The 69,068-nt window shown below is 43.7% G+C and overlaps 7 protein-coding genes across 14 annotated transcripts in view; 4 read left to right on the top strand and 3 right to left on the bottom strand.

Annotated features, from left to right (window-relative positions):
• cpox (coproporphyrinogen oxidase) overlaps positions 1–3,361 on the top strand; it is a 5,607-nt gene extending 2,246 nt beyond the window's left edge. The window contains exons 5-7 of the mRNA XM_084920810.1: positions 70–288; positions 2,574–2,678; positions 2,776–3,361. Of these exons, the coding sequence (XP_084776936.1) occupies positions 70–288; positions 2,574–2,678; positions 2,776–2,860 (409 nt within the window). The 3' untranslated portion in view covers positions 2,861–3,361. The remainder of the gene's footprint in view (positions 1–69; positions 289–2,573; positions 2,679–2,775) is intronic.
• A 372-nt stretch (positions 3,362–3,733) lies between these two features.
• On the bottom strand, positions 3,734–8,929 carry prrg1 (proline rich Gla (G-carboxyglutamic acid) 1). Of its 3 annotated transcripts, XR_014799399.1 has the most exons (5): positions 8,793–8,925; positions 8,175–8,215; positions 7,294–7,454; positions 5,148–5,901; positions 3,734–5,107 (listed from the first exon to the last, which is right to left on the bottom strand). XR_014799399.1 is itself a non-coding variant. In XM_084920812.1 (4 exons), the coding sequence occupies exons 2-4, from the start codon at positions 8,182–8,184 to the stop codon at positions 5,440–5,442; spliced, it is 633 nt and encodes a 210-aa protein (XP_084776938.1). In that variant the 5' UTR covers positions 8,185–8,217; positions 8,794–8,859; the 3' UTR covers positions 3,734–5,439. The 3 variants fall into 3 exon arrangements, 2 of the variants coding, with proteins under 2 accessions (XP_084776938.1, XP_084776937.1); XM_084920812.1 differs by having other exon boundaries at positions 3,734–5,901; positions 8,175–8,217; positions 8,794–8,859; XM_084920811.1 differs by having other exon boundaries at positions 3,734–5,901; positions 8,175–8,929.
• Positions 8,930–13,865: 4,936 nt separating this feature from the next.
• On the top strand, positions 13,866–20,303 carry tmem47 (transmembrane protein 47). The gene is made up of 3 exons (XM_084920813.1): positions 13,866–14,332; positions 18,252–18,392; positions 18,500–20,303. The coding sequence occupies exons 1-3, from the start codon at positions 14,107–14,109 to the stop codon at positions 18,676–18,678; spliced, it is 546 nt and encodes a 181-aa protein (XP_084776939.1). The 5' UTR covers positions 13,866–14,106; the 3' UTR covers positions 18,679–20,303.
• A 43-nt stretch (positions 20,304–20,346) lies between these two features.
• On the bottom strand, positions 20,347–28,359 carry tab3 (TGF-beta activated kinase 1 (MAP3K7) binding protein 3). Its single transcript, XM_084920809.1, has 7 exons — positions 28,060–28,359; positions 27,223–27,394; positions 25,807–27,064; positions 25,155–25,315; positions 24,548–24,641; positions 22,187–22,270; positions 20,347–21,191 (listed from the first exon to the last, which is right to left on the bottom strand). Exons 2-7 carry the CDS (start codon positions 27,322–27,324, stop codon positions 21,052–21,054), a joined length of 1,839 nt encoding a protein of 612 aa, XP_084776935.1. The 5' UTR covers positions 27,325–27,394; positions 28,060–28,359; the 3' UTR covers positions 20,347–21,051.
• Positions 28,360–35,282: 6,923 nt separating this feature from the next.
• On the top strand, positions 35,283–42,726 carry nexn (nexilin (F actin binding protein)). Its single transcript, XM_084922127.1, has 12 exons — positions 35,283–35,640; positions 35,741–35,938; positions 36,752–36,836; positions 36,917–37,065; positions 39,130–39,330; positions 39,422–39,595; positions 40,010–40,192; positions 40,512–40,703; positions 41,349–41,543; positions 41,654–41,875; positions 41,976–42,161; positions 42,244–42,726. Exons 1-12 carry the CDS (start codon positions 35,323–35,325, stop codon positions 42,622–42,624), a joined length of 2,484 nt encoding a protein of 827 aa, XP_084778253.1. The 5' UTR covers positions 35,283–35,322; the 3' UTR covers positions 42,625–42,726.
• Positions 42,727–48,227: 5,501 nt separating this feature from the next.
• mindy4 (MINDY lysine 48 deubiquitinase 4) lies at positions 48,228–58,309 on the top strand. 4 transcript variants are annotated; one of them, XM_084921913.1, is made up of 18 exons: positions 48,231–48,769; positions 50,318–50,437; positions 50,515–50,699; positions 50,803–51,061; positions 51,139–51,374; positions 51,481–51,533; positions 52,322–52,434; positions 52,530–52,646; positions 52,726–52,817; positions 54,027–54,128; positions 54,282–54,345; positions 54,514–54,579; positions 54,669–54,736; positions 54,824–54,887; positions 55,275–55,436; positions 56,211–56,391; positions 56,830–56,908; positions 57,043–58,309. In XM_084921913.1, the coding sequence occupies exons 2-18, from the start codon at positions 50,342–50,344 to the stop codon at positions 57,089–57,091; spliced, it is 1,986 nt and encodes a 661-aa protein (XP_084778039.1). In that variant the 5' UTR covers positions 48,231–48,769; positions 50,318–50,341; the 3' UTR covers positions 57,092–58,309. The 4 variants fall into 4 exon arrangements, with proteins under 4 accessions (XP_084778040.1, XP_084778039.1, XP_084778037.1 ...); XM_084921911.1 differs by having other exon boundaries at positions 48,231–48,774; XM_084921912.1 differs by having other exon boundaries at positions 48,683–48,774; positions 50,014–50,437.
• Positions 58,310–63,856: 5,547 nt separating this feature from the next.
• The window catches only part of alkal1 (ALK and LTK ligand 1), a 7,766-nt gene continuing 2,554 nt past the window's right edge, over positions 63,857–69,068 (bottom strand). For 2 of the 3 annotated variants that reach the window (XM_084922654.1, XM_084922652.1), the window contains 4 exons: positions 68,855–68,908; positions 68,224–68,307; positions 66,244–66,317; positions 63,857–64,077 (listed from right to left, as the gene is read on the bottom strand). In XM_084922654.1, coding sequence (XP_084778780.1) covers positions 66,253–66,317; positions 68,224–68,307; positions 68,855–68,908 — 203 coding nt within the window. In that variant the 3' untranslated portion in view covers positions 63,857–64,077; positions 66,244–66,252. The remainder of the gene's footprint in view (positions 64,078–66,243; positions 66,318–68,223; positions 68,308–68,854; positions 68,909–69,068) is intronic. The other variant, XM_084922653.1, reaches the window with a different exon arrangement.

The raw sequence follows: 69,068 nt of genomic DNA, 5'->3' as shown, positions 1-69,068 counted from the left end.
CATGCCATATATTTGGATATTTATTTGGCCCTGCTTCTGTCTCAGTATATGTTACTGCATGTTGCCCAGGTGTGACAGGTACTTCTACGTCCGCCACAGAGGAGAGACCCGCGGTATAGGAGGAATCTTCTTTGACGACCTGGACTCCCCGAATCAGGAGGAAGTGTTCAGCTTCGTCAAGCGCTGCGCCCGCACGGTGGTGCCCTGCTATCTGCCCATTGTGTACAAACATCTCAATGACTCTTTTTCTGATGAGGAGAAGGACTGGCAGCAAGTTCGACGAGGCCGGTGAGTAGCACCAAACAGTAAATAAGAGAGAACCCATCTGATCAGGCATCAGTTTGATTTTCAGATCTTTGTGGAAGTCTACAAACAAGACTTCTGAGGTCTTCAACAAAGAGCTGTTCATGCTCATCTTGGATTTTGCACAAATAATAAAATTCACACATCAACACCGTGACCTTAAACACACAAGTCTTTTTATCATAGAGGAGTCGAAGAAGACTAAAGAGACTGTTTTGAAGTCAGAGTGAGCGTCCTGACACGCAGAAATGTTGCAGAAGAACCTGCAGTGAGCACGTCATGCAAGGAAACACACAGACGTCCCAGAGGTGATGCTGTGCTTTGCAGAGGAAGAGGCTACAGGTCTGATCGACACAAAGCTACAGTTACTGCTGCAGGAGGGATCCACACTAGACACTGAAACAAAGCTTCACTTATTTTTAACCTTTGATGTTTTACCTGTTGTAGAAAATGAGCAAAGTTTGATATTATTTTTATTCAGATTTTCCTTTAAGAATATTTGAGCTCAAATAAACACAAAATTATAAAGGTTTCACAGACCAGCTGATCCAGGTCAGTCCGTCCTGTTTTTCAGGCCACAGACTTGCAGTGACTGCCAGTCTCAGGTTTAGTCTTCCTTCACTTGTGTGATTGAGCTACTTAAAGAGCTCTGACTGCAGTGTGGTCTGAAGCTGGAGTGGATCCTGGCAGGGAGTCGCTAACAACACAGAGACTGACTTAAAGGGCGAGTTTGAGAATGGATAGCAAGCTGGAAACCAGTAGAGTGATTAGATTGTTCAGATTAGCTCAGTGTGGTATGTGTTGGCGCATACAGAAAGCGCCTCACAAAACTTGCGACATGACGTAATTCAGCTCAGAACTTTGGCACGTCGGGGCTGTGTGCGTCACGTGACAGAGCGGCTGTGGCGTGCGAGGCCTGTTCGCGGTCTGGTTCAGCATTTGCTGCTTCGCTACCAACCCGGCATTTCATCTCCGAGGAAGTTATTCCAGAGAAGTAAAGCAAAGTTCATCTCTGAATGTTTGTAAAGCATTCCCACGTTAAGCTTAACAACCGATATATGGAGCGACTGCCTCTCTCTCTCTCTCTCTCTCCTGCTGCTGCTTCAATCACCAAACTGATCAATGATCAGCTGATCGGCTTTTCTGTCGCGAGTCCGTCTCTCTTCTTTGTTTTTGGCCCACTTTGCACCAGAAAGAGGAAACCAGCGGCTGAACAACAGCAGCACGTTTAACCTTGATAAGCTGTTGTTAGAATTTATTTAATATTACTTTCTACACCAGGATCTTTTTCTACGCAGCTGACGGCTGGTAACTGTGCAGGGGCGGATCTAGCAAAGTTTAGCCAGGGGGGCCGATAGGGCATGAACAGGGAAAAGGGGGCACAGAGACATACTTTTCTTTCTTATTCTCATTTAAAATGTCGAGCTTTTAATAAATAATTATCTGACTCTTACACCCAAAGTTTTAATCTGATGTAAAATGTACAGAAGTCCATTACTGTATATAGTAACTGTTAAGTCTAATATACCCTAGTAAGCTATAGTACTTTTTCCTTTGGGAAGGTACCATCTGTGCAGTCTGCAGTTCTGTAGAAGAACGATGTTGAATCTAATTAATTATTGTGGAAAAATAATTGATTTCTGTGAATTTTCTTTTACACGCATCAAATTAAAGTTGATTATGTCGATTACGCATCACGAAGCGGAGGGTGGAGGGGGGGTTCCCTGTTTATTTATTTATTTATTTTTGTGGGGCGTTTTCAATCCTATTAGTTAGGTTGCTTAATATTTCTGCTAAGTACTCTTTAAAATACCAGAATAGGGAGGATGGTGCAGGTTTACGTTTATTAGATTGATCAGTGTTGCTGAACTATAAAATAGTTTTTACATACAGGTATAACAGAATAGCTTTAGTGTTTGTTTGTTTTTTAAAACTTGAGTATGAACTTGTACAAAATGCAGCAAGATATTAATAAAACAGTCTTATTGATTAAAAAACACTATATCGGAATCATATCGTATCGGCAGATATCCAAATTTATATCGGTATCGGACATTAAAAAGTGGTATCGTGCCATCTCTAACACAAACCTATCACAGTAACAAAGAAAACAAAATGAATAAATACACATTACAATATTATTCCTGTGAAAGTAAACCCAGAGAATGGGCTGCCTTGGTTTGTTCTTATGTGTTTTCATACAGTACCTGATCACCTTAAACAATGAACAGTAAGTTTTGAGCCTACAGTGAGGATGTGTTGCTCTGCAGGTATGTGGAGTTTAACCTGGTGTACGACAGGGGAGTGAAGTTTGGCCTGGCCACGCCCGGCTCAAGAATCGAGAGCATCCTCATGTCCCTCCCACTCACCGCAAGGTAAGCTGCTGCCTCTTCAAAGCACTGTTTGCACCTCGCTTGTGTCGACAGCAGGCTGCCCGCGTCGCGTGGTAACAGAATCACTCTTCATCCTCAGGTGGGAGTACATGCACGAGCCTGCCGAAGGCACCCGGGAGGCTGAGATGCTGGATGCATTACGAAACCCCAAAGACTGGGTGTGACCGGAGCGCCCCCGGGTTTGGACGTCAGTATGGACAAAAACATCTATTTTATAAAGCTGGCTGATCGACCAGCTGGGCAACATTTAACACTGATTTTATAATATGGAGCTGCGCTGTAGATGTCTGAAGAGCTTTTTCATTTTGTCAAACGAGCCGTGGTAAAACGGGCCCTGAATTCTAACGTAATAATGTCAAACTCAGTTCATGAGCTTGGTGCCATTGCTTGCTGCAAGACCAAATAATGTGACTTAATGGGCGACCTCCTGTTCAGGTCAGCTACACTTCCGTGTGCGTGTTTTGTTCTATGACCAGCTAAATGTGGCTCGCTCTGCTCAAAGCTGTTAAAGCCGTCCTCTGCTCGCTTTCAACAAACACCTGAAAAGGACAAACTGAGCCACTGTGTCAGCTCTGCTATCTAATGTTAATAGAAGCTGGTTTCAATGTCCAATGTCCACAATTATGACTGTTTCTGCCACAAAATGAATAAATGGATATTCACCACTCTCTGCTGAGGCCCATTTACTTTGTGCTTGGTCTTTGATTTGTGGTTAATGAATCACTTTATGGTTTGTTTGAACAGCAGTGAACAATACTCTGACCCACAGAGGACGAATGTGAGTCACAGGCCAGGTGGAAACAAGAATCTGTCTTTTTCTTCTCTTCTTCTGTTTCTTTAAAATAAAGTGAAGCTCACACTGGATACATTTGTATCCTTCGTAAGAATCTCTCACTTTGTGAGAGCCTGGAAAACCACCAGGCGATGAATAATTTGTCCCTTTGTGAGTGATGATGGTAATGCGGGGGGGCAACAAGTGCTCACCCAAACAAACTGAACATGTTCTCGAGACGCTGAAAGATTCATGCAGCGAGTAGCGCGTTTTAAATATTTTATTACAAATTAATTCAAGCTTTTGCACAAGTGAAAGATTTATAACAAGCTCCTTACTTTTAGTGTTATGTAACGTGTTTTTCCTCGATAAGGCTTTGTAAAAACAGGGTTCAGTTAAGTAACAGTACAAGTGACCGAACCAAAATTGCTACCTCTACCAGCACGAGTCAGCTCAGTGTCACAGCGAGTGCTGAGGCTCAAAGGTCACGCTGCAAACGTTCAGTGCTCTGCTGTGTGACAGTGATCAGCATTAGTGACAACATATTTGGCTTTAGAGTGTATGCAGCAGCAGCAGTGTTTCGTATAGACTGAGCACTCTGAGGATTACAACGTCATTGTTACTGCTGAGTGACACAGCAAACATGAACCAGACTGTCCTACTTTCCATGAAACAGCTCATTCTGAGCTTCGTCCCTTCATTATTCACAACCTACTGTACTACGGTTACATCAGCACCGGTGCAGTCACTGGCTTTTAAGCTTTAAAAAATGCCTCCCCGTAATGTTTGCACACAGATACACAGTTACATAGATACATTACTCATGCTAAACATAGACTTTATCCACGGTGACTGTAAATACAGAAGCTTCCCCTGACAACCCGTCTCTGCTGCTTTCTGCCCCACATTTATGTGCAAGTCAGTAACTGTAGCACAGCTGCAGCTTCACATCCAGGAGGTCCGTTTGGGAAGGAGGGCGTTCCACAGTTAAAGCAGCTGTCAGAGGCCCCACTAGTGTTCATGGGCCAGTGAGTCCTGACCATTAAACAGTACGGAGACACCTCTAACCTCACGAGGACAGCATGAACTACAGGCGTTACCAAAATATAAGCAGGTAATGACGCATAACTGCCGTCCTTCCCTTAACCCTTTGTGTTTACTAAAGATGGACCAATGCTTTGGTTTGGCGTGTCACCGCATGGTTTAAGGCATATTAACCGAGTCATTTCTGTAACTGGGAGACACTTGCTGTTGCCTATCTTGGCCAGGTTTCCCTTGAAAAAGAGGTTTTTAATCTCAATGGGATCTTCCTGGTTAAATAAAGGTTAAATTAAAAAAAGATATATTATGCCTTGACATCTGTTTACTGTTTACAGGTAAAACCCTCACTGGAGCCACATGCAGGCTCCCGGCCCACCACGAGAGACAGGCTGGTGAATAATGTCCTTTCTCAAAAGTCTGAGTTATGTTCACTTATGATCGAGTCACACACAGCAAATGTACAACAGTAAACTTGTGGATGAAGTATTTTTGACAAGGACGCATTCAAAGGTGAAAAACAAATGATGTGACGCCGCCTACTCGGGTCTCAAACTGGCATCAGCTGGTACCGAGCGTCACTAAAGCATTGGTCTCACACCTGTGATACAAACCCTGTTTGTATCGCATTGGTCTCACACCTGTGATACAAACCCTGTTTGTGAATCTGTAGCTGTGACACCGCGTGAGGAGAAGCAGCAGCGTGTAGACCGGTTTGGCATTGCACCATCACTCGTTCCTTCAACGGTTAGTGCAACTTCTGTTCCAGCACTAATGATTGCATTAGTCCACTGACCAAACAGTTATTAGTGTTTCTGTTGTGTGTGTTGGATTGCAGGGGGGGGCTGGTGAAACCACAGCAGTAGCACTGCTAAACAATAATAGTCTTAGTGTGTGTTAGGGCTTTTGTTAGGCTGCTGGTTAAAAACACGTTCACTTCCCTTGGCCCCCATTGACACTAACAGAACTGCTGTTGACTATGTCCTCATACTGTGGGGGTGGCTCCGTCTCTATTTGGACGTCCGTGTGGCCCACAGCCTCTTCGTAAGATGGCGGCGGGTCGCCGGCGCTTCCGCGCCCTGACGTAAACTCTGAGCCTGGATACGCTGGGCTGCTGTGGATGCTGAGTTCTGATTGGTCACCGTGGTATTCCCTCCCCCAGTGGTCCATAGAGACCACTGACAAGACGTTGTTGTGATGCGAGAGTCCCATGCTGGGGCTGCGCTGTGAGCGTTTGCGGGAGTGGCAGCGCCACACAGTGATTGCGACGCCGGCGATGATGACCACGACCAGCAGCAGCGGCACAATCAGGTAGAGCGAGTGGATCCCGCCCACCGCTGCCTCCAGGCCTCCAGGCGGACTGCTTTCACGCACATATTCTTCCCAGAACTGCCTCTGCACACAGAACATCCACACTGTCAATAAAACAGCCCAAAAGTGCACATCCCCCCCACTGCAAGCGCTTTTTATCCAGATTACTGCAACGCAAAGGAAACCGACAACAACACCCAAACAAACAAAAAGAGAGACCACGTGAGTGCACACATGACCCGGCTCCAGCCTCCACACAATGCTGCACTGGGCTGTTCTTCCTGCTGATTGCAATCACTTTCTGACAAACACCCTCGTTCCGCTCTCGGCACAGGATTTCACTGCTGGACACATGAACGCCACAAAATATCACTTGTAGTTAGAGTGGCTGGCGTGGGTTACTCTCCACTGGTGATGCTGACCTGTGGGATTTAGCTGCAGTGGAAGCCATGTTTTCATGTTTCAAGTGTTTCCCAAGTGCTTTTAAAAAGGGCGAGGACTTTCAATTATCCAAACATCCTAGTTTTTTGGATGATTATGTTATTTTACTACCAGGGACAAAATGATTAGCTCCCCAATGCTAACACGTGTCTTCTTCAGTGAATCTCCCAAGATCCTCCAGACTTGATCATCTTGGCCTAGATCTTCAGGCCCCCCCACAGACTGGCACTGGTGTCAGGGCTCCGTGCAGACCAGCTGTTCTTCACCAGGCATGTTTTGGGTTGTTGTCGTGTTGGAAGACAAATAAGGACCCAGATTTGCTGCTGGTTGTCTGAGGTTTTCTTTCTAAAGCTTCATATTTTCTTCTTTCTTCACGATTCCTTCCATCCTGAGACTCTCTGTTTAAAGTGGGCTGAAGCATTCCCACGGCATAATACTCCCACCCCCGTGTTTCACTGTGGAGCCAGCGCTCTTTGGTTGTACACCTCTCACTTCTCTCTCCAAACATAAGCATCGTCTCTGTGGTTTAACACTCTGCTTTCTACTGTGGAAACTCTGTATGCTTTCTCAACTGATAGCTCAGACCCTCGCTGAAGTTTTGATACTGAGTGAAAATAGGAAAATAACCTTCAGTTTTATCCTGATTCTAGAAGCTCTGAGCATTACCAAGTTAAATCACATCATTTCCCAGCAGTGCTTTGTGCGGTGGCACGATAAAAAGGTCTGTTTTTCCAGAAGGGCGAATAATACTGACCCCGGTCAAACTAATCTGAAACGGTTCTGTTATTGTGCACAAACATGCTTGTTGAAGAAGCACCCGGGAAAGACTTTAAATTTCATAGGTGGGCTAATAATTCTGTCCTCATCTATAAGAATCAGGAAGATAAAGGATCTTCCACTTTAAGCTGTTTATTCCAGCATTCCACAGATGTGCCCCAATGGGAAATGATTTCCTGTTAAAGAAAAACGACGCGTGGTTCATGTTGGAGTTTTGATGTGCACTGTGTGATGCGACACGCCTCCTTATCCTCTCACCGTCTTCTCTTCGTTCTCAAAAGCTTCCCGGGCCTCCTCATAGGTGCAGGTCTCCTCCCGACACTCCCTCTGGATGTTACCCTGCTTTATTTCCTCCAGAAAAAAGTTGGCCCTGCGCAGCCTCCGCAGGACCGAGTGGGCCGCTTCTGCCGGCAGGAACACTGAAACGAGGGAAACAGCAGATGAGTGGAGGAGGGAGGAAGCAAAGACAGGAGCGAGTAGGGGAAAGAAAAAAATGCATTAATCAACAAGCAGAGACAGGAAAGGAATGAAGATGACAGGAAAGCAAGGGCGAGTCAGCAAGCAGAACAGCATGGGGGAGGAATTTAGAGAGCATTGAAAGGGCGGCAAAAAGGATAGAGATGCTGGGAAAAAATAATGAGGAAAATCGGGAGAGGGAGCGAGGTGGGGACTGAAACAAAGGCAGCCGAGCCCAGCGCTGGTCAGTGCCCACATTTCTACATAAAGACAAAAGCTCCTTTGATTTAGGCATCCGTCCCTCTGCCAAATAAAAGAAACTGGAAGAACGGACTTGAAGAGACAAGGTGGCCCTCTGTTTCTCACATCCAGAATATAAACATAAACTCCCCCAAGGAAACAGCCAGATGCCACAACATGCCCAAATTAACAAGTAATGGCTGTGTGACTCATAACTTCGGGAATGGGATCAACAAAAGGCTTAAAAGCAGAAAAAAAGGACAAAGAGCAAAATCCAAACAGGAATTTCCCCCCGGAAAGAATGGGAATTGTTACTGTGTTAACACTGCAGTGGTTTACTAGCATGGACAATGTGGAAAATCAACACAATAGAACAGGAAAAACAAGCGAGAGTAGGAAAAAGAGGAATCCGTGTTTCCGTCTCTGCTTGTGGGTAAACTTACCACTCCCCATGATTCCCGCGGGTCTGTTTGGGGGGATTTATCTGCAGAAAAGCAAACAGGCATTAAGCTTCAGCTTTGAACCTGCTGGTGCGAGTAAGATGACAGTTAACGCGAACTTCCATCTCAGCAGCTACACCCTTCCTTTGGTCCTACTTAAAGATGAGCAGCACGGTTTCTAAGCTCACACAGACCGACGTTTTCTAACAGGGACACGGTAAAGGGCGTCGTTACGCCATGACCACGAGACATCGTGGCTGAAGTGACAGCGACCAATGGCGGCTGCCGTCCAGCGCTCCGCACGGATCCAAAAATAGATGACCATCAGCACAATCATCCATCACAAAGCGCCTCCGCCCCAAACAGCCACCGCGGACACGGCGCTGTGCTAACGGTCTCTATCTGGTTAGGTTAGCTTCGGTGGTGTGTGGCTGAGCGGGTTAGTGTCCTGACAGGTCGATTGGTGGGCTCACGGAGCCTTCACCTTTAAATTCAATCTGGCCATCAACACAGGATCCAAACAAAGACTTCCCGGGAGAGCGTCCCGCCAAACGCTACGGGCTTCACTGCTTCTCGAAACCGTGTGTTGCTGCACACACAACGCCCATCGCTCCGACTTACCTTTTTTCGTCCCCAAATATGCGCATTCGCGACCATTCGTCTCCTCCGCTGCCCGAAAGATTTGTTGTACAAACTGCGCAGGCGCACAAGGTCTGTTTGGTATCGCGGCTTCACGAACTGCCCCGAGTTAAAGAGACACACCGCCGTTAGGACGAAGAATAGCAGGTAAATAAATGTTTATAGAAAAATAACTAAAGATAAATAAATGTAACCAACAATCTAATTATGTAAGTTAGTTCACAAATAGGCCACCCAATAAAAAGCAAAGGTCATCAATGAAAGGCGGCAGTTCTTGTTTTCTCCATCCTCCGCAAGGTTAATTAAACGAAGCTAAAATCGTATGTGACAAAAAAACATAAAGAATAATGAAAAAATAATGAAACTATTTTGTGAACTTGGAAAACTAGCTCAAATAAAACAAAATAAAGAGGAAATATTCGTAGTTTTAGTAGGTAAAACATTTTAATCTTATATCTAACATTTTTCACGTTTCTGATAAGGCTTTGATTGACATGTTTATTGAGAGTTTGGATGTCTAAGACTGAGTCAGCTGCTTAGATCTATACTGAAGCCCTGCTTTCCGCACCACACCCTCAGAACAATAATAATTAAAAAGACTGAAACGAACGAAAACCAAACTGAACCTACATGCCTTCAAATCACAGACGCTAAAATGAAACTAAGCAGAATTAAAAACAAAAAGTGAAAGAAAATATTAAAATAGAATAAATCGAACCCTTGCTATTGTAACCGTGTTCTTGCGTTGTGCCTGACAAAGAAAGGTAAAAGAAAGAAAGACCTCCAAGTCATTAACTTACTCGCTCCAGCTCCTGCGGCCAAATACAAACAGTGGGGGAGAGGGTTAGCTCAGCCCATCACAACTTCCAAGCTAGCCAGAATTATATATTCAGCGTTAACGGCGCCTAAAACACATTTGTGGCACACACACACTACACATTTATCTAACAAAAACAGGCACAATGATGACAATAATTGAACTAAAATAACAATCAGAAACATCAGGGTGGCTAAATATACATTATATGTGTGTTGTACAGTGTTAGGAAAGCAATGACGCCAACCGCTCCCACAGGAGAATTGTAGAGGCCAAAGGGGTACACTGTATTTTAAACCCAGTGGGAGTTTCCCCCCAAAGAGGGACAAAGGACCCCCTGATGATCCTCTTTGGGGGGAAACTCCCACTGGGTTTAAATCTGGGACTCTCCACCACTTGACCTTAGAACTGAAGAAGCTTCTCGGATGAGAGGTGAAACGTCTTCAAGCAACTTAAAGAAGTCCAGACGCTTTTCTTTCCAAGCTCCTTAGACTGCGATGACCTGGATGACTGAGAACCTTCACAGACACCTTCTGTTTGGTTTGAGATTTTGGGACGTTAATATTTGCCAAGCTGAGACGAATTTCACTTCAAATCTCAGATAGTGAGGATGATTCTAAAATGCAGATCCAGAAAACCATCCTCTTTCAGCGACGTTAGTATTAAAGAACATATTCATCTCTAGCATTTGCCTGACATTTCATTTTTTGCTCACGTCACCACATTTTCCAATTCCTCGTGGCAGAGGAAGATACAATTGTTCATTTCACTTTGTTTCCACATGGTTTCCCTCATGCTCAGTGTTCTGTGTCAGTCATTTTAAACAGTTCAATCTAAGCATTGATATTTTGTGCCTTAGACGAGCAATCAAATATGCAACTCCAAGCAGTATATTAACACTGATGAGTTATGATGTCGTGTGTGTGTGTGTGTGTGTGTGTGTGTGTGTGTGTGTGTGTGTGTGTCTCTTACCAAAGTGTAGGTCAAATGTTCCTGCCGGCAAAGTCTTTCAACATCATTACTGATGAAAACAGATTGTAATCAGGAGAGGCTGGATGGGTAAATATAAACACACACACACACACACACACACACACACACACACACACACACACACACACACACACACAAAGTCATCACAGTACAGACCTGCATATAATATCAATGTACTGGTTCATGAACCTTCAAACGTTGTGTTTTATTTTCAGTTTCCTTTCATGCTAACTGCGGTCTATAACCTAAAACTAACAAGGACTCCAACACAGGAGCTGATGGTGTATTTCTAATTAAATGTAGCTATGAAGTTAATTTACTCGTCTATGTCTCTCTCAGGGTGCATTTGTGATCAATATGAATTAATTCCAAGATTTGTCCCCGGGGACAAAAAAATCACTGAGTTCAATTAGAAAGAACACGAGCAGCTTTCTAACCGTAGCTCTGTGTCTGTGTGAGACAGAATAAGGGTTTTTATAACGTTTAAAGTGATACGGTCGGTGTCTGCGCTGTGATCCACAACCTCGGACTGCTCAAAGCACTCTTGATGATGTCATTGTGTGGAGACGTCCTTAAAGTAGTTTTATCAGCACAGCAGCTCCACCTACCAGCTTCTCTGTTTGGGAAGGGCAGCCAATCAGAACAAAGCTGGCCTAAAGGGAGGATGATCTTAAAGCCACAGTGAATGAACAAAAGCCGAGCCCTCATCTTCCACTTCTGGTGACTGCAGAAGATTTGCTGTGGGGTTCACCGTAGCAGATCATCTGCCTCCATCTCACCCTGTCTCTAGTATCCTATACCGTCACACCAACCTTCTGCATGTCCTCCTTCACTACATCCACAAACCTTCTCTGAGGTCTTCCTCTTTTCCTCTTTCCTGGTAGCTTCATCTTCAACATATTTTGTCCAATATATCCACGACCCTTTCTCTACACATGTCCAAACCCTCTCTGCCTTACCTAAGTACACCTCTTCAGCTGCTTGTTAATGCAAATATCCAATGACTTAATCCCATGGGAGCAACATACAGGCATGTAGACATAGAAATGAAAACCTCCTAAAGTTCAAACTGAGCATAAGAATGAGGAAGAACAGAGGATTTAAGTGACTTTGAGCATGACATGGTTGTTGGTGCCAGACGGTCTGCTGATCTACTGGGATTTTTCCCACATAGCAATATCTAGCACTTACAGAGAATGGTCTGTACACGTCACACGGCTGCAACTGTGTGATGCTATCATGTATGAACCAAAAGCTGCAGGGAATATTTCCAGCATCTTGTTGAATCTATGCCACAAACAATTAAGACTGATTTGAAGGCAAAAAGGGGTCAAACCCAGTACCACCAAGGTGTGCCTAATAAAGTGTCCAGTGAGTTTATATTGAATGGTTATATAATGCAATTTGAACAATGATTTCATATAACATAGAGATCACAGACAGCATCTCAGGAATATTCAGCTATGCTTTTTGGACTTCCTGTATCCTACAATAAAACACACCTACTGTAACACTCACACTATGGCATGTATTTAGGCATCCAGTGAAAACTGATGTGAAATTGTACACAATACTTTAAATTTGTAAAATAACACACAGTTAAAGAATAAAAATGAGTTAATTATTAGCTCAGACTCTTGCACTAAAATGCTGCCTTATGGATGCATTGGGCATCCATTGTTGCAAGAATGTAAACTTTTAGAAATGACTTCTTGGCCTATAATCTGTCAAACATACCTCTCAGGAATAATATCAATGCCTTTTGAGCCAGAAAGAACATTCCTATCACCAGGTAGAAGCTGCAGTCAGTTTTTGGAAAAGTGACTTAAGGGAATCTATTAACTGAAGGCTGCGTCATTAAAAGCTTTTAAGTTGGGGCTTTTATTTGTAAGGTAAAGACCCTACAATAATAAAGAGAAAAGAGAGAAAACTGCACCCAATCAGATGAGCCCCTTTGAGCACGCGCTTTGGTGACAGTGCGAAGGAAAAACTCCCTTTTAACCGGAAGAAACGTCCAGCACAACCAGGCTCAGGGCTGTGACGGGTCCGTGGTGAGGGGAGGGAGACAGGACAAAAGACAAGGTGTAGAACAAAGCCAGGGATTAATAACAAAATATAGAGGGGTGTATAAACACACAGGGCGCGAAGAAAAAACACTCATAGCATCATGGGAAGCCTCCAGCAGCCTAGGCCTTCTGCAGAATAACTGAGGGAGAATTCAGGGTCACCTGATGCAGCCCTAAATATATGCTTCATGAAAAATACAGTTTTTAAGCCTAAGAGGGTGTCTGGTGCCCAAATCCAAACTGGGCTAAAGCTTAAGTCTCCCATTCTACTTTTAAATATCCTGGAACCACAAGTAAGCCAACAGTCTGAGAACAAAGCGCTCTACTGGGGTGATAAAGCGCTATAAGTGTCACGGTCTGTGGAGACAGGCCGTGCGGAGCTGTGTGTGGTGGACCCAGGTGCGAACACAGGTGAGGAGACGGGAGTGAACTTAAACTGAAAGCGAGCCTTTATTTGGGCTGATATAGAGGGGAGTAGACAAAACATAACAGGGACAGAGAGGCAACTAACCAGAAACCTAAACTGGAAAAACACTAACATGACTGAAAGGGAAAACTATGATCACTGTGAACAGAATGCTGTGCAGATGCATGGAAACTGAACCAAATGGCGTGACGAAACAGACATGAACATGACCTGCACGGACAGTGCATGAAAACCTACATAAACCAAATGGCAAACACGAACTGCACAGAATCCTGAAAAACACTTAACTTGACCAGAGGGAAGACTAACAGACTAAATACCCACAGGGATGATCAGGGAACACATGAGGAAGAACAGCTGCCACACATGAACCTAATGACAGGACAGGGACACTAAATACAATGAACAAAGAACACCAGACCCTTTCAAAATAAAACAGGAAATATGGAGACAGACATGACACGAACTTGACAACAAGGACCACACAGACATGAAACATGACAGGTAGACAGCACAGGGGGAGATGACAGAAACAACTAAGAAACAAAGGACTAAACTGCAACCTAGAAATTAACTAGATGAGCTAAACTGGAAACCAAATGAATACAAAAGATACATAAAAACTCAAACACTGGGTCACACGACCCAGTACCGTGACATTAAGGTCTGTAAGATAAGTACACACAGATTTAACACACACACACAGAGAGAACGAGTGTGTGTGTGTTCTGGCACTAGGACCCAGCAGGTGCAGCCCCGTTATTTTAGAGCTCCGCGGCACGGTCCCGTCGGCAGAGCGCCGGATCCACAGCACACACCGCGGCAGCGTCCTCTGGGCTCAGGACGCAGAGTGAGCGGAGGCTCGCCACCACACTGTGCGCGTTCAAGAGGGAACAACCGCAAGTTGTTACTGGTTCAAGGTTGGCGATTTCCCGCATTTGTTTCATTGTTTTTAGCTACTATTTGTTATTTAATGAGTAAGATACTTTAGACATGGCTTCATCCGTGAGCGGCACAGAGGAGGTGCGGGTGACGGCGTTGACGCCCCTGAAGTTGGTGGGACTTGTGTGCGTCTTTCTCGCTCTCTGCCTGGATGTCGGTGCCATGTTGAGCCCGGCGTGGGTCACCGCGGATGACCAGTACTTCCTGTCCCTGTGGGCGTCTTGCTGGAAGCCCGTCAGCTCCGAGGATTGGTCCTGCAACAGCACGCTGGCCACTGGTGAGAAAGACGCTCATGTGCCCGCACAGACACGCTTAACACTGGCGGCTGCTGGCGTGACGTGCCACCATGTTGGCTGAAAGTTTTAAACCAGTTGGGTGTTGTAGTTTTAAGGGATGCTTCACCCTCGAAATGGCAGGGTTGTGGGCGCAGACAGACACCTACATTCATATTCAAATGGAAGTGCGATGCACAGCTCTCAGGGATAACAAAGGGTCCCCGCGGAGAGTGCGCTGCTGAACCAATCTGTTCTGTGGGTGAGAATTATAAAACATCACCCCAGAGAGTGCTAGATGTTAATTACTTTATAATTAGCTATTGCCTGTTTAATTTAAAGTGCCGACATTTTCTGCATGAAATAGGATCTAGAACGGTGTGTTGCGCACTGCTGTCCAATTGGGAAATAATCGAGTACAGGAAAAAGTGAAGTCTCACAAGTCTGATGAATAAGACGCCTTGGTTTCTTTCTAGGCCGTTTGACTCCTTTTTCCTTAAAGCGTTTGCTCAGTGCGCCACAGAATGATGTGGGAATGTTGCCTCGCCAGGAGCGGTCCAGCTGGGGTTTCATTTGGCCTTTTGTTGCGATCAAAATGAGCCTTTGTGTGGGTTTCTTCACCGGCCAAGGAGCAGGGGCAGCTCAGAGCAGAGAACTCCCCCGAGATCCAGATGCCTGCAGATTAGTAACCAGGGAAACAAGTTGAAACACTCCAGAAATTTTGTCTATTAGGGAAACTTTTTTTTATTTATGGAGTCCCCTCACTTAGCTTTTTTTCTAGAAGCATTTCATATTTCCATCACAGCTACTAATCCACCGAGAAAAGAGAGAGAAGCTGGCTGAACTCTCAGAAAATTGATCCTATCGCTAGTTGAGTGTTTGTAGCGCTGTACAAACTATCTAATGCATATGTAAAGCAGTGCAACAGCCCTTTATGACATTTCTAACGCACTGGCAGGCTTTCAAGCCACAGTTTGTAGATAACGATCCATCTTGCAACACAATAAAAGCAAAAAAAATGTCAAAACTGATCGCACAGAGAAGGTTTGTCATTTTAATTTTCTTGTAAATGTGCCTAAAGCTTACACTGGTTTATCCTGCTGTATCCCTGAGTAGACTATCTAACATTTCCTGTCTGTGTTTACTCCTCTATTTCGTTTTTCTGCTGTCTCTGAGCAGCTCCTGCGTGCTGACTGGTGAATTACATTTTTGTTAGTCTGACAAAATGTTTTCTTTCTGTCTGAGATGAGTAACTGCGGGCCACTCTGGCCCCATTCCTCCTCTGTCAGCGCAGACAAAGTGCACTTTGGTGCCATATAAAGACACGTAGTCTCCGTGTCAGCTCTCAGCAGCAGCAGCATACCACAGTAAATGCACACAGTGAACTTCCCATTTCCTCAGGCTTGTGCTTGGCTAGGGCTTATTGATTTGAATCCCAGTAATCAGTTTCTAACCACCCCCCTCCCCTCATCAACCCTCGATATTTCCTCAGTGTCATGCTTCGGGCATTAAATAGATCCTGTTAGTCTGAAACAGCAGCTGGGCCACTCAGATGTTTTGAACTTGTTCTGCACAAAGTTCTCTTTAAACCGTAATAATGTGCTGTAAGGTAGACATCAAGTATGGCCTCATTACATGCTCTAGTGTTTGTGCAGATGCATATAGGTTATCCTGTCTGTGTGTTTCTCTCTCTCAGACAGACACGCACACACATTTAGTCAGGAGCTGCCGGTGGTCAAGTATAAACGCTACAGACTCCACATAGAGCCAGGAATGCAGCAGCAGCAGTGTGTTGATGCCAGGGTGGTGCGAGATCAGGATATCAATGTGGAGCCAGAGTGTGAGCACGTCCAGCTCAGTGAGATGCAGTGATGGCAAAGCGTATTAATAATGTAATATGTTAGCTATCCCATTCTGGGTGCCTGCTTTCTCTTTACGGGAGGTCACAGAACTGTGCAGACCACATACCGGCTCTGTGGGACAGAGCCTCAGCTCAGAGACACAGAGGACACGAACCTGGAGCCTCCGATTGAAGATGGTGCTTCTTCAAACAGTCCTTCATCCTGCTGCCTTGAGAGAGTGAGGCTGAGATTGTGTGACAGTGCGAGAGAGAGAGACACTCGAGGCACTTCTGTGACACAGATCTTCCACAGTTGTCTGAGACAAAGCAACTGAATCGGGGGCCTTGAAGGATTTATTTGCTTAACACTTCAGCAGTTCCTGACATCCGTACAGAGGACCATAATTAATGCTCAGATTGGATCTTGTGTACTGTATCTCCTTTTCCATCTGTTATCGTGCGGGGCTCAGATTAATAGTTTGGCACTTCCTGCTCGTCAAAGCCTTTAAGCACCCTAACTCTGGCTGTGTCTCTCGCACAGCGAACAGGATCCGTTCCAATTCTGAGATGAGATGACATTCTGCATCCTGCTGTTTTCATGATAAAGTTGTGCGCCGGCTGGGCTGCGGGCACCAAAATGACCCAGGAAAGATACAGTATCTCAACAGCGATGGGTCTGTGACAGCTGCGGGTCAAGTCAGTGTAACCCTCCCTCTTTGCTGAGAGGCAGCAGCAGCGAGGGGGTCGCTCTGGTTGTGAAAGCAGGGAGGCTGAAGGAAAAGTGGTGCTCTGCTTTTTGTGGGCTCGCTCCAACATCCTGTGGTGACAGGGCCCATTTTTTAAACTCTAAATCCTGAGCCATATTTGGTCAGAAGTGGTTGATGTTTGTTTATATTTGAGCTGCTTGGCCCCTCCAATAATATTTCCCTCCAACAAGAGTGGGAACTGTATTTTAAGCAGCTTATGTTCCGTCACTTTCTTCTGCTGTTTTAATGATTTTCTGCCTCAGCAGAGAGGAAGTATTCTCAGCCATGCTTAATCTTTTTTTATTTCCCAGACTCCGTAATAAACAATACCTCGTACACGTACTAAAAACAGACTAAATAAACTTTAGTGAGTCACTGTAAACGTTTCCACACTCTGTAATACTGAGCCGCGTATACAGAGCCCAATCCCCTTTATGCTTTGATGTTTACCTTTTTCCACCCACCGTACGTTAAATGATTTCCTCCTGTGTAATCAAATGCTTCATCATAATATCCTCCTCCTGTTTACATGCAGACCTCCTGTTTCCGCAAGTAAACAGTAAAGCAATGAAAGAGACCCCTAATCTCTAAACAATAACGTATATTGTCTCTCAACAGTCAGTTGGTGTCCCGTGGCTAATTTAGACTAAGAAAAACTGTTTTCTCAAGAAAAAGGCAAGGCATCTAAAAAAAGAAGAAGCCTACGATCATATTTTTCTGCCTTTCACAGCTGCTTCTGTTTGGGGCAGACAGCTATTTCCACTCAAGTGTGGATGGGATGCTGAGGATGCTGCTGAGCAGTCATCAGCCGACAGCGAGGGATACACTCGTTGTCAGAGTCACCTTTCTGCTCCATTGGGATCCATTACTGGACTGTTGGAAATGTGCACGTGTAACCAGGCGCGTGTTCGTGCCAGAAAAAGGGCTGTGCTCAGTTTGAGGGTTTGCATTCCTCATCTGCAACCCGCCAACGGGTCCCCGGTGGCTCAGAAATGTTCCGAGCCATCGCCGCCATCGCTCAGCCTCCGAACCACAAATAGTTTGTGTTTACACTGTGGCAATTCACCACCAGTGTTATTTACTTTTGAGGGACTGAGTATTGCACTGTTACTGTGGCTAACCACTGCAGCCTGTGACCTATTCTGCTGCCTGTCTTCTTCCCTTTATCCGTCCTCATCTTGTCTCTCCGCTTCCCCCCTCCTGTCAGCAGCGCCGACACGGCTCTCCAGAGTAACCTTTTTTTAGCTACCTGTGTCACTCTCTGTTTCAGTGTGATTTCACGGTTTTCCTCCCTCACCCTCTCCCCCCTCTCTGCCCCTGTGTTTGTGCTCGTCTCAGACTGGCAGATCGCCACCCTGGCTCTGCTGTTGGGGGGAGCAGCCCTCACGCTGCTCGCCTTCCTCGTGGCGCTGTTCTCCCTGTGCTTTGGTTCCAGGAGTCGCTGCTACAAGCCTGTGGCCGTCATGCTTTTCTCTGCAGGTATGTAAAGAAATTACATTTTCATCGAATGTGCACAGGAAGACCCCAAGGTCCTTTGACGACTTTAATGATGCATCTTGCGTCTGAACTGTCTGTTTTTGTTGCAGTTGTGCTTCAAGTGTGCAGCTTGGTTCTCTTCCCCATCAAGTTCATAGAGACGGTCAGTCTGAGGATCTACCATGAATTTAACTGGGGCTACGGCCTGGCATGGGGATCCACCATCTTCTCTTTCGGAGGCGCCCTCCTCTACTGCCTCAACCCCAAAAACTATGAAGACTACTACTGAAAAGACAAGAGGAGAAACCTGGGACCTCACCCAGCTAGTGTCCACATTAGTAATAGCACCTCTGTTACACATCGCACAAACAGACCAGAAATAGGAAAAAAATGCTCATTAAAATTTTCAGGACTGGAAAGGAGCTCTTGTATTTGATACTGTGAACTTGTTGTCAGAAATGCTGTCCTTGCTCATTGGACCGAAGCCCTGAGGTCTCTTAGGAGGGTTGGCAGCGAATCCAGTCATATAAAAGAAACGAGGCACTTTCATTTGGGAGCGAATGCCACCGGTCAGATAATCCTGCGTCCCCTTTAAGTGTAACTCCAGTAGGTCTTAGTTCTGGACACAAGGTCTGTTGTGAACAGATGGATTCGCTGGCCCCATACCCGGAGGAATTGATGGACTAATTAGCCAATCAGAGAAGAGAAGGAAATGTAGAGAGGAAGACATTCTTTTGAAGTGATATCCTGAGGATGACAAACTGAGGAGGCACACCTAAAGAATGCAACATGCCACATTTCCCCAGAGACGCAACAACAACTGGAGGCTGGCCAAGCTTTCTTCTGCTGCCAGCAGACTTTAATGTATCGGAGAAAGCATGTCCCTGGACTCACTGCATTTGTCCTGTCCTGCTTGTGTCTATTATAACTGGGTCAATAAACAAACAGAAGCTACCTAAGACAGCTAACACCTTCCAAATGGGTGGAAGTAACACAATCCTAGTTAATGATTCACTCACGAGTGTCTTCTACACAAAACCTGATTTACAAGATGCGATCAAGAAGTTCTGAGAACAAAACTATAAAAAAATCCAAAGCATTGCCTGAATTTAATTTGGTCATCTAACGTTCAAAGTTACCTTTTACCCGCGACACGCCACATAGCTTCCAGCACAGCTGTTATTTTTAGATCGCTCCCTGGAATTCCAATTATCCATGACCACAGACTGCAAACATTAGCTTCTGTTTGAACCTGAGCCCTCCGTAGGGAGGACAGTCGCTGGTCCAGCTACAGGAGTCGAGCTGGAGGCCGATCGTGAGATCACCTAAAGTCTTGGCTTTAGTAGACCTGCTGTGAGAACCTTTCAAATACCCCCAGTCATACCTGCTTTTTCAGGAAACTATCATATCCAAGTTATGCAGTTTACATAATAAAGCTTATTAGTTACAAGCACAGCAGTAGGAGGGTAGAGGGCAAATGACCACGTCTGCTGAGCGAGTGTGCATGATCATACCACCCAGCATGTGCTCACAGACCTACCCGTGTGATGCCTCCTTATCTTCCCTCTCAGTAGGAAATGAGAACGCTCTCAACAGGCACCGTTAAAAATACATCTGCTTCCCTATAGACAGGCTGTGGCAGGAAATCCACTGTAGCTGAAAAAGGCAACAGACTTGGTTTTAGCGTCTGAGCGAAGGTGCACGCCAGAGTGAGACGTGCTGTGTACGAGGAGTGAAACGAGGACCGCGAGGTAGACGACCTACGGCGGCGTGCTGTGGTAACGGGCGTCTTCTTAAAGCTCCTTTATAGCGTCCATGAACTCCCTCCTGCGACATCAAAGTAAATGAATGTGTGCATGCATTTACAATTCCCACTGGTCTGATAAACACAATAAACATGTAGTAGAAAATAAATTGTGCTTGTTTCATTTGAGAGAAACTCTGCAGCTGCGCAGGATCAAGTCACATAGAATCAGCTCTTTTATTAAGTACAGCAAGTTGAGGCATTTGCACAGGAAATCAACATCTGTTGAACACATAATACAGGGTGGTAATAATATGCATAAAAGTACCAGGAACATACTCATATGCAAGTGTCTTTAGTGTTCTTTCAGTGAGCTCTCATACAGAGCCAGATACAGTGTAAAGTCTACATTTCGCATTAGTCACAACTTATATACTCATTGCTTTCATCGTTCCACTGTCAGAATGGGGGAGCTGGAGGTCCTGGATAAAACAAGTGTCTCCATTTGTACTTCGGGAATGGGCACAGTGTAAACAGGGCAGTCATTAGTTCTGCATGGAATGGTCGCCAGGTAAACCACAGCTCCTCCTCAATCCTTAAAGCGCTCTGACATTTCTGAAGCCTGCTGCGCCCGCCGTCTGAGCCGCAGTCTGCTCTTACATGTCTGCCGCCGGAAGCTCCAGCCCTCCGTGGTCATTATCCATCAAAGAAAACAAAGGTCAAAGTGCACAGGAGTAGGGGACCAGAGCAGGACGAGAGGGATAAGTGGCTCTTCCTCAGCAGGTAGGAGGGGACGTATACTGATTGATGGGATGAGACCTCTACACAGATTCTGCAGACTGTAGAGGGCGGGGCTTATAGTATCCAGGGATTTGCAAGGGATGAGGCAGGAGTGGAGATACAGCACAGTGCGTAAGCTCAGGTGTAGCGTGGCATCTCGCACTGTTCACAGCGGTTTAGTGCAGGGTGGTTGAGGAAGGTGCAGCTTTCACAGTTCCACTGGGCGCCTTCAAAGTCCTCGTCCGTCTGGGGCACCCGCTTCGAGGCCTGTGTCCCTTCTGACAAAAAGAAAGAAGTTCATTCACGTGGTAAAACATGCGCAGCAGTAATGGAAGTCTGCAGCTCAGAGCTGCATTAAAACGAATGCAGGTAATCATTCAAGGGTGAAACCTGACAGAAACATGCATTTACTAAACAGCAGAGCGAGTCTTACATCTCTGTCCAAGGTCCTGCTACACATTCAGCAGCTGAGCAACAGGTGCATCGTCTGGCCCTGAAGGTTTTTCTCTACATCAGATATTATGATGCTAAATGAACTGCTTCTCATACAGCACCTTCCTACTCCACTCATTCCTTTTGTCTACGCTAAACTATCATTTTATCGAATGTGAGTGAAGCAGCTCTGGGTTCAGTATCTGCTATCAAACTGGAGAAGCTAAGAAACCACCAACTTTCCAATTAGTGGATGTCCTGCACTACAGCCAGTTCTACTTTTGGGTGGGTAGCGTGGGAAGTGCCGCATGTTTGTTTTGGCCAACTTTAACTCCAGATGCTCGAAAGGGTTTCAGTGAGGCGATCGTGTAAGCTGTGGGGCCACCACAGCACCTTAGAAAAGCTACATAGCATTTTAATTTCACAACAGTGAAATCAGATTTTTATCCACTAAAGTTCAGTTGAGTCTGATATAATGTCGACACGTTGCCTAGCAACTAACTAACCTAAACTGACCCGATTTTAACGTTTATGTTCCTAAAATCCTTTTTTATAAAAGACTTTTGTTTTAATCTTAAGGCAGTAAAAACTCGTTTATAGTTGAATTACACAGCTATCGCATCACGATGCTGCCGAGCAACCACGCGTTTAAACGGACACATTTTTATGCATCCGCAGCACTTTATGAAAAGCTCTGTGTCATTTTAATTTCACAGCTGTCAGCATGAACAGACCAAACAGTAAGAATTAAGACCAAAGTGAGACAAAGATCTGAATGAAGCCTCAAATCTGCATCTTGGTAAAATATTAAAATGTCTCTGACTTCTGCAGAAGTGCTTACCTTTCTTTCCAGATGTGGGTGGCACTACAGGACCAGGCTGAATATTGTCATAAAAGTTGTTCATTGCTTTGGGGTCAAACTTCCCTGCAGAGATCAGACAGAAAGCTTTAGTTTGTTTTAAAGAGAGCCTGTTTCAGCCAGATGTGAAATCAGAACTGTCCCAACAGGCAAAGACAGACTCAGCTGTCACAAAGACTCAGTTTACTCAACAACTTGTCGGCCAATCAAACACCTGGAAGAAGACGTGCATCGTGCAGGCCTACTTGAAACGTCTTATCCTACTTTGGGAGCATAAAGTAATTGTTGCTGTAACCGTTTGATGACAAATAATTGGTGTTTTACCATCTATAGGAACATTTTTTTTCTCAAAGATTTTTATATTAAATTGAAGCAAAGAAAAACAGACACACACAGAATCGTTAAACAACAAACAAGTAGGCTTCACAATGATTGTTTGAACTGAAATAATAGATTACAGATTAATGACACATTCACATATGTTGTGATTGCTTTCATCAGTACCCCCCCCCACACACACACACACACACACACACACACACACACAATAGGCTATCCCTCAGGCCAGGTAAAAACAAACAAACACACCAAACTAAAGATGAAAACAAACAAACACAAAAACACCATCGCAAATAAAACAGGACAAAATAACAAAAAAAACCTTTAACAAAAAAAAAAAAAAAAGAAGACAAAAAAGGGAGGGGGGGGGATTTACTGAGTAATGCTGGAAGTCGGGTTCACAACCTGAAGGCTGGAAAAATATTTCAGGAATTGCCCCCACACCTTGTAAAACTTGCCACTGTTATTGCTAATCGCGCAACAGATCTTTTGAAGGCTCAGACAGTACATAAGGTCCCTCAGCCATTGAGCCTGGGTGGGCACGGGGGCAGCCCTCTATCTTAGTAGGATCGCACGTCTAGCTACAAGGGAGGCGAAGGAGAGCGTGCAACGCTGCGACGAGGTCCACCGTGCATCAGCCTCCCAGCGGTTAGAAAAATATTTTAGGAACAAAATGAAATAAGACAACATGGGATTGTATTGCCGGCTTAGAGGAGGACAAGAATAGTTTCATCACCAAAAAGAAGGACAGCTAGCAGCCGAGGCTGGTGAGACGTTTACTTAAATAACTGTTGGATTTTCTCAGTAAGCAAAGTCCTCGAGTTTGTAGAAGAAACTCCAGGATTACAGAAAAACCATTCAAGCAATTTATGCCTGAACACAGCGTTCATCACAAGGACCACAACACCAGGCTTTTCAGAGGGCTGCAGTTCTGTTTCTGAGCCCCAAATATCACAGTCGTTAAAAACAAATGTTGTTTTACAACTTTGCTCCTGATGATTTTCTGGTGTAGACACAGTCATAGATTTGTACAAACTGAACTACAGCAACACTGAGGATAAAAACCCAAAGCCAAATTATATTCAGAGTTTAAGTTGTAAACAAATTTTATGTAAAATGTTTGCGTGTTGTCGAATTAATTTTACCTTTAACGGCTACCATTTCAGGACAAGAATCTCACGATGTGACATGAATAACATGAGGCCACATCTCACAGCCACACGAGTTTATCTTGAATTAACGGCGCTGATAATCTTGTCTTTGTTAGAAAATTAGGTATCAGACTCCTAACGGTGCTGGCACAGGTGAACACGAGCGCTGTGATTTGCTAACATCCTGTTGAACGAAACGTCTGATCTCACAAGGCCAACATTTATGTCACGGTAAGAGTAATCCGAAAACTTCACATCCACAGACACACAATGTGCCATGCAGTGTGTTGTGGCAGCATCGAGTTGTGGGGGCTGCTCTCTGCAGCACATCTTGCAAAGCAGAGGGTCAGACAAACACAGCCAAATGAATCCTGAAGGAAACGGTCCCTGAGATAACTGACAGCTGAAGGATTACTGCAGAAGAGCCCCTCTTAAATGTTCAGTGGCACCGGGCTGACTGCAAGCAAATCGGTCACACTTGTGAGTGTGCTGCTTCCATCATCATCATCACTCCTGCTAAACAGATAAAGGATTGGAACTAACGTCCACACGCTGTGTTGTAGGCCAAGTGTTTCAACTGCAGAATCAACAAGAATCATGTGCCAGTGAAATACTACGCAGGGCCCAGAGTGGGGGTCGAGCACATATCAGCCCGAGGCCTGCAACGCACCGGCCAGTCGTTTCACAAGCCTGCATCTGCATGCGCCGCAGTGGATACTCGTCCATCATTCTGGACCCGACACTGTCCGCTTCAGGCCTCGGCTCTTTCAAGATCAATGCTTTCAAATAAATCAGAGACACACTTCAAAGCTTTGTGTGGGAATGCATTTGTGTGCGAGTGATGCGTGCATACCTCTAGACTGCAGTAGATCTGTTTCCTTCAGTGTACAGTCAATATCAATTTGAAGCTGTCTGTTCTGACTGCGTAGTCGGGTCATCTCCTCAGGCTGCAGACAGTAAGCACACGAGCCGGTCTGATTAGCCCACTCCCACACTCGCACTCCACTTTCATATTTATTAGCAGTGAAATCAAACCAGTCTTAACACCAGGTTGACCGTCTCAGTGATTATTTTCTAATACTCCTTAAATATGGTGTTTTTACAGGCAACATATCACCACAAAGTGGTGGCAATATACCTTAACACCACAACAAGCCATTCACTGCAGGTCGTTGGACCGGTGAGGCGTGTGCAGCGGGTGAGATTAGATAATACTGCACAAACAGGACAAACATGCACAGACAAGTCCTTCAGTACATCAACGAAAATTAAATCAAGTGAAAACTCTGCAAGGTAAGGAGCAGCTACGAAGGTCTTGGGAGAATAATCAAGTAGTTCCCAGTGAATAAAATAATAATCAATAAAATCAGTGATCATTTCACAGCTTGCCTTTATAGCTTTGGTCAGTGAAGCAGCACACAAAGACTGACATGTAAGACAAGAACGCGTTCAGGCCTTACTCGGGGGATAAGACTGGTGGAGTTGACTCGTCGAAAGCGTCTTTGAAGGGCATCGTATTCCATGTTGTTAACGTCACCCTTCAGCTGCTCGAGTTTCTGCTGCTCCAGCCGCAGCTCCTTCATCAGACGCTCCATCCTCGCCCGCTGGTGGAGCAGGAGAGCTGAAGGGAAACGCACCAAACACAAAAAGGATTTTTTTAAAAAGAAAAGAAAAGCTGCAATGCTCTGCTGCGACTCCAATCTGCTATATAAGCCTGAAAGCGATGGTGCAGGTAGAGGGCGTGGGGAAGACTACAATCACGTGAAAGCAGCGTCATGTGTACTTAACACATGCAAAAGACCAACATGCAGCCTTAAATTTAAAAAAAGAAAAGAAAAAGGCTGACAATCACCTTTTCTCATCACAACACGCAGACAACCAAACATATGTGAAGATGACAAACAAGCACAAAGCAGTAAAAAAATATCACAAGGCTGAAGGTGCAGCTGCGGCCACACCGTCCAAACAATATGAGCAGCAGAAGTTGTTACGCTGCTTATATAAACCCATGACAGGTGAGATCTCAAGTATTGCAAAGCATAACATATATAAAATGATATGAATATTGAAATATAAGATTTTGATGGACAAACCAAAACAAGAAGCCCTTACCTTGCGTGTAGGCATAGTCATCAGAACCCGAGCTGGAACGTCTGGGCATTGGCTGAAACTGACTGGTGATAGTCCCCGGCAGAGCGGAGATGGGCAGGATGGGTGCAGGGGCGGCGTTGTGCGCCCCTTGGTCTACTATGTTGAGAATAGGCTCGGCTTCAGTGACGGGTGGCGAGCTCGGGGGCCTCTGAGCCTGGCCTCCTGGGGACACTTTGATTTTGAACGTATAGGCTGACTGCCCCGGTTGAGGGGACGAGGCGGGCCGAGGTCTTCCCTGCATGTACACCCCAGGGTGGTACGACTGCGGACCTGCACTCATTGCGATGCCCCTCGAAGGGGAGCTGGGCGAAGAACTGGTAGACATGTAAAGTGGTCCCTGGGGGTGAGGAGTGTGCACAGGTGAATTGCTGCGAGGCCGCGGACCCTCCAGAGTAATCTCTATCTGGTTCTTAAGGAGGTTCTTTGTTTGGTACGGCCTGTAAACAGGAGGCTGTTGCTGGGGCGGCTGCTGGTGATGGTAGGGCATGCTGGGAAGAGTTGGGGAGCTAATAGGGAGGAAGACATACTGCTGGTGCTGGGGTTGCAGCTGGGGTTGTAGCTGGGGTTGCGGTTGGGGCTGCGCCTGGACCTGATGCTGTGGGGAGCTGTAAGGTGAGCCGTATGTGGGAGTGCTGTAAGGGGACTGCTGATGTTGATAGACAGGTGCACCTGAGGAGGACCAGGGTGCTGGCTGCGGGCTTTGAGATGGCGAGGGTCGAATGTACAGGGTTGCGTTGGTGTTGTTCGCGTAGTGTCCAGGAGGGATCTGCAGAGCTTGTGGGACGTTGGGTATGCTTTGCGAAAGAGTGACTGTTATAGGGTTCATGGTGTAATGTGAAACAGAAGAGTATGTGGGAGACATGCCTGGCATTGTGGGTGGAGGGGTGGGAGTACTGGCCGAGCGGCTCTGATCATTCATGAAAAAAGGATTGTATCCAGGGGAAGGAGCCATGGTGGCAGGGGCTGACAGCGGTTCGGGGTAGTTGGGTCGCTGCGGATCGATGTGACTGTCACTGGTGCTGTGCACTAGGGAGCGCCCTACTCCTCCTGCTCCTCCATTTGATTTGCTTGCATCTGAACCTGGGTAGCCCAAGCTAATGTGTAGCATGTGATTTCGGTTCAGCCGCCCCTCCTCTGGACTGGGATGGAAATCACCATACAGGTATCTGTTACTCTCCTGAGCCAGCAGATGGCAGCAGAGATCCAGGTTATTGTTGTTCTGAGGCAGAAAGGAGAGTGATTAATAGGTATGATGTTCTGATCATAAATATCTTCTGCAATGTTTTTACGATGCAAGAATTAGTGCAAACACAGCATGATGCACTAATACATATATTATAACAAGTCTCAATCCAAATAGCAGCTTTCAATATGTACCTGCAGAAGGCACTGTGACACTACCCCCTCTGGGATCTCTGGGAAACGCTGCTTGAGGTCCTGCAGGATGTGGTAGTCGAGCTGAGAGCCTCCCTGCGCCATCCTGAGCCAAAACAGAGAGTCAACGAGCCCAGAGCTGCAAATGTCGAAATAACCGATCTCGTCTCATCCCCTGATGACAAACAAAGCAAACAAATAAATGAACATGGAAATTCCTGCAATGATCCCATCAGGACTGTCGGCCTGCCAAATGACAGTCACACACCCTATGTGTCAGCAGTAATCTTAACGCACGTATCAATTAAACAGTCACTGTGCGGCACGTCATGCTGCTTATTTAACCGAATACAGTTAATCCGTGAATGGAAGACAAAGACGAAACGAAAACATGGATTATTGTGCCATTTATTCCCATTAGCACGCGCGTGCTAAGTAAGGAGGTGGCTGTCAGTCTGTTGTTTGTTTGCCATACTGTTGCACCAAGCAACGACGACATACCAATGCTAGCTAGCAGGCTAGTTATCAGCATCAATTAGCCTCCGTACATCACTCACATAAACAACCGCACCTGTGCACCCTAAAAGACAGTCCTGCCACTCCTGGAAGACGCTCCGATGTCATCTGTCACTAACGCAGCGTCATAAACCGCTAAACCAGCAATGCGTTTAAACCAGGCTAACTTAATTCAACAGCCTGTCAGCTAAATATGCTAATGCTAACCCTAGCTCGGTCCGGCTGGCTGGTCAGCTGTCACAAGCCCGGGTGTTGATGGATTAGCTAGCTAACTATGCTAAAGCCAGCCAACGTTAGCCACTAAAACGGCTCCATGGCTCTTACCACACGTTAAGAGTCCCCCTCATGTCTCGGGCTGTAGCGGAGTCCCGAGGGATAGCTGTGATACTTCTGAAAAGGTGTGCCGACGTTTCCCGGTTCTTTGTTTGGGCTAAATAACTTATGCTTTTGCATTCCAGCGTCAGGCCCGTGCCGCTGAAGTGCAGAAGTACTAACAGATCAGCCCGTCTATCGCGATAATGTCAGATTTTCCCGGACCAGGAAGTTGTTTATTCGACGTGATGGGCGCTGTCAATAGTGCGCATGTGTGGAGCGTGCGCGCTAAACTGCTTTCAGTATTTTGTCTCGGCACAGGGGCACAAATGCCTGTGAATAACAATGTATTTCCTGTAAATACTGAGCCAGTCCGCCCCGACACACACACACACACACACACACACACACACACACATTTTCAGAATCAGAATCAGAATCGTGTTTATTGGCCAAGTATATGTGCAGACACATACAGGGAATCTGGTTCCGGTAGATGGTGGCTCTCAAGCACAGCAATGTAAATCACACACACACACACACACACACACACACGTGTCTATATACACACATTACACATACATACACATACATACACAAAGCTGTGTAAACCAACTATAAATAACGAATCTAAACTTATTTACATAAAATACAGAAACGAAATGAGGTGGAATGAATACTACAGAATGTACATAAGGTGCAGTTGCAGTCTGGCAGTGGGAGCAGTGTGACAGGTCAACTGTTAAGAAGGGAGATGGCGAGGGGATTTTCATACAGATATATAAATAGATTTCTATCTTTTTATTTTTTTTGCATATTTGTCACACTCAGGCAAATAATAATAGAGAGATGGTTTAAATTATTACGGGGGAAAAAAAGCCATCCAAACCTACCTGGCCCTGTGTCAAAAAGCTTTCCACACAGGGCTAAAACAATGTCTAAGAACTGCAGGCCTCACCTGTTAAGTTATTGTTAGTGTTGATGATTCAACAATAAGGAAGACAGAGTGGGCAAAAACGGAAAGAGCCACTATTAACCAAAAATAACACAAAGGCTCGTCTCACATTTCCAAAAAACCCATCTTGATGATCCCCAAAACTCTTGGAAAAATAATCTGCGGACTGACGAGACAAAAACTGAGCTTTTTGGAAGGTTTTTCAAAAACAGACCATCATAGCTAGGCTGTTAGTATGATGGTCTGAGCTGCTTTGCTGCTTCAGGACCTGGACGACTGCACACTGTAATTGATGGAATCGTGACTTCTGCTCTCTGTTAGAATATCCAGCCATCAGCTCATGCCCGGAAGGTTTAGTGAGACCTTCTATGATGTATAGTTCAGAGATGGCAGCACTGACAACAAGACGAAGGAGCTGGAGGTGGCACTGGAAGTGGCAGAGTTAAAGATTTTTGGCCTGAGGGACCAGAACGGACAAGATTAGAAATGAGTACATCAGAGTGGAAGCTCAGGATGACCAGCTTGGAGACAAAATGAGAAAGGGAAAGCTGAGATGGTCTGGACATGTGCAGAGGAGGGACAATGGATATGTTGGAGAAAGGATCTTGAATATGGAGCTGCCAGGCAGCAGGAAAAGAGAAAGACCACAGAGAAGATTCATGGATGTACTGAAGCAGAGCAGGCTTCCAAAAGAAGAAGATACTTTAACTCTGGAAGCGGAAAACATGTCAAATGTCACATTTTAGTGAAATAAAGGTAGGTGGGATATAAGAAAATTTTACTTTTTTTCTACAAAAATCACACACACACACACACACACACACACACACACACACACACACACACACACATATATATATTTGTCATCATTTTATGACAACAAACATCACATTCATTTAACTTAATTTCAATCGATATTTCCACTAGTCCACACCCACACGTCCACTGGCTCTGTGCCCAGCAGCGCCCAGCCCATAGTCTGAAATCCACTGTTTATGATTAATGTTTGACTTTCTTACAGCACTACCAATAAAGCATAAACACACCTGTAGACACATGTTTCACAACATTATGGAAATAAAAGAAACAAGGGTGTTAGTATTCAAAGCTCAAATAAAGTAACAAAAAAAACCCCAAAATTTAGCAACAGTCAAAGAAAATCTTCATCTTCTCTCCATAAAATCACTTAATTTCACATTTCAGTGAGATTGAAAGACTCTGATTCTAAAGTGAAGTAACGTGTTTTGTTACTTAATAACTGGTTCAGCCACAGTGACACAAACTGACGACATCAATGCAAATACACACAGGCTTTTAATGAAGGGGCTTCAGCTCAACACATCATAATGAGTTTCTTAGTTTGCTCAGGTCGTTGAACAACCCTTAAACTGAAGCATAAAGACATCAAGTGCAGAATAATGAATATTTATAATAAGTCACCAGCTCACATGATATATTTCTTGTCTTTCATTTTACGGTCAGGACTGTCACTGGTATTTTCCCTTTGTTTCCACTAGGGGGCAGTGAGAGACGCTCATATTCTGCATCCACGCTGACAGGAAGGCGCCTCGATGAAGGTCTGGAAAAGAAAAATGTACACAAGGTTTAATTTGTTTAACAGCACAGGAGGATAAACCAGCTTTCCTCATGATTTCAGGTAATAAATGTACACAAGCCATGAGACCAGCTGCTGACTGATGCACGATTACATATAAATCTGTCCTTGTTAAGATATTGTGTCCAGTCATGGGTAGTACCATAATAACCGTCCCTCGGAGGGTTGTCACCAAGCCAGTGGTGCAGAGTGGAAGCCAGTGCCTGTTATCAGATGACTGGAATATTTGAACTTTGGGCTGTTTTGAATCATTATTACGGAAATGTTCTAAGTCCCTACTTTAACATAGAAGAGCCAAATAAAACCACATTGATCTCATGTTATTTGTATGTAACATTAACCCAAATTAGTTATAATGTAGTTCAAGAGAGAAACTGTTAAAAAAACAACAACAAAACAAACACGGATGCTAACAAGCATTCATTCTGATTATTCTGATTTAGACACAAGGGGGCACGAGCTGAACAACAGTCTGCTTGTTCTTCTGAAAACAGCACAAACATCTGTTCATGTCTCAGCTGATAAAGGGTTGTTCTGTTCTTTCCGGACCACCTAATTTGATCTCATTTAACTATGTAGGCTGGAGAAAAGGCAGAGGCATCACAGAGTTCATGTCCTACAGTGCATTGCCAAGTCTGGCCAGAACACAGCAATTTCTTCTAAAAATGCAATCATCCAGCTCAACCTGCAGATTAGTACTGCTCTGGGCCCGAGCAGGCTGTTGCTCATGATCACACTTTGTTACTTTCCGTTTGCCTTTTGACTGTTTCCAAAGCACAACTTTGTATCATGATTGCATGCCACTGGACTGGCCTGTCTGCTCAGGAAGAAGGATTGCTTCACTTTAATAGACACACAATTATGACTCTTTTGGCACAAACACCAAATAAAGTCCTTCAAAATACTAGAGTGAGAATACACAGACAGCTCCGACATGGCTGAGCTTCATCATGACCGAGTGTCAGAGGATTATATTTTATATGAGGCGTGGATGGGAAGAATCAGAGGGTCGCTGAAATGTGTTTTAACTGTTCCAAGTCCTGCCTGTGTGAATCAGCCTGTTTATAAGTGACTTAAATGAAAAGAGACATAAAAGATTTGATGGTTTTTTTTCCTTTTGCTGAGCTCATGAGCATGTCACATAGCGCTGTCCTTTTCTATTGACTGCTTGGTTATGTGGTTTGAAATTTGCTCATAAGTTATGTGTACCTTTGCTAGAGGTGTGGACAGGTGTGTCCATTCAGCAGCACATGGCACAGTTTTGACCCGGTGAGCCACTTCACAGGGGTTTCAGCGTGGGGGCGCGGGCTGTACCACCATGAAATATCCATAGGGGAGTCTGAGTTGTTGTGCTGCAGCAGCTGATGCTAAGGCCCAGTCTGACTCAGGTTAGCTGTCCTTGCAGTGCTGATTGGTTTCCACAGCTGTGGTGCTATTTAAAGCAGTCCCCTTGTTGTCCCTAATACCCCACCGGGCTCGGAAACAGAGGAGGACCACGACCCCAGTGCCCCGAGAGCTCACTGAACAGTACCCCTGACCAGCTAATGCTTTAATTCGTTGCAGGAAGTGCAACGAACATCTGAAGTCCATGTGATCATTCAAATGCAAACATCAGTCAAAGTCGAGACACAGATACAACAATCCAAAGTTCGATGCCTGCTTGAAGACGTGTAGTGACCTTGGCAAACTCTCTGTGTTTATTATCTACACTGGGCACTTTTGTTGAATTGTGTGCACCGAACGAGTTAACACAACAGCTTTCAAACAGTCTTAATGTTGTTTCCTCAAAGGACTCCTCGAGCTTTCTTTCTTTTGCAGAGGCACCGTGACTCTCATGTTTCACTTAGAAGTGCAACACTAGCCCGGGTTTTAGCTCTTCAGTTTGGGGGGGGGGGTCCAAAATATCAACACCTCTCACATAGTCACAGTGTAATTGCTAGAATCATGAAGCTTTCCTACATTTTTGGCATGTCCAAAAAGTGGATATGACCAAAGCTTTGACAATTGAGCAGCATGATCAGCAGAGCCTTTTGTGTGCAGCCTCTCAAAAACTGTCTGCAACATTCCTGGAGTGCTTGAATGGGGACTTAACTTTGTGCACTTTCTGCCGGATGCCTGTGTGGTCAGTGAGTCAGCAGCTGTGCATGGGGGCATTAGAGCGGGCTGTCTGCAGCCAGGTTTCTATTTACATCCATCTACAGTGAGAGAAACACTTTGTCACCTCAGTTTAAAGAAGAAGGCTTATCAGCACTACCGTGGAGCTGTTATTCAGTTATTTGACTTAAGATAAGTTAAACAGATGCCTGGTTTCTGAGCGCATGTGGCACACTGAACAACTGGATTTGTGTTGGCACAACAATGTCAGCACCAACTGTCACTGCATAGCATACTGACAGCGACATCTAGGTCATTTTAGAAAAAACGAAAGGGCAAGCTGCTGTCCCTCTGAACTGATAAGTCCTGAATCTGCGCTGAACTGGATAACGAGCAGATAATTATAATCTGTCTGCATTTAGACTCCAGTTCTACCAAACAGTCCAAACGAGCTGCTCTTATCTCAGCAGTGCGTCCTTGGTTAACAACAACAACAACAACAACAATAATGATGATGATGATGATGATGATGCAAGGTACTCATTTTGTTCATTCTAAAAACAAAACAAAACAAAAACGTTAATCAGACAAATTAATAAAAACCGAAAAACTGCACAAAAATGATAACCTATCCATGTGTTGTCATTGGTATAAAATCACAGCAACAATTTGCTCGCTAATTACACTTTTGTAACGATCTTTTCATAAATACATAAATAATAATCTGACAAAAGTAACGCTGTGTCTGTAGCCAGAAATCCTCCAAAACAATTACTGTATTTATTTTATTAAAAAGAAAGGCTTCGAGATTATTTGTGCAGCTGTGAGTAAATGACCGGGATAGGGCCGTGCGCCGGTGCGCGTGCATGTGTGTGGGAGCGCGTGCGGGGCTGAACAGCTGAACCTGCAGCAGGCGCGCGCGGAATGCAGTATCCGCTAGAAAGTAACGGTACTTTTAAGGAAACTGCTCACCAACAGGCAACCAGCAACCAGAAGCCAGTCGAGTGGGTGGAAGCGGTCGCTCCTCGCATTGTTCCGCTTGGTCTCACTTTAAGTTTTGTGGCTTCCCAGAGGAATAAGAAAGAAAATCAATCAAAGCAGGAGGACGAAAGCACTGAAGAGGTAAAGTCTGGTTTCATAATTCTGTGGCACGAGGGGGGATTTGAAAAGACCAAAGTGTGTGGTTTTTAGATTATTTACCTACACCCTGAATTAGGATTAACCAACTCGTTGGTTACTGCGGGTTTACCCATGCTCATTAGTGTGGCTCTAGCTTCACTGCTTAATAATAGTTTTAAACGTGACTGAGGTTAGAATCAGGCTTTTATGGCATGATTTTGCCAGCTGTGCACAGAAATCACACTAGCGTTTGTTTAAATAATGAGAGTATTTATTACAAAGCAGGTTCTTTTTATTTATCAGCAGCAATAGATTTATAATGGATTTCTTTCAAAAAAACCTCTAAATTGGAATTTAAACAGTCAGAATATGGCGTGAAGATCCACAAAGGGCAGCAAACACTGTCACCCATTCACCTCTTAAAATGAGGGTGGAAAATCAAATCAGCCGTCCCTAAATCAAGCTACAACCTACCAGATGCCCTGCCTCCAGCAGTGTGTTGTAGGCCTAAAATCATGCTTGGACTGAATTGATAACTATAATTGCTTCAATTAGCCACACTCTGCTATAATGTAAAAGTGCTTCAAATACTTCTGAAGTCGGGCTGAGCCCACCTGTGAGGCCTACAGTGATCCGCCTCAGTGTGTTGACTGTTGGTTCAATGGCAGAGCTTCTGATTAGCTGTGCCGGGTCACAGTGAGATCTTCATATCTGAGTCTGAAAGGTATTTGGGGACGCTGATACACAGCAACAGTTTTAGTGTGGGGTGACTAACAGTCCAAACAGCTCTCATTCATCCAGTTGTCCTGCTCTCAGTTTGGCCATTTTGTCGAGGGTCTGTGGGGCGACATGTGGGTGCCAGCTTGAGCTGTGTCCAACTGCCTATCAGTCATCAGAAATAGTCACGATCACATGCCCTAGAGCCACAAGTGGGCTATAAATAGGGGCCGGCAAGCTTCCATTGCACTCTTTCTCCAGATACTGAGTAACGGCTCTGTTTGCAGTGGTAAAAATGTGACAATGCAGACAGACAGTAACTGCGAAATGTAGCAAAACGACAGTAAAGTGCTACGTTGATATTCAGCTAAAGGATGAAAAATAAAATCAGACAAAGATAGAAATGGTATTAAAATGATTGATTCAAAACACAGATTAATAAAAAAAACTTTAAAATTAGGATTTTAATCATGTAAAATTAATGTAGTCTGCCATGTTGTCGGCTAAAGGGAGCACTTATGTGCGGCACTACACAGCAAAGGTTAACAAACTCATCCTAGCATGTATCTGTCAGTTTAGTTTTAAGCTTTTATTCTGCTGTGTCGATGAGTGAGTCGTGTCTTTGTGTGTTTAACAGCAGATTCTTAAAAACACGTTTGGTGGAATAAAAAAGCAAGGTTGGCTGGTCATCAGTGTTTGAACCGTGACTTGTGTGCTTTGCAGGTGAAGAACTTTAAACAGAGTGTGTTTGTCGGCCTGTCACTGTGGTACAAACATGACTGAGGTGGCGCACGTGGCAGCTGTAGATGCCCACGACGTGGAGGATAAAGAAAGCGATGTGACAGCCAATGACGTCGAGGGTAGAGGTGAGAGAGCATCCACAGAAGATCAGAAACCTCGTGGCAGGAATGAAACAGCGAGCAATGAGACCGACAAGACACACGTGAACGGCCTGGAGCACAAAGAAAAGAAAGGGCAAAACGAGAGCTCGGGAGATGTTAATGGTGTTTCACAGAAGGACGAGGACGAGGAGGAGGAAGAGCCTGAAACAAATGAAGACCAGAACATTTCTGATGTGGCATTCAAAAAAGAGGTGAGATGAAAAACACTGGCAGCATCTTTACATTTCTGGTACCATTTTTTCCCACAGTTACATCAACGAACTCATCATTTTTTCGACTGTTAAACCACAGAAACTCCTCAGATCCAGAAAGCTGGTGGCAAGAAGCTACGTGCCAAAGCTCAACAAAGACAAGGAGAACGTGACGAGCAAATTTGAGGCCATGCAGAAGGCCAGGGAGGAGCGCAGCAGGCAGAGGAACAGGGAGGAGCAGCAGAAGAGGAAGGAGCAATACATCAAGGAGAGAGAGTGGCATCGCAGGAAGCAGCAGGTCAAAGACTGATAACCCCACTAACCTCCCACTGTGATCTGCATGGCATGATGAGGCATGGCGCCGTGACAGAGACTGCGGTTTGTGAGAGAACTCATTTTTTACACTGCACCGACACATCTGTCACATCTGTCACATCTCATGCATTAACCTGCTAAACGTTGTAGATATGAGCTCATTTTCAGTCAAACTGGCCTGTGCTTGTTGTTAAAGTGACCTTTTGTAAAAAGCCATCTTTAACCATATTAATATGCACTGAAACAGTCGTGCACTGAACAACTTTCTCACCACTTTCACCATATGTCAAATATCCAGTGGGTCACGTGATAGTGAAACAGCATGAACGATGCCCGAAACGTTTGAATCCAGTGATCAACTAATCAGATTAGTCCACGATGGTAAATTGCTTTAAATTGATTTAATATATCACCAAAACGTCATTAATCCATTAGAAAAAAGCAGACATCAGTCCCACTGAGAATGTCAGAGATCAAGAATTCCAGGGTTAAGCCTTTCTTCCTAATCGACTGCAGTGATACGGTGTTACGTGATTATCAGGCACTCAGACAAAACGGCCTTCCTGTGTACTGCTGTGCCGTAGCTGGCCAGGCTCGGACACCTGCACTCATCCCCTATCTGTTCAACAACACGACGGGCCAATCAGAGGCCTGCTGCAAGCCACATGACCCTGCTATTAGCAGGGATTAGGCTCGTGTTCTTGCTGGGACCAGCATGGCTCCTGAGTGGCAAAGGAGATGATCCCAGCTAAACCGTAACCTCACCTCGTCACACTTTCTATCTGCTCGATCACAGATAAAAGAACTGCTTGCTTCCAGTGATGAGGAAGAGGAGGTGAAGCCAGCGAAGGTGGAAAAATCTTACGTCCCCAAAATCAAAGGTAAGGGATGGTAATGAACGATGACTGTCCGGGAGGAAGACGAGGCTTAAGGCTTGTGTCTCGCTTTGTGAAATCCTCAGGTAGCGTGAAGGGGAAGTTTGCAGAAATGGAAAAACAAAGACAAGAGGAGGAGAGGAAGAGGATGGAGGAAGAGAGGAAGAAGAGGGAGGCCCAGGATAAGCTGGAGAAAGCCAAAATCCAGAAAGAACTGGCTCAAAAAGCCGCTGAGGTCAGTGAACCTGGGCTCAAGCAAAAACAAAGTGTGTTTTGGTGTTTGAGAGGCTGCGATGAACCAGTGTGGTTACTACTGTAATGATTAATCCTCAGCTGCCTCTCGGATGAGTTGTAATTGGCATTTGAGATCCAAAGAGTTGGCACAGACTGGATGTAGGTCTGAATCCACCAGTAGCATTGCTAACATGACCAGTCTGTGAACTGCTGGCACACATTTAACCTCACTATGCAGGAAAACGATTCAAGCTAAATCAGACGGAGATTTCCAATTAGTCCACTTTCAGGCTTCTTATACATTCAGACGGTGCAGTTCTTGGAAATGGTTACGTCAGTGATCTCGTGCCAAATTGGCAATTACAAGCAGCAGTGCACTACTTCTTTCCCTGATTCTGCTGCCTTAGCAAAGCAATAAGGTTCACAATGCTGTCTGAAAATGGGACTTTTATTCAGTTTGAAACTTTGAATGTGGCTGCAAAGCTCTGCCTTAGTCATCACTAATAACACTGAGCCTCTCCTCTGGGATGTGAAAGACCAGGAGCGTAACATTGTTGCTTTCACTGAAACGCAATCGGAAAAACAAACAAACCCAAAAGATATTTTGTCCTCATAAACTTGAAACAATAACTTTGAGTGTAACTGAAATGTTTGCTTATTCAAATATCTCGACTGAATCTGTACCAGTGAACAGATTCCATTTTACTTTGTACGTATGTAACACAATTACGTGTATGTGGGGCCCTGATTATGGTAAAGATCAGATCATGAAGTCAAGTCACAGTTTCTTCAAAGCTTGTCTAAAAAGCTACTCTGACCCCTGACTGCTGTTTTAACTGTTTCCTTTGTGCCTCGTTGACCACATAAGACAATGACGCGTCAGATCACACCATGAAAAAGAGCCTGTTCACATATAGGAATGCACTGATCTGGAAACAGCTGGAACAGAGCTGCCAGGTGTAGACAGCAGATGACTGGCAGCTGTTTCCCACACCTCCCACAGACAGAATTAGCTCTAGCCTTCCCTGCTGTGACTGATGCTATCTTAGACTGACACCCGTACACTGACCTACTGCGAACTGCAGAGCCGCTCCCTACCCACACAGTCCCAGTGAACGTGGGAGGTTTGCTCTCTCAGTGCTGCAGACAACACACATGATAATAATAATAATAATAGTAGTAGTAGTAGTAATAATAATAATAATAAGAATAATAAGAATAATAGTAATAATAATAATAGTAATAATAATAATAGTAGTAGTAGTAATAATAGTAGTAGTAGTAATAATAGTAATAATAATAGTAATAATAATAGTAATAATAATAATAATAGTAGTAGTAATAATAGTAATAATAATAATAATAATAATAGTAATAATAATAATAGTAATAATAATAATAGTAGTAGTAGTAATAATAATAGTAGTAGTAATAATAGTAATAATAATAATAATAATAATAGTAATAATAATAATAATAGTAGTAGTAATAATAGTAATAATAATAATAATAATAATAATAATAATAATAATAATAATAATAGTAATAATAATAATAATAGTAATAATAATAATAATAGTAGTAGTAATAATAGTAATAATAATAATAATAATAATAGTAATAATAATAATAATAGTAGTAGTAATAATAGTAATAATAATAATAATAATAATAATAATAATAATAATAGTAATAATAATAATAATAGTAGTAGTAATAATAGTAATAGTAATAATAATAATAATAGTAATAATAATAATAATAGTAGTAGTAATAATAGTAATAATAATAATAATAATAATAATAATAATAGTAATAATAATAATAATAGTAGTAGTAATAATAGTAATAGTAATAATAATAATAATAGTAATAATAATAGTAATAATAATAATAATAATGTGAATCACAGTTTCTTTGTGTTCCCTTTGAGTTTGCCAGAAAGACAAAACACCCACAGTAAACAAACATATCTGACTCGTCACATTTGCTTTAATATAAACTGTGATGATATTGTTGTTGTGAATTCTTTAGACCGTGATTATCGGCTATTTTTACTTTTTAGGAAGGAGATGACACAATCCTGGTGCGTGTGGTCCCGGCGAAGCCGTCACGACCTCCCGGCAAAATCAAAGTGAATTTTGAAGACATGGAGAAGAATCGAGAGGAGGAGCTAAAAAGGAAGGCAGAAGAGGAGAAAAAAAGACGCTACGACGAAAACAAGCGCTCCTTCCGGGAAGTGAAGAGACGCTCAGTTAATCAACAGGTAAATGAAGATATCAATGTGAACGCAGTGTTAACAGGAGATATTGTGTTTTACAGCCACAGGTCTGCTTTCTTGCATTCTTTTGCATTAGGATGAAGAGGAGAAAGCTTCCGATAAGGTTCAAGTGACTCCTGGAAAGCTGAAACTGACATTTGAGGAGCTGGAGAAAGAAAGGCAGGAGCAGAGGAGGAAGCAAGCTGAGGAGGAAGCCAAACGCCGCCTGCTAGAGGAGAAGAAAGCTTTTGAGGAGGCCAGGCTGGGAATGGTACACATGACTGCAAAACAGCAAGCATAGCTTTTGTACATGTGCGATTCACTGGCAGATCTCATGAAGGCAACAAGTGCGCTTCAGCAGCTTTAGCATTCCCATAGTTGCTGTACATCTGCATGTCGCTTTGCAACCCTCCTCTATGCAAGCTTAGGGCGGTACCAGAGAAAAGCCACACATACATATCTACAGACGGATATAACAACCTTCCTTCTGACTGCCATCATCTTCCAGTGTACAGTTATTTCAAGAAAGATATAAATCACGAGCCATGTGAAAATATTTCAGAAGTCCTCCTGGGATTAACATCTCATAAAAACAACTTTAGGGGATTTGCGTTTGCGCTTCCAAATCACGTTTGTGTTGTGAAGATGGCCTAATCACGTTTGCGATATGTTTGTGTCTCATCAGGAAGAAGACGAGGAAAGCACAGGACAGGAAGACAAGGAGGAGTTTCGCCCAGGAAAACTGAGACTGAGCTTTGAAGAGCTGGAGAGACAAAGGGTAGAGGAAGAGCGCAAGAAAGCAGAGGAAGAGGCCAAGAGACGGATGGAGGAGGAGAGAAGAGCTTTTGCTGAAGCCAGGAAAAGCATGGTCAATATTAAATCTGCATTTAATACAAAACATTTCTCTCAGTGGATACATATCTGTTGATTATATCAATGAATTTGTTTGCCTTAAAAGTGTAGATTGAAATTTTGTGCGTGAGGAAGCGATCATCTGCCAACTGAATGTTACACTCTAGTCAGCAGCTGGTTGGCCTGGTTAGTGAAACAAACTAGTCTGGATAATTATCGAGCTTTCTGTGCAGAGCTAAGCTGCCTTTACTGTGTGTACAGGCGGTGAGATCAACTGCTTTTTTAAAACCAGGCAGACATTAATGTGGTCTTTGCACTGTTGGGTTTTCACTCAGCTTGTAGACGAGGATGACGAGGTGCTGATGGCCTTGCTGAACCTGGAGGGCAGTGAGCCTGGGAAGATATGTGTCAGCTTTGAGGAGCTGGAACGCCAGAGGAGAGAGGAAGAGCAGAAAAGGGCAGAGGAGGAGGCTAAGAGGAGACTGGAGGAGGAAAAGAGGCTGTTTGCTGAGGCCCGCAAGAGCATGGTAAATGTCCATCACTTGGTGACAAAAGCGTTGCACAGTCTGCATGTATTGGACTGATCACTAATGTGTTACAGCTTTTTTGTGCTGTTAAAGCCTCAAGTTGATTTGCTGCTGCTTTGCTGCTCAGCTCTCTGGTTACAGAGCAGGAAAACATGCATAAAAAGCAGTTTTACGATATTTGTAAAACAATCAAACACAGTTTCATTCAGCATCAGTGGATTAAGCCAACACCTTCTTTAAGTGACCCTGCAGAAGTGTTGACTGTAATAGATTCATGCTGCACATCAGTAATGATGGGCTACAACTGCACTGCTGTTTCCTTGTCTCAATTATTTCATCAAGAGCCCTGGTCTGGATCAGGAAAACTCTGCATTTGGAGATGAAACAGTAAGAGATTTTCAGTTTCAAATATAGTATAAATTATTTTTACTCCAAGAGTCTTATTATCAATGTGTTCCCTACACATACAAGGACACAGTGGCCTCCAGACGATGCAGCTTGGGTTTTTTTTGCATGCAGCTGTTTATCTAATATTTGTAATGCTTTAGATTTGCAATTGCTTTTGCAAATTGAAGACGTCACTGCTGCAGGATTTCATTAAACATTAAAATACTGAAACACTTTTGTGGGTGCTTGTGTGTTTAGGTACTAGATGAGGACGAAGGGATGGTAAAGAGCGAGTCTCAGGAAGCCCTGCACCCCAGGAAACTGGAGATCAACTTTGAAGAGCTGCTGAAAGAGAAGGAGGAAGCTGAGAGGAGACGCAAGGCAGAGGAGCGCAAAAAGAAAATGGAGCAAGAGAAGCAGGAATTCGAACAACTCAGACAAGAGATGGGCGAGGTCAGTCTCGAGCAGCTGAAAATATCAGACAACAGCCAGTCGAGTCGACAGCGTGTTTTACAGAAAAATGTGACTAAATGTTTAAAGTTGTGTTCCAAATATCGTTACAGGAAGAAATAAATGAAAGCTCGGATGTTGTAAGCAAAGAGTACGAAGAGCTCACTAAGCTCAAGAGAACCGGCTCCATTCAGGCCAAAAGCCTCAAGTCCAAGTTTGAGAAGATCAAGCAGCTGACTGAGGAGGAGATTCAGAAGAAGATCGAGATGGAGAGAGCCAAGAGGAAGGCCATCGATGATGAAATTAAGGAGAGAGAAGCTGAGCGGTTCCAGGAGGTAAGAGCACTTTATAGCACATGTAAGTGGGGTTTTTTTTTTCATATCAATGGAAGATGATCTTGGCAGCATGTATTACAAGTTTTTGTTTTTTCCGGAGGATGAGGACCAGGAAACGACTCCAGCGAGGGCCGAAGAGTCACCGTTCAAACAGAAAGTGGACATGCGAGCCCGCTTTGAGCAGATGGCCAAAGCAAGAGAGGAGGAGGAACGGAGGAGGATAGAGGAGCAGAAACTGCAGAGGATGCAGTTTGAGCAGCAGGAGATTGATGCCGCGCTCCAAAAAGTAAATCTTCCATTTTCATGACAAACTGCACCGAGATAACAAACGAGCAACTTTTTGTGATTGTTTTGTCCTCTGTTTGCAGAAGGATGATGACGTGGAGGACGAGGGCAGCATCATTAACGGCTCTGCGGCTTACGAAGATGAGGAGGATCACGCCAGGTCAGGGGCCCCGTGGTTTAAAAAGCCCCTCAAAAACCAGTCGGTGGTAGATTCTGAGCCAGTTCGGTTCACCGTAAAGATCACCGGGGAACCAAAGCCAGAGGTGACCTGGTGGTTTGAGGGGGAGGTGCTTCAAGATTGTGAGGACTATCAGTACATAGAGAGAGGAGAGACATACTGCCTCTACCTGCCGGAGACCTTCCCCGAGGACGAGGGAGAGTACATGTGCAAGGCCGTGAACAGCAGAGGCACGGCAGCAAGTACCTGCATCCTCACAATAGAAAGTAAGACCACCTTGGTGTGATTGCATGCCCGTCTGGATATGAACCTCTCTTCACGAAGTGGATCGCATGCTCCTTTTCCTCGTAGACTCTGCCAGACGGCGAGTTGGATAACCGTTCTTCTGTTTCTTTCTTGCAGCTTACGACTACTGATGCCGCCTCGTGTTCTGGAGAGTTTCCCTCTGTCTCTCACTCCGTTTGTAAAACGTCGTCCCTCCTGGCATTGTCAAACAGAGGGAAGGAAATAGCAGTATGCTTGGCATTCCTAAGGGAGGGACACATAACACACATATGCAAAAAACAAAGACAAGATGTTGTTTACGTATTGCTCAAATGTAAAGCTGCACTCCCCTCTAGGATGGAAGATGATGCCTGTGCCAAAAACACGTGATTCTTGTTCCCACGACAAGGGCTGCACCAAAACTTCAAAACGATCTCTCCTGCGCGGCCCTGACAATATTCGTCATACCAGCACATTTCCTGCATTGTTCTGGTACTGTTCTGTAAATATCACACGTTTTGGTCCATAAATGGCAAATGTTAAGCTTGAGGTATTGAAATGTTAAATGTAAGATGTGCATTCACGTAAAGAACAGCAGTTATATCGACGATTTAGAGGCAGCCACATGTTGCAGGAACAAAACAGCTGCATCCCTGAGTTTTACTTGCAGCCTCTACGGATGAATTTTTCATGCACCAACCATTTTTGTGTTAAATGTGCTACACTTAAAGTTGTCGAGGATTGATAATGAATATAAAAGTAGACTTGTCTGATTATTTGTCGTATATTATAAATAGAAAAAAAACCTTTTAATAAAATGAACACAAAGAACTGCATTGTTGATTTCTTTCACTGTTACAACCTTTGCAGCAACAAACTGCAACCTGTTGCCTGAAAGGACGGACCGTCCCGTCACGAATGAGTAACCACAAGCCACACCTGAGGAAACCCATCATCACTCCACAAACACTAGCGTCCCAGTGTAGCATGCATCCGTAGTATAGCACAATGAATGGAGCTGTATGCCATGGAAATGCAGTGGGTGGTAATTTATCAAAATGAAAAGTTCTCCATAAAAACGATGAAAATGTGTTCGAATACTCAGAATGATCCGTTAAGACATGGACAGTGCACCATGGTTCCAAACCGTCTGAGATGGACATCTTTTTGTCCAACACAGAGCTGTGCAGAGAAAACATACAACAATAAAGACATGCACATAATAAAAGAACATTAGCAGATGGCCCCGCCCCTCCCTGAGCCTGGTTCTGCCGGAGGTTTCTTCCTGTTAAAAGGGAGTTTTTCCTTCCCACTGTCGCCAAAGTGCTGCTCATAGGGGGTCATATGATTGTTGGGTTTTTCTCTGTATCTATGAAGCGCCTTGAGGCGACTTTTGTTGTGATTTGGCGCTATATAAATAAAATTGAATTGAATTGAATTGAATTATACATGTTCATAAGAAAAGACTGTGGGAAGGAAACTGCAAATACATAAATGTAACCTTTCAAGAATGAAATCCCAGAATAGGTTCATTGCTTTTTTTCTATAAGTTTTATTTTTAGGCAGCAAAGTATTTAAAATGTCTTGTGACCTGACATTGTAAGTATTGTGTTCAAATGCAATCAAAGGGCCTTGTGACTACAGGATAACACTGCTGAGTAAACTGCAACACGCTGTGAACACAGGATGAAGCAGTTTCAAGAAGGAGGCCGCACAAAGTTTTCCTCCCTTACAAACATGTTTGGATCCCATCCTTGGTTGACTACACATTAGACCAGGGGTGTCAAACTCAAATACACAGTGGGCCAAAATTCAAAACTGGAACAAAGTCGCGGGCTAACGTTAATATTTATTGAAATATATTTATTCCTCCAGATATAAGAATGAATCTTTTCTTATGGACACGTTTTGCTGAAAAACTGAATATGGAACAAGCAAAGCTTAATACTAAACAATATATATATTAGCTGTATAATACCAGTAGGCCAGCTCTAATAGTAATTTGGTATGGCTTTGCGGGCCAAATGTAATTAGGCTGCGGGCCAAATTTGGCCCGCGGGCCAGAGTTTGACACCTATGCCTTAGACAAAGCAGGCAACTGCCCTCGAACCGCATCGTCGCACTGCCCCTTCATCAGCTGCACTTGATGAGAGCTGCACCTCTTTAGTTGTTGTTCTGTCACAAAATGTAGGTATTAGAGTTTTGTTATTTTTCTTTATCTGCATCTCTACGTTTGTATTCAGAACACGTACAGCTGAAACGTGATTTAAATACAGTTTGCGTTCAGACTTGAGAAGTTACACAGCAGGAACAGGGCCTGTGGTCATAATGTTCAACCAAGGAGCAAGTTCCTCAAAAAGAGGTTTATAGTCTTAGCAATTTACACACTGTCAATTTAAAAACATGCATTTGATGTATTTTCTTTTTTAATCATTCCTATCCACATATTTGGAGGGTCTACGCCTGTGGTTTGGAGGCCCTTCTAGCCCTCCTTGCTCTGGGCGAGGCTGTGCTAGCATAAGCTTAGGCTAATACTTCTGTATACAGTGCTGCTGCTCATTGCATCCTGCACTTTGCAGGAGGAACTGTCAGACTGATGGAAAAGCTTTTTTTTAATTCTTGCAAGAACACTCTCACACTCTTATAATCTGAGAGGAAGATGAGAGCCAGGCCCCTCAGCTTTTCCTCATAGTACTTTCAGACACATGGTTTAGATACAGGGTCACATACAAGTCAACAATATTTCTCTGCACAGCAATTATTTCATGGTCAGTCTGTTCCTTTTGTTGTCTCTCATGTCCTAGAACACATTGTTCCTCGTGCGCAGCAGGAGGTGAAACAGACGCACTTAAACAAGAGTTTATAAGCACACAGATTTCTCAGAACTTCATTAACTTTCCTTCTGTTTAGAATTTAGCTACATATTAATGAAAAAGCTTAAACAGTAGTATATAGAAAAGATAACAAAGACCGCTTTTTATCATTTGAGGAACATCACCAAAATCAGACAAGTTTTGTCAAGCGACACTGCAGAGGTTCTTGTCCATGCATTTGTGTCCTCACGTATTGATTATTGTAACGCTCTTCTTTCTGGGCTTCCAAAGAAAAGTTTCAGAGGTCTACAGATGGTGCAAAATGCAGCTGCTCGCATTTTAACAAGAACTGGGAAATTTGAGCACATTACCCTGTTCTGAGATCTCTTCACTGGCTACCTTGTCAGGTTCGAGCAGATTTTAAAGTCCTGCTGCTCACCTACACGGCTCTAAATGGATTGGGACCCCCATACCTCTCTGACCTCTTACACCTTTATGTTCCACCCCGTGCTCTCCGATCGCACGACTCTGGCCTTTTAAAGGTTCCTAGAGCCAGAAAAAAGACAGTTGGAGAGCTTTTACTTTTCGTGCCCAGTTTCTGTGGAACAACCTCCCTCAAGATATTAGGCAGACATGCTCTGTGGAGGGTTTTGGCTATGTTATCTCAAAGTAGTTCCCAATGCATCAGACGTCATCTCTTTGTGTGTGGCTTGCTTCCCATTTTGATCTGTTGATGATGATTTAAATCAGGTCAGGTATCTGTGTTTATAATATAAGGTACAATGTAGTTCTGATAGTTGTTGCTAAGTTGTCTTAAATGGCATAATTACGTCTTTTTCTGCAAAGATCAGAAGTTATTGAGGATCGGGTTGCAGAAGTTCCCTGCCCTTCAATGACTTAACAAGCAAGCTTCTCTTTAACCTGATGGCTCGCTTTCCCTTTGCACTTGGAATTACACTTAAGTCTGATTTTATCATCAAACATTTTCCTGGTAAATTTATTGGATAAGATTCAGATAACACAAATGTTGTCGGAGAGGTCTTTTGAATTTGTGGTCAGTGGGAGTAATAAGGTATCCAGCAATGGTTCCAAGGCCTCCCACAATTTGCAGGTTCCTTATTTTTGGCAAAGGGCTGGGATGTAGGATCCGGCTTGAAGGACCGGAATGTCAGTTAAATCCAAAGGTGACACCACTTTAATAAAAACCAAGGCAATGGAGACCCCGATCGATGTGCTGAAAAAGCTTTTTCTTTTATTCTTGCAAAAATTGTGATAATCTGAGAGGACGCTGAGGAGCAGTCCTGTCAGCTTGTTTGAACCGTGGGTTTCCCAGCATAGTTTCATAGCACTTTCAGACACATGGATTAGATACAAGGTCACATAAAGCTCTAAGATATTTTTCTGCACAGCGATTATTTCATGGGCAGTCTGTTCCTTTCGTCTTCTCTCATCTCCAAGCACACATTGTTCCTCTTTGTTGGCAGGGTGTGATAATTGAAATAGTGACACTTAAACAGTTTACAATTGCACTGATTTCTCCAAACTTAACAGTCACCGAGGGGAAATGATCATGAATCAAATATTAGTGGTGGGCGGATCGATCCAAATATCGATAGTATCGATCCCAAGTCGGGATCGGTATCGGATCGATACTAGCCTGGTTAGATCGATTCTTTACTTTGAGTTCTGCTTGTTTGCTATGCTGTGCTTTCGGCAAAAACGAAACAGCCAGGTCGCTGGACTCGCCGCTCCAGTGTCAGCGGAGAGCAGGCACACTTTGCTCCCCCCCTCTTATGTTTCGGTGTTGCACTTTGGGGGTAATTAAGTTGTTCACATATTAATTATATATTTTTTTTGTTTTTGTTGTTGAGAATTTTAGTTGTAATTTTTGTATTATAGTTTATCAACAGTATTTGTTTTAATTTGTTTACTGGTTTGCGGCAGACCCGATGGCATTTTCATGCTTTGCAGCATCAATTATTCTTACAATAATCACATGGTTGCTGTAACAGTACATTCAACGGCTGCAGCTCTCCCGCTGGCAACCGTACACATCACCACCACCAAACCTGCAGCGGCATCGCAGAACACGCCCTGCCACATACCCCCATCACCCGCTTCACCCCACCCCGCGAGCAGGCGAGGGAATCGGCCTGGACCATCGGCGCCCCATGCCCCGGCCCAGCGACGGGGAAGTGTCCACTCTGGCGGTCGCCCGCGCCTCCAGCGGAAGCCCGGGAGCTGGCCTGATGGCCACCCATATGGTAAGCAGCGGCGACCACGGCCCGCCACAATAATAAAGTATTTTTTATTTAATTATAAATAAATTATTTCTCCTAATTATGTCCTGGGTTTTAACTAATTAATAATACAAAAGGAAAAAATCACAAAAAACACTTATGGTCATGAAAAATAATTGCGATTTAGCAATTCAACAAGGCATCCACCTTATTTAATGAAAAGTATCCGTATCGGTATTGGTATCGGCGATACTGGCCCGTATTTACTTGGTATCGGATCATACCAAAATATGCAGTATCGCACACCACTATCAAATATTAAAAAAATCACAGTGATGATGTATTTAAATTAAGGATGAAACATCATTTCAGCAGCAGCTCCTGAGCTGTTTGTTGTCCGTAACAAACAATGTAAGACAAAATATTGATTTATTATCTGTGGTGCATCTCTGTGGTATTTAAATATCAAATCATCCCAGACTGGTTCCTTGAACATGAGTGACTTCACTGTACTCACATGGTTTCCACAGTAACCACATCTCAATCTATAGAGCCGCTTTGGGATGTGGTGCAACAGGAGATTTGCATCATGTGTAGTGAACAAATCACTACACAAATTGAACAAATGTAATTCAAAAGGGTGGGGGAGAATCCAGTGCTACCGAGCTGTACCTGATAGAATGGGTGTACCTCTCCACAAACCTGAGAGAAGGGCACCAAGGCTAAAGTAGCCTAGGGCATCAAAAAAGCTCGAAGCGTCCGTGAACGACTAGCTTTGCCATGGTAACGCAGCCAGCAGCCTTACAGGGTCTGAAAGGGCCGCAGTTTCACGGAGCTGTAGCCCCCGCGAGGACACCCCACGACACCGAGTGGAGATTACATGTTTTTCCACCCTGTTTGAACCTAAACTGTACCCAGCCATAATTTATTAAGACCTTAACAATAAGCAGCTAACGCAGCTCTTCAGTGCTGTCGGTGCAGCATCTCGCTGTTGTTTGCTAGCACCATGGCCGCTTCTCGTTGATCATGTACGCTAACACGGACAGACTCGTCCTCGGCATGGTCCCTTCAGTCGAAGAGGTGTCTTCGTCCCTTGTACGGGAGTATTTGAGTCGTAAGGTAAGTCGGCTAACGTGTGGTAATTCAGACTGATAGCCCATCACAGCGTTTCTGTGCAAACCGCTAACACTGCTAGCCAGCCAGCTGCAGCTCCGCTGCGAGTTTATATCGATGCGCTTCTGGTCCAGCAGATTTAAACCGGTCCAGCGAGCGTATCTGTAAGCAGCCCTGCTTTATTTAAAATAAGAAAACGTGCATGTAGTCGTAGCAGCAGTGCACGAGGGAGAGTATGCGACCAAGATGCAAGCTTTCGCAATATAACACACACCAATGAGTTAAACTGCAGGAATGTCTTAAAGACATAAAGACCTGGATGGCCGCTAACTTTCTGCTTCTTAATTCAGATCAAACTGAGGTTATTGTACTCGGCCCTGAAAATCTTAGAAATATGGTATCTAACCAGATTCATACTCTGGATGGCATTACCTTGGCCTCCAGTAACGCTGTGAGGAACCTTGGAGTCATTTTTGACCAGGACATGTCCTTCAACGCACATATTAAACAAATATGTAAGACTGCTTTCTTCCATTTGCGCAACATCTCTAAAATTAGAAATATCCTGTCTCAGAGTGACGCTGAAAAACTAGTTCATGCATTTATTACTTCCAGGCTGGACGACTGTAATTCATTATTATTAGGATGTCCAAAAAACTCACTGAAAAGCCTTCAGCTAATCCAAAATGCTGCAGCAAGAGTCCTGACAGGGACTAGAAGGAGAGAGCAGATTTCTCCTGTTTTGGCTTCCCTTCATTGGCTTCCTGTTAAGTCCAGAATTGAATTCAAAATCCTGCTCCTCACATACAAGGTCTTAAATAATCAGGCCCCATCTTATCTTAATGACCTTGTAGTACCATATCACCCTATTAGAGCACTTCGCTCTCGCTCTGCAGGCCTACTTGTTGTTCCTAGAGTATTTAAAAGTAGAATGGGAGGCAGAGCCTTCAGTTTTCAGGCCCCTCTTCTGTGGAACCAGCTTCCAGTTTGGATTCGGGAGACAGAAACTATCTCTACTTTTAAGATTAGGCTTCAAACTTTCCTTTTTGCTAAAGCATATAGTTAGGGCTGGACCAGGTGACCCTGAATCCTCCCTTAGTTATGCTGCAATAGACGTAGGCTGCCGGGGGATTCCCATGATGCATTGAGTTTTTCCTTTCCAGTCACCTTTCTCACTCACTATGTATTAATAGACCTCTCTGCATTGAATCATATCTGTTATTAACCTCTGTCTCTCTTCCACAGCATGTCTTTTATCCTGTCTTCCTTCTCTCACCCCAACCGGTCGCAGCAGATGGCCGCCCCTCCCTGAGCCTGGTTCTGCCGGAGGTTTCTTCCTGTTAAAAGGGAGTTTTTCCTTCCCACTGTCGCCAAAGTGCTTGCTCATAGGGGGTCATATGATTGTTGGGTTTTTCTCTGTATCTATGAAGCGCCTTGAGGCGACTTTTGTTGTGATTTGGCGCTATATAAATAAAATTGAATTGAATTGAGTAAAAAATAAACAGACTAATTCCCAGTTTGTTTGGTTTTTATTGGAAATGTTGTTCAGGGGCTCAAGAGGACTATTGCCTGCATGGATGAGGAGCATCCACGCACAGAGGCCAGCATCAACAACAGGTCGGAGCTGAGGCAGATTCTCAGCATTGAGGATCTCTACAGGAAGAACAAGGTAAGTGTTAAAGCTGCAAGGTGACTGCTGTGGCGCACAACAGGTAACGTGTGTAGCTGATCTCTCTGTCACTGCAGCTTCAAAATAACCCTCTGAAAACATTACTGGAGGTTATTGTAAAGCATCTCATTGAACAAGTAAAGAATGAGAAAGCAGTGAGCAGTGAAGTTTCCCCACGGAGAGCCCAAACTCGTTCGACGGATAATGGAGGAGAGGAGGACCGCACCCCGGCTTCTGTTCCAAGCAAACAGACCAGATCGAGGTACTTTACAGGCAGCGTTTGTGATGCATTATTTTCTACTGATTTTACTTTCTTTCTTTTTGGTAATAATGTGCTTAAATGAATATGCTGTTCTCTTTCACAGGCTTGATATAACAGCAACATTCCCTTCTCAAGCTACAAATGCTTCACTGATGCCAGCAAACGATAGAAAGTCCAGTAATAATCAGACAGGTTTCCGGGGTCCTGACTTAGGAGTTCAAAAAGACCATCCAGCCATGGATTCCCTCCAAGACAAGAAGAGCTTAATCCAAAAAGAACCAGAAAAAAACACCTCTGAGACCACCCAAAGGAGCAGAACTAATCGCATTAGGAGAGGCATATTGGCTGGACCGGTACCCCAGGTACTAAAGCTTTGATGCCTAAAAACATATGTGATTGCGTGCTCGTCTGCTGTTAATCCTTCACTTTCTCCTTCCAGGAATCAAACAGAAAACGTAACAGTCGAAAGGTGTCCCAGCCACTACTCAGAGGAGAAGAGGAAAACAGACCCACTCAGGATGGACGTTTAGTGACCGGAAGTTTACAAGGCAGCAGAAGTGAAATCGGCTCAGCTGACTGTGTACGAGGGGGGCGCGAGGCGCTGAGCGTTTCACAGAGAACACCGAGTGAAAACAGCTTTGAACGAGTGAGACTGAACATGGTGACGACAACAAAGTAAAATAGCTTGAAGTTGTTTGACTCCACATAATAAGTAATGGCTTCATGCTCACTGCTTTCCCAGGCTTTGTTCTCAATATTTACACGTTGTTTTCTTTTTTAGAGCAAAGACCAGGCCAAGTGTGGCTGATCTGGATGCGTCTGCGATGGTCTTGGGTAAGTGCTGTGCAGTACAGGGCTGTTAAAAAGTGTTTGTCCCTTTCTGATTATTGATTTATTGATTTCTTTTGCATATTTGTCAAACCTAAGCGTTCAGAAAACCAAACAAATTTTAACCTTAGAGCGTGATAACCCGAGTAAATACAAAGCGCAGATTTTAAAAGTTATCCAAACCTTCTTTATTCATAAATTACCCGTGGTTAATTAATTTTCGGGAAAGCTGAGGTGGATGTCAGCAGCCACACCCTGACTCTCCCTGATGAGTTAGTAGCATTAGTTAGATGGCTGCCTCGCTGCTTTAAGACCCGAATGACTTGCTGTAATTGATGGAACCACAAATTCTGCTCTCTGCTATAAAATCCAGAAGGAGAATGTTTAATCATACGTTTGTTTGTCAAGCTCAAGTGCACAAAGCCCTGAAGCACACTGGCAGCAAAACAAATAATCATACTTTTGGAATGACCTTAAACAAAAAGGAGCATGTAAAAAAAAAAAAGCCCCCATTGTGACTGGATTAAAGCAATTCTGCCAAAAAACGGGTCCAAAATTCCTGTTTGTGGCACAACCTGTTATTAGTTTAAGGTTTGGATAATCTTTTCCCATTAAAAGTGAACTCATCGTTTAAAAACGGCACTGGGCTGTCTTCATCTAATATTAAAGTTTATTTTAGGGCAAATACTTTCTGTATGTGCGGTCCGGGGCTTCACTGATTGTTTCTCGCCCTTTGAAAACAAATCGGTGCCTAACTTTTGATTTTCAAGGATGTATTTGTGTTAATTTTTTAGATGACATCGAGGATTATGATGACGATCTGCGAGAACTCTGCGACGCCCCTCTGCGGGGAACCTTACCCGAACACAGCCTCGCCGGTCGCCCGATGGACCAGCGCACTGCCACGGTGGGTGATTTACACCAAGGTTTCTCTCAAACTGCTGCACAGACTTTCTGCAGTTGCCTTTGATTATGTCTTTGTTTTCCGTTTATTCCCTCTAGGAATTAAAAACACTTCTTCTTGGATCCAGCCTAAATTGTTTCAATATTGAGTGGAGGAATCAGGGTTTCACATTCTCAGACACGCATGACCTCCGATATGGAATTGTGCAGAGAAAGGTGATTTTAATCAAGCTGGATGCTTAAATTGTTTTTATTTTCACAGGCTTTATTTAATTGTGGCTTTGAATTTTTTAAGGGAGGTCCTTGTGGAGTTCTGGCGTCTGTTCAAGCCTTTGTTCTTAAGAAACTGCTGTTTGAAAGCACTGAGAGCTGTACCGTGGGCCTGCAGTAAGTCACCCTTTAGTTCATGGCATGAACCTCCGAGCACTTTATTCCAGTCACTTTCTAAAGCTGTTACTTCACACGAGGGAATGATATTCAGCAATAGGGATGGGTACCAGTATCCGGTGCCATGATGGCACCGGTTCTGACATAAACGGTAGTAACCAGACCGAAAAGCAGCGCACATTTCGGTGCTTTATTTCGGTGCTTTTTTTTCCTGAGCTGTGATACACTTTAGATTCTAGCCAATCATTTTACGTTTCCGAGGATAGTAGGCGGGGCCAGGTACGTACGTTCTTTTAGAGCAGAGCTACAGAGTAAAAAAGTCTGGCTGTACTTCACAGCAAAAGATGCAAACTCAGCAGCCTGCAACAAGTGCTTTAAGCTGATACTGTGATACTGTCAAAGGAGGAAACACCTCGAATCTGATGAAACACCTGCCGACGCATAGCGTTTTTTTTAAAAGCCGAGAAATGCACCGTATTTGATAGCTTGCTGCGAGACCTCACACCAAGCACATCTACTGCGGGTGTGGTGCCTGTTATCGGACCCGGAGTTAGCAACATCCCCCAGAAACCCGAAGAGGAGAGTCCTGGCCCCTAGCCCTGCCAGTGTAGCAGGAATGATGAGGATGATGATGCAGCAGCAGCCGTTCTTCTCTGCGTGAGTAGCTTAATGTTGTTCGTGTGTAATTTACGTTGAGTAGGCTAACCACGTTATTACATTAATGCATGTAAGGTGAACTAGCAAACACCGTCGTAGCTACATGTGGCTGTCTTCTTGTTTGATGGCAGATGCTCCCTTCACCCTGGACAAAAAGGCTAAAATGACCAAAGAAAAAGTGGGAAACAGCTGAACATGAGAGGTTTTTGGACAAAGTTTGTGTTTTTTCCATTGTTTAAGCTTCCAGCCAAGAGTGATGCCATATATGCCCCATAGCTGCAGAAAAGGCTAACATTGTTATCTTTTTACATAAAAACAGCTGAACATGAGAGGTTTTTGGACCAATTTTGTGTTCTCCATTGTTTAAGCGCCGGTTCGAGCACCGTTTAAGCACCGGCACCATTTCAAAAGTACCGATTTGGCACTGGTATCGGATAAAACCTAAACGATACCCATCCCTAATCAGCAAGTGACTTCTGTATTTCAGTTTCAACCGTATTATTACCAGAGATGGCCGCTTCTCACTCAGATGAGATTTTTTTCCCCCTTCAGGAGATTAAGACCGTCCAACAGCATCAGGAGAAAGTGTCTCGTTTTAGCTCTGGCTGAGATCTTGTGGAGGGCCGGCGAGGAAAAACAAGCCACAGTTGCAATGTGAGATCACCAGTTTTACTGATGCACACAAGCGTTTTATTGGTGTTATATCTGCAGATATTGTACAGATGTTAGGAACTGCGTTGGTGTGAGTCTGCTCTCGCGTCGCTACGTTTATGAAGGTGTTGCTGTGGTTTTGTTGTTTGGAAACAGAAATTCAGGGAGAAATCAGTTCATCCCAGCTCGACCCTACAGACCTGAGGGGGTGCTTGAAAAGGTACACATTTTTATATTTGCACTGAAGCTAATCAGAATGAATGTAAGATAACTGGTGAGGTTCATGAAATGATATTTGTCAAACTTACGTAAGATTCAGAGCCATAACCAGGAAACTTTGTGCTTTTTCTTTGTTCTGTTGACGTTTTACGGCTTGTCTTTGTTCTAGATCACCTGTTTGACTGTGGAGAACCTCAAAGATCTGGAGTTGATCCTTGAGCAGCATGTTGAGCAAGTGAGAGAAGGACGTTTCTTCTCCTTTTCCCTCTCGAGGGCACAAAACTTTATCGTCCACTTTCCTTTTTATCTGTTTTTTCCCCACAGTTTGAACCTGGGATGTTGGGCTGCGTGCTGCTGACTGTGTCTGCTGTTCTCTCGCGATCCATTCAAAAGTACTTTTTTTAAAACATCTTTTATGCAGAACAAAGTAGCTGGAACCAGACTGTGAAACAACTATGATGTGGTTCTTCTTTCTTTAGAGTACAGGAAGATATGGATGTGCCCACCACCACGCTGATTGGAGCCCATGGGTACTGCACACAGGTATTGTGCTAGTTGGATATAAGAAGATTCAGATACATTAGCTTCATCTTCTAAGCTGCTTTTAAAGCTGACGTCACCGTGTTGTTGTGTTTCTGGGCTGTGAATCTGCAGTGATGGTGCGACATCAGGTGTCTTTAAAGTTTAGTTTGGAAGATTCGCCTCTAGGTGTCACTAAATCCTAAACAATACTCTTTAACTGAACAGTGAAAAAGCAATGACACCCGAGGCCGCTCGCTCTCTGCGCCGTTTGCTGTTACAGGAACATTTCTTCATTTTGTCTTTGTTGTTTTTAAACATACGTGTTGACAGTACGCGCCACGCTGTCCAAGCTTTACAGGAGGTAACACAGAAGCACCACACAGTAATAACTGTGTGTTTTCTCACCAGGAGCTGGTCAACCTGTTGCTGTGTGGCAGAGCAGTTTCCAATGTGTTTGATAATGACATGGAGCTGGACTCGGGCAACGGCAACATGACTCTGCTCAAAGGAATCAAAGGTCACTGCGACGTCGGCCTGCTGTCCTTGTTTGAACATTATAACATCTGTAAGGTGAGAAACACCGAGCCTCTAACAGACCACACACCAGTTTGATTCATGTTACACCGACAAACCCTGACTTCAGGTCTGATGATGGGAGCATCGCCACAAGTATATTCTTAAACTATTATCTATATGATATTCAAGTAAACATATGTGCCGCAGCATTTGGAAACCAGTACTCAAAAATCTTCATTTTTAACTGGATTTTTCCTAAAAACTTGTAGCGTGTTGGTAAATGAGTGAACTCCTGATCAGTTGGTCCCCGTCCGCGCAGACGGGAAGGCCACCAGCATTATTAAGGGGCTGAATTTCACAGACTGTCTGGTCAGGTCACACCCTGAGGTGAGCAGGGTTTTCCTCTCATAGTTGAAAAGTTTGAATAAGGGGGATGTGGGTTTGCGTCACGGCTCAGCTGTTTTTGTGCACACCCGGGACACCAAAAGCTCCAAAAACACCCAAATCCTCTAAAGCTGTTGTAGTTGTTTCTTTGGCCGGTGCAGAGCTTCAAACTCATGAAGTCTCGGAGCACCATCTGTGTCTGACTTCACTCCTCTGCTGCTCTGCTCGGCGACCTTCTGTTACGTCGACTCTGTCGTAGTTCGCTTCGTTGGCGTCTTACACACGAGACGTCTTTACATCAGGTCATCGGGAATAAATGGTTAAGATGGGTTTGGCTTACGTGCAGAGCGGTAATGCCTGCGCTGCTTTCAGTACACATATTGCAACACTCAGTGATTCTGTATGGCTGATGTGATCAAAGACAATTGGCTTTCTTCTTCTAAGGTAGGAGCTTACCTGAAGACTCCACGCTACCCCATCTGGGTGGTGTGCAGTGAAAGCCACTTCAGCGTGCTGTTTGGCCTGCAGAGGGAGCTGTTGACCAACGAGGGCGGCGGCACGGAGTTCGACCTCTACTATTTCGATGGACTGGCCAACCAGCAGGAGGAGATCCGCCTCACTGTTTGTACGTAGCATCTCTCTTACAACCCCCGGGCCTCGGCCCGGTACCGGTCCGTGAGTCGTTTGGTACCGGGCCGCGAGAGTTGAGGCTCAGGTGTGAAATGTCTGGTTTTCAGGGTTTTTATCGGTTTTCAGCGTTACTTTGTTATCGTTTTGATCGTTTACTCGGTTTTCCTGGGTCTTTTCACGTGTGTTATGAATTAATCTTCTTTTTTTCGGTACCGGTACTACTTTTATTTTGTTGTATTTATCCGCGACACCTTAAAGGCCGGTCCGTGAAAATATTGTCGGGCATAAACCGGTCCGTGGCGCAAAAAAGGTTGGAGACCGCTGACTTACATGATGTCTAAAATGTGTTGGGTTAATCGTGACCTGTTTTCAGTCAGATTTTTCCAAGTCGTTGCTTCTGAGTGTTCCTAAAGCTAAATGTTTTCACTTTTAGCTGTCGGCAGATTGTCCCAGAGCAGTCAGGATGTGGATACTGACCTCACTCCTCCTCTGGAGCTCTGTATCCGAACAAGGTGAGAGCCGTCATACAGACAGATCCCTGAAACAACCATAAAATGTTTCGACATGTTTTGCTTTATTCAAATTCCTTTTAATCCTGTAACGAGTTTTGAAGCTGTAATAGACGAGTCTGTTCTTCTTCTTGCAGGTGGAAGGACGCATTTGTCAGCTGGAATGACACGGAGCCTATTCTCTGAGCGATCATCTGTTTTCAGTTTGCTTTTGTTATTCTGCTGGTTTATTTCACGTCGGTTTTATTAAGTACGAACTTGACATTGGATACAGAAAAGTGCGATCGAAAGGTTCAGAGCCTGAGCCCGTAAGAAAGTGAAAACCGTGACCCGTTTAAATTTGGCCGCCGTCCTTTTCGAAGCAGTTGCTTTGTTCCTCTTCTCCTGCCATGCCTGACACATTCCCTGGAAGTCAGCTTTTTAATGGATGTGTATTTATTTATTTTGAATGCCCAAAGTGCTGCTTCTGAGGTCCGCAGTTAAACTTTTAGAGGCGCATCTGCCGCTGGTCACAAAAATACGTGCACTCCTGATGTTGGTTGTGCAACATCTCTCTGAATAATGACTCAGCGTAGTTACTGTTTGCGTCTTTATATTATTTACTTTTTCATTTGTTTTCATTCAACAGGGATGATTTAAATGAAGCCGGGGCGGTCCACGAAGAGCCGCAGAGCTCGCCATAATTTGCAGGTTTTGTCCTCAGTTGACTTTGAAGGTAACAATGTAACAGAAACATAAAAACAGCCGAGAACAGGGGAAAGGAAACACTTTGATGTTGACACATTTTGTTCAGGCCAAAACGTTTCCTAATAACAAAGACGTTCTTAAAATGACATTTTTATTGTGATGGCAGCGTGTCAGCTGACGCACACGACCACGATGTGCTCCATTCGCGCGTAACGGGAACACTCCCAGAACCTTTTGATTGCACTTGCGTTGCTGTTTTGTCCGTCTGAGACGAAGCGTTGTGCAGACTTGACACATGGAAAGCTGTCGGCTGCCATCGCGTCGTCTGTCACAGCCTGATTCTGCTGCCCGGACATTTACGATATTTTGGAGAATAGCTGGTCTTTTAAAGTTTAGCAATAAGAATATGTGCATGTGAATATTTTAGATGTGTTGCTGCAGGACAGTGTTCACCACAGTGGCCTTCTGCTGTCAGCTGGTCCTTTTAACATAAAAGCATCGTATCCACATTTTACACTAAATTAATTTGATTTCTCTGCTGATAAATTTTTGGTAAATGGACTGATTCTCATATGTAACATATTATTATTTTAAGGACTTGTGACACATATAATCTAGATTAACTTTCAGTGAGTGTGACATTCCTCATAATTGCCTTGATGCTTGTTCACGTTGGACAAACCACCTGTGTGGACAATAAAATAATTGAATACCTCAGCTGTCTCCATGCTTGATGTTTTCTACACTAAGCACTGTGCCCTCCTGCTGCCTGCCATCCTGATGGAAACTGCAGAACACCGAGTAGCATGTACTGAATACTGCAGTGCATTAACTTTATGTAAGCTGCTCATTGTTGTCTGTATATTGGTAATCAGAAAAGACCATGAACATAGCCTTAAGGGTCAGACTGGGACAGGAAAATCCACGGATGCTTCACCACCGCTGCCCAGTTGACACACATACATACAAAGACAACAGCTTTAATGGAGCTCCTTATTGTGGGTTGATGCTCTGTTTCAAGAGCAAGTCTGTAATAGCAGGTCACCGCTGTGAGAGCATGTGAGCATGTACTTATTGTTTTTAAAGAGAAATAAAGGAACAGTCCTGAACACAAAGCCACTTCAGTCAGCAAAACCAACAATGGTTATTACAGTGTTAGCTGCTGACTGTGCTCGACAGGCAGCCGAAGCTAAAACTGTACCGAGCTTCATCTTTTATCCATCAAATGCATCCAGAAACGTTTTGGACCCAACTCATAGGAATGCTCTTCAGCATGTAGATGAGACTCATCACCTCTTAGAACAAATGATAAAGAGCAGGAACAAAGGGCTAAATAGTGTTTTTTACATGCCTGTTTAACTTTTCGTTGTTTTGTTTTAGGTAATGATTAAATGTATTTTGGGTTTATTGTTTATTAAATAAATGTTTTTTTGTACCATTTTAGAGCACCTGCATTCAGACATACAACCCAGAGAGCTCACAGCACAATATTATAAAAGTATAATAATAATAATTAGAAAGGCTTCGTGCACCGTTCACCACAAAGTGAATTCTGATTTAAATGTTATACAGCAAATATTCTTTACATTTATCAAACATTTTGTTAAAAGTTTTGTTTAAAGCTGTTAAACAAACCAAGGAATCCTTAGTTATGATACAGACAGCCGAGGCTGCTGGGATTCCCATGATGCACTGTGTTTCTTCACGTGTTTATACACCACTTTAATTCAGTTATTAGTTCTTATTCATCTCTGGCTCTCTTCTCAACGCTGCTTCGTCCCTGTTCTATTTTAAATATGAATAGATTTATCCAGACATTCACGTCATTTTCATGGATAGTAGCTATAAATGACTAGTGGGCAATAAATTAAAATAATCCAGTTCTATGAGGAAACTCTACGACCTGGAAGCCCATAAAGAAACTCTTGCATTCCTGTCAATTGAGTTGCTCGTCATGAGGTCTCTTGCAGAGCTATGGGAACGGCCTGCAGGAATTAAAGTGGATGGACCGGGCACCTTTCTTTTCCATAACGGGGCGGATTCTCATTAAAAGAGATGGACATGTGCACCCACAGTTTATGGCAGTAAGGTAGCCTATGGCTATTGCCATGTTGTTTTCTGTTGTCTGAAATAACAGTCTTTGGATGAGAGGACAGCTGGAAAGCTGGATCCAATAGACAAACCAGTGACAAAATACATGTCCACAATTAATGCCAGACTGACCAGATCTGCCTCCTGGATACTCTTTGCAAAGTTGTTGCCAGCAAAGTTAGCGTCCATGGGCAGGTTACCAGAAATCACTGAACTCTCACATCCAGATGCAAAGTCTTTCAGACTCTGGGGCAGTTCTCAGGTAGCCAGACCAATAAACCCGCTGAGTCCGTTAAAAACAAACAAAATAAACTTTTTTTTCAGTATTTGAGTACATTTACAATTGAAATGTGTCCGTGTGTCTGTGTGCAACACCTCATAAACATGTCCTGGCGTGTCAGGTGCACCTCTGAGCTGTCAGAGTCCTGTGCAGTACTGGAGCTGAAGAGTCGCGGATAGAGTCGTGACTTATGAGATGAATCGTTATCAGTTTTTAAAGTCACATTTGATTGACCATTAAATCAGTGTGATTTTCACTTTTCTCAATAATCAGTTAACACAGCAGAGCTCTTTAAGATCGTGCCTGTCTGTAGTTTGCGAGGCCGTGGGTGATGCTTTTCTCTGTCTGCCTCTAAAACTGTGTTTGAAGCCCCGTCTCGGGTGAAAACAGCGACCAAGACTCGATCGTTTCTAAATGACTTGCAACACAATGTTCCCTGGAATAAAAAAAGATTCCCTCACCCTCTAAAATGTTCCCAAAGTCATCCAGCTGGCTGGACCGGACTCGGCACGGCTTTTAGCTTCAAACCCGCATGGAGCCGTTATTGTTTTCATGCACAGGTTGAGAAGTGTTTGTAATTAAATGTGGAATTTAAGGTAGAATAATTGCTAAGTAAATGAAAGCATCTTGTGGAAAATGACGTGTTTATCGTCGGTTGTCTGTGGCTCTGGCATGAATTCAAAACACAGTAAAATCCCCAGAAACATTAAACGATATTCCACGTGTACAAATCACTTGCATTGATATCGCTGATGTTCTGTGATGTGAAGCATTTATTTTTAACGATCATGAAAAAGGAAGGTTTATGTAATTTCTCCACATAATGGGAACAAACTGAGAGCTCACCGTAAATTAACTCTTAACTATATGTCACGTCTGGGTGAAAAAAAAAGGATGCCTTGAAGTTAATCGGTGCGTTCAGTCCTAACCGTGGCAGCACACTCAGTGTGGGGCGTGCAGAGGGGGTGGCAGGAAGACAGCTCCAACACCTCCAGGACACGCGATCAAAGAGGCTGGCGCACAGACAGAGCTGCGGCGGCGCACTTCTCATCAGATCACACGGCACGGCACGGCACGGACCGGCCCAGGCTGCGCAGGGGTCGCAGAATCCCCAAACAATCTTTTTATAAACATACAAAAGAACAACAGGTGTTTTCTTCACATCACTCAAACCCACAACGGCTCTTTCAGCACGATGGAAAAAGCCACGACTGTGATGATGAAGATGAAGATGACAATGCAGTCATCTTTCAGCTGTCAGATTCCCGATGAAGGATGTATTATCTGAATTGACATTATTGGTGACTCATGTAGGATTTGTGCATTTCGCAAAAGACATGAGAAGAGAGATGAATTAATCATGAGACATGAAGTGAATCAATGAACCCTCGACGACAATTTTACAGTCATCAAGACGACTGCGATCACTATAAATAAGGCGGTTTGATTGAACGAAGCCTTGGGGTCCAAGCAATTGGATCAAAGTGTTCTTCTGTGGATGGGGCAGGGGCTTTGATATTTACGTCATAAGAGCCCATATTTAGGTTTTAGCATGAAATATGTTAGTAAGTGCCAAATGGCTAACAAAACTGCAGGAATGGGAGCATTGCATCCACTTGGTGAGCTGGTATCACATCCGAACAAGGCCCGAAGTTTACAGCAACGTGTCCTCCAGCCTCCATCTAAAGATGGCTCCATGAACACGTTTCTCCTCACTGATCTTGAGCTCTGATGGAGCCCGGTACCGCCTGACAGGAAGGAAATGGCATGGCTTTGGTCTCTATTTGCTATTTATTACAGCAGCATTTCTCAGAGGCACCAGAGGAAGGATTTGGTGCTTGTGTGTAATTGTATTAACGCCCTCCCACATACTGTCCCCTGTGCATCTTCTGTCTCCTCTCCTAATCTGTGCTGTTTGTCTCCAGATAAGTGATATCCTCCTCAGATTAGGATCCGGTGTCCCTGCTCTGCCTGCCCGAAGGGAAAGGGATCCCCAGTGTATCCCGTGGGGTGCGAGCAGTATTTTTAGCTTCCTAATCCTTTTATAGTTTAGGCTGAAAACATCACCCTTTTGCCTAATTGGTCCAGTTCATTACCGCACAGTACGCCACAGAGGAAGTGCTTCATCTGGATACTTTTGGCTATTTGGTTTTGCAATATGCTGGTTTTTGGTGGGGCATAAATTTCTGAGCCGGATTCGTCTGTTCCTAAGCAACTTTGATTTGTGGAAGGGAGGCTACCACCGATTTTATTGCCCTGCAGAGCAAGGACATCTCCTGTCATGCTGGAAACACTGCACTGATAGGATCTGTACATCATCAGCACTAAAAAACAACCCAACCCCCCCACGCACATATTTTCAACGGAGTTTAAGTTCACAACCCTTTGAACTGATGTCCGCTGCTGATGATTTTTTAACGATCCCACAACAGGCCAAACTTTGTTGAATAATGCAAGATCCAGTGTAAGAAAAACTTTCCTGCTAAGTCTGCAGAGACATACTGACGTGAGAACAGAGCTGTTGTAATCTTTGGCTTAGGGTATGTTTTCTTAGCTTATCAGCATCCCCACATGTACGTGGATCATTTATTTCACTCCCCAAATAAAAACAGCAATCACTGTCACTGTTCTCAGAGCACAAATGTACGAGACGATACGACATGAAAAAGAAAAATAGATTTCTGACGTTTAGCAGTTTAAAGCGCTCTGTTATTGTAACCACAGCCAAGTTGACCCCTGTCCCCGAAATTCACAGTGAATTCAATTAAAGCAGCTGGGACGCCTCCGTCAGTCACTGAACAACCTCCAGTTCTCATACGGTGTTTGCTGCTTTAAAAGAAAACACGAGAGAACCTCTGGAAGAAAAAAACACACGTTTCTTTCTTTCCTGGCATGAAGTCAGACGAGTTGGAGACTACGCTCAGTTCAGCCTGTTAACTGATACAGCAGGTGGCCTGAGGCTTGAACACAAAGCACATTTCAATCAGTGAATTTTTATTATCGTGAACAAACTTTCTTCAAACGGTTTTCTTTCCCTGCTTGATTGCACTTGTAAACTGCAAGAAACTTTCGCCAGAGCCAATTTGTCAAGTCTTCCACACGGTACGCAGATGTTTTCAAAGCCCACCATCAGCCATCGTGCAGCTAATTTAGATTCTCCCTATCAACAGCTACAACTCTGAAAAATGCCTTTCACGTGTGACTACTTGAGGAGTTCATCAAACCTTTGCTGAGCTTATCCAAAGCTGGTTCTTTGGAGCTCGAGTTGCTCAACATCCCGTTGAGTCCAAGATATCTGACAGCTATGATTGAGTGTGTGATTGCCAGAGACAAGCAGAGGAATCTGCCAGAAATTTTGCAACAAGCTCCAGTTAGAGGAGAGAGTTTAGTAATGGTGGTCCCTGTTCAGAGACAGCGTCAGAAAGGTGCAGAAAACTGAAAGAAGAAGAAATACTCGGGCCAGAAGGAGCATAAAGACGTATTCCCACAGCATAACAACTGTAATGAAACGCAGTCTCGCTCACGACACCGAACGGTGTTTCCTCTGCAAACTGGAGAGGCTGGCTTAATCCTGAGCTCATCACACCGCTCTCCACCAGTTTCCCCTCATCTTCAATGATGGCGACATGCTGTGCTTCAGTATTCTTTATTGTTCAGTACTGCAGTGCATTATCACCATTGCTCTTATTCCATATATTCTCATTGTCAGCCACATCCTTTAGTTCACTCCAGTGCCAAATAAAATGTAATGAAGTCAATGACAGAGCTTAATATCAGTATAACAGTGGGAGTCATATATATGGATGAGAAAAGAAGCTTCTTCCTCATCCATAACTGTAATAACCAAAAAGGAATCAAATTTTGAATGACTGTGAAATTATTATATACATTCCTTCTCAATAAATAGGTGCATTTAATATTAAATTAATATTTCTTTACAGATACATGGTATATACAGGTACATCCATTCAAAAACAACCAACGACGTCCATCGATGACAGCGAGAACAACAGAAAGTAGAAACACTAGAAACACAACCACGTTCTCATGACTGCTGTGGGTTTGAAGGCACTTCCTTGGCACCACGTCGATCCTTCTTCTGTTATTCTGGGACCTGCAATCAAAAGAAAATACAAAACCTTGATGAGGATGAACCGTCACTCGTTCCTGCATCCTTTCACCCCTTTAACCAAATAATACAACCAAATAATACAACCAAATAATACAACCACTCTTTTAAGTGAAAAGGTGATTTTGACGGGTCTTGAATTTCAGAGGAAGTCAGCGTTTAAAAATGTGTCCTTAGTGGCGTCCAGTGTTCCTCCGTGTTACGTCCCAGCTTATCCACAAACAGGGGCGTGTCTATGGGTGGGTGGCGTGCCGATTATATAATAACGCACGTCCACCCAATACAACTAATTGTTATATAATAACAATAACAATAAAGCTATTTTCAGCCATTTCTGTAATTTGGTCAAGAAATCAATGCAGTTTGAAAGACTGAGAGTAACGGACTGAAACATCCTCTCAGCTCTGACAGACCTGATGTTCATTGTTTCTCTCTAGTTCTCAGTCTGTGTTATATTAATATTCTTATAGTAACGAGAGCATATTTACCCATATTTACTCTTCACGGGCTCTTAAAGACAGAGTTATGTTTTGTCTCCTCACATATAAAGTTTTCGATAATCAGGCCCTGTCGTGTCTTTCGGTGCACAGTGCCATATTATCCCAACAGAGCACTTTGCTCTCAGACGGCATGTTTGCTTGTGGCTCCCAGAGTTTGTAGAATGGGAGGCAGAGCGTCTTCTGTGGAAGCAGCTCCCACTGTGGATCCAGGAGACAGACACCCCCACCGTAAGTTCAGGCTTTTCCTTACAGTTAGGATCAGGTGACCCTGAGGCATCCTTTAGTTCAGCTGGAACAGGCTCAGACTGTTTCCTTTTCACTCCCCACGTGTTTGTGCACCACTGCTGCACGCCATTACACTGCTTCTTCTTCTTCCTGTCTCCCACGCTCTATTTCTTTTCTATTTGCAAACGTGATGGTTTTCAGAAGCTCCTCTGCTAACAGTTAACGACTGCTAGGCTGGCTACAGTAGATTTGTTCATTACTAAAATTTTGCAAATCAGATTTTCCCTGCAAGGCAAACAGAAGAAGGTTCTCCGCAGGCTAAGACGCCCCCGCAAAGCAGGAACTGTATTTAGAAAACTAAAACTAGAAAACTAATTATACTTCCACGATCACCTCCAACACCTCCATGCAAATTTTTGTTGTTTTCCACTCAAAGATGTCATTCTGCTAACATCTCTATTAAGAAATGACCAGAATGACGACATAACGAATCCTTTAATATTCCCTCTGATTGTTACATTTGTCAGATTTCGCCGACAGGATCTTATTATCTGATTCACTTGAGAAACTGAATACCTGGGATGTGTCAGCCTCTTCAAATTTATAATCACCAACTCCACTACAGAAAAATCCAATGAACCAAGATAACCGCTTGTAGAGATGAACCCTGTAAGAGCAATCACTCTCCAGCTAATTTCCTGTACTGAATGTGTGCATTTAGCCTGCTGCATTTAGACAGCAGTGAACCCTTCAGACCTGCTGTCACAGAAGATCAATTTTAAAAAGGCCTGACAACGACAGCGTCGTAAATTACTCCACTGATGTCAGCCAGAGTCCGTCCTCTGTCCTGAGAGCGGTCGTATTAATAGATTTAGTGTGAGGAAGTACACGAGCGGCATTTCTCCCACGAACGCCGGGGAGCAGTGACGTTCATGGAGTTTAAAAAAAACTATGTATGTATATATATAGTTTTTTTACTTTAACCCTTCTGTTGTTGTGGATGCAGGAGACCACGGGTGAAGTCTTATTATCTCTGTGTGCCATTTTTTCACATGTGCTTGACAACATGAATTACATGCTCTAATGTGCATTTTTGGCATAAAGAGAACTGAATGTATAAAATCTGCGTCTCTGTTCTTTCTGACTCTCTCACTCCACTACAGACCTAAATTTAAACCCTGTTCTGACAGGCTAATGTTTTAGCATGTCATCAAAGCATACAGTCTTCTTAAGTAAAGAAATGTTGAATTTAACATTTCTGCTTACGTGAAAAATCCCCCCCCCCCAGCTCTGTATCACACATTCAATTAACCTGACCAAAAGCAACACAGACCTCTAAATTAAAATTTCTGTCTTCTTTAACCTCGTTTTTTTTCTATTCAGAGGATGATGACGAAAACAGTCAGGAAAGCAGGAAAAAACTTACATGCAATATCTAGGACTGCATGCAGAGTGGACTCATCGCTAATCGTGTTAGCAATCTCGCACATCTTTTGTAATCTGGGGAGAAAAACATGATGTTAATATAACGCCTCCCTGGTAACCATATCAGTAAAAAACAAACATGAAAAGTTTGGATTTGTGGTAAAAATAGTAACGTAGACATGAGGTCTCAGGTTCACAGTGAAATACTTGTTAAACCGTGTTCTGCTGGTGGCATCTATAGTAAAGTATACTTAACTTACTGGTAAAAGATAAAAAGCCAATTATACATATGTATATATATATATATATAATCAGGATTGTCCCGAGCATCCTGTATGTGATAACATACAGGATGCTCGGGACATGTATGTAGTTTGATGCCTGTTTGACTCGGTCACATGTGTGAAAGGCATCAGGAAGAGGAGGAGCTTCTCGCTCTAATTTATTGTGTGACAAATGCACACCCAGCATTACCATCTGCACTCACTGATGATGTCTGCTGGACGTTTTCCTCTTAATTCCCACATCATTAATATCCCAGAAGGAAGACCGGGATTTTCATAATACATCACCAAATTGTCTTAACAACAGAATCAAATAATAAAACATCGTGTTTGAGTTTCCAAATCCCTGTGGCGCGTTAGCTCTGTTTACTTTTACTAGAAACCCTCGCCGTTATCGTGTACAGCTCAAGTGTCAAACTCGTTTTATTTCAATGCTGCGTGTGCGCAGGTTTGATCTCAGAAGTAAGAACGATTGCATAAGAACTTAAAAACACACTCACAGTTTTTTTACATAACGTGAACAATTCATTTCCAGTGTAGCTGCGATTTCTGCAGTCAGGCTGCTCTTGTAAATCACAGTTTAGTGTGGTACTGCAGGCCGTGGGTCACATCGCTGTCACAAAGAAGGCTGACAGTGATTCAGACTTCTGTTTGGACGGCCGCTCTGATATGATCCCCTATGTATTAGGGGTGGGGGAAAAAATCGATACTGTGTAGTGTCGTGATATTTTGTTTGCTAATAATGTATCGATACAGGGACAGCAGAAATCGATATTTTGTTACAAAAAAAGTTTTTGTGGACTGGAACATGCTCCGACTTCAGAGTATGTTGATCCTTTTTCTGAGCAAGAATCCTTCACTGTCCAAATGTGTTTAACTTTTTTTATGGCAGCAATAAACATGACAGTTTACTTATTTTAATTTAAGACATGTTTTATTTTAATTAAGTTTAAAACTTTTTTATTTAATGTAAAATTATATTTTGTTTTAATTTACTTTTAAATTCTTCAGTTGCTGAATGGGCTGCATAGGTTTCACAGATTGCATAGTTCAGAATAGCTATAATTGTACCAGATGGTTGCATTCAGTTAAGTTGGACTAGACTGTAATACAAACCGTTCAGTTTGTCAACAATAAAACTGACTGAAATGAGAGAAAGACTGAGTGTGAGACTTTGTTATTAGATAAAATTAATATTGATAAAGTTTACCTTTATGTACAGAATCTGAATATCGCAAAATATTTTAAAAAATTGCAATAATATCGTATTTTGCGTTAAGTATTGTGATAATATCGTATCGTGGGATGTATGGTGATTCCCACCTCTACTATTTATGCTTCTGGCATAAATACAGAGAAAAGGCCACCGACTGTGCCCTCAATCGCTACAGTTTTTACTCCCTAAATGTTAGCCAGAGGTGGTGTATATACCCCTCATCCACAAATCAAAATGATTTTATAATTTAAGAACAGTTTAAAGCAATAACGTTTGTCTTATTAAGCACAGAGTTTAGCACTCATAAACTGAACTCGGATCAGATTTGACTGGTAGTTGATTTACATGTCATAGTGTGACAACTCCAACCCAAACAAACTGTTAAGACGTTACAGTAAACCCGTAAAAACAGGTTTTGAGGAAGCACAGAGATCATCGAGCACATCAGCAGAAACTGAACAGGAGAAGAAGTCATACATACATGCTGGTGTTGAGCAGTCCCTCGTGTTGTGATAAACTCTATGAAAGTGTGTTTTGCACTCCGATGAGAACTTGACTGGTCCTGCTTAACAGAAAAAGGTCTCATCAGATAAAACAATCGTTTTTTAATCTTATTTGCAGGTGTAATTAAGCTTGAGCTTACAGTTAATGTGAACAGACATGTGCTAACTAAAGCTGGACCTGGCCTTGGTGTGCAGGGGAATCGTGTCTTCAATTATAAGCACATCTAACATTTAAGCGTCCAGATTCTCACATCACTCATGAACCCTGCACATAGTTCCTGAGACAAATAATCAGCTTAATGTGCCGCTGCCTTCAGCTTAATACTGTCAGCTTCAGACCATGTGCTGTTTCTCAGCACTGCTGCCCTACAAGCAACCCTTTCTTAACTTACTGCAGCCCCCAGTGTTCGTGATGTTTTCTATGACCTGAGCATACTGCATGCTGGCTTGGAAAGAAAAGGATTTTTTCACAGGGGCAAAAGGAGGAATTTCCAGTAAAATGTTGCACTGGATTAGTGCCATCTATGCTGGGACAGTTAGTTGTCAGAAACAAACGGTCTTGCATTAGAGACAGAGTTTGTGCTCCTAGTGTCGTCTTTGGTTTCTTACCTCCAAAATGCTCAATGATTTTCTCTTTCATGTTTGCATCTCTGGAAAAGATTTCTGGAAAAGAAACTCACTGTTAGCTTCTCACCATCTGAGCAAAGTTATGCATGAACCACAGTGACGGAGGGATCGTCAGTGTTAACAGTCTCCCTCCTGCATCCTGCATTATGTTTCAAGAATCTCAGCAGTGTCGCTGCTTTACGTGACGATGCACAGC

This window comes from Perissodus microlepis, chromosome 23 (assembly GCF_051167445.1).
Source record: "Perissodus microlepis isolate ML-2025 ecotype Zambia chromosome 23, ASM5116744v1, whole genome shotgun sequence".
In the NCBI taxonomy this organism is placed as follows: Eukaryota; Metazoa; Chordata; class Actinopteri; order Cichliformes; family Cichlidae; genus Perissodus; species Perissodus microlepis.
This window is presented reverse-complemented; position numbering and strand designations above follow the sequence as displayed.

Bases quoted from the DNA above. Each gene is read 5' to 3' on its own strand.
- prrg1 (XM_084920811.1), bottom strand. The intron at 5,902-7,293 runs GTGAGAGGATAA...TTCTGTGTGCAG, and splicing joins TTGAGAACGAAGAGAAGACG to AGGCAGTTCTGGGAAGAATA.
- tmem47 (XM_084920813.1), top strand. From the start codon at position 14,107: ATGGCTTCATCCGTGAGCGGCACAGAGGAGGTGCGGGTGACGGCGTTG. The intron at 14,333-18,251 runs GTGAGAAAGACG...TGCTCGTCTCAG, and splicing joins CAACAGCACGCTGGCCACTG to ACTGGCAGATCGCCACCCTG. The intron at 18,393-18,499 runs GTATGTAAAGAA...TTTTTGTTGCAG, and splicing joins CGTCATGCTTTTCTCTGCAG to TTGTGCTTCAAGTGTGCAGC.
- tab3 (XM_084920809.1), bottom strand. From the start codon at position 27,324: ATGGCGCAGGGAGGCTCTCAGCTCGACTACCACATCCTGCAGGACCTC. The intron at 25,316-25,806 runs GTAAGGGCTTCT...GTTTCCCTTCAG, and splicing joins TGACTATGCCTACACGCAAG to CTCTCCTGCTCCACCAGCGG. The intron at 24,642-25,154 runs GTAAGGCCTGAA...TACTGTCTGCAG, and splicing joins CCACCAGTCTTATCCCCCGA to CCTGAGGAGATGACCCGACT.
- nexn (XM_084922127.1), top strand. From the start codon at position 35,323: ATGACTGAGGTGGCGCACGTGGCAGCTGTAGATGCCCACGACGTGGAG. The intron at 35,939-36,751 runs GTCAAAGACTGA...GCTCGATCACAG, and splicing joins GGCATCGCAGGAAGCAGCAG to ATAAAAGAACTGCTTGCTTC. The intron at 40,704-41,348 runs GTAAATGTCCAT...TTGTGTGTTTAG, and splicing joins CTGAGGCCCGCAAGAGCATG to GTACTAGATGAGGACGAAGG.
- mindy4 (XM_084921911.1), top strand. From the start codon at position 48,682: ATGTACGCTAACACGGACAGACTCGTCCTCGGCATGGTCCCTTCAGTC. The intron at 52,647-52,725 runs GTGATTTTAATC...GAATTTTTTAAG, and splicing joins ATGGAATTGTGCAGAGAAAG to GGAGGTCCTTGTGGAGTTCT. The intron at 54,737-54,823 runs GTACTTTTTTTA...TTCTTTCTTTAG, and splicing joins CTCTCGCGATCCATTCAAAA to AGTACAGGAAGATATGGATG.